The sequence below is a fragment of the Tasmannia lanceolata genome, unplaced genomic scaffold (genome assembly GCF_043159265.1).
Source record: "Tasmannia lanceolata isolate RefF3 unplaced genomic scaffold, GAP_Taslan_0.1 ptg000004l, whole genome shotgun sequence".
NCBI lineage: Eukaryota > Viridiplantae > Streptophyta > Magnoliopsida > Canellales > Winteraceae > Tasmannia > Tasmannia lanceolata.
The window spans coordinates 3,393,614-3,465,702 of NW_027518681.1; the positions used below are offsets into that span (position 1 = coordinate 3,393,614).

Sequence of the window (72,089 nt, forward strand, 5' to 3'; positions counted from 1 at the left end):
AACAAAGGGAGAGATCTCAAGAGGTTAGTGCCTTATGCCTTGATGTAACACATTTGGAGGAGAGAAACATGCGAATATTTGAATAGAAAAGGAGAAGAACATGTAGAATAATATTGGAGATAAAAATCTACCTAGTATCTTGGGGAAGGGAGACCTCTACTTTATCCTCATATTCTATGGGAGACAATTAAGAGGAATTAGAAGACAGTGATATGGGAAAGTGAGTTTGAGTCTAAGGTGACCCCAAGAAGGCACTCGCCTCCTCTTGGGTAGGAATTTTTTTACTTTGATCAGACCTCAAAAGGGAACCCAGAGAGCAGGAATTAGAGGAATCTCTCGCGATGATAACAGAGATACACTATTCACTTTCTCCGAACCAACAGAGATACGTGATTCGAATAATGGTATGTGAAAGAACAACAACTATCATTAATCAGTGAAGGCATATCGGCTAATGTCTTGGCATTTGCAAGCAACAAGGCGCAATGACATGAGATTTAGCCTGCACAATTTCAGAAAGTAAGGACCTCTGTAAGACATTAAACCCTGAATTCACTCGCACAAGACGATCTGCAAATGAGTCTGCAGATCACTTAGCAAATGATGGAGCGAACAAAAACCCTCCAGAAGCGACCAGTTGATGAATAGTTAGAGGAAGATGGAAGGAGGCGATGCCCCTGGAATTATAATCCGGCGAATGCTAAAAACGGATATTTGATAGAACCCTAGAATTCTCAAGTGCTAGACATATCTAGGACAAGTGAGCCCAGTAATCTGACTCAAGGAGTCGACTGTATTAACTGGAAGGGGACATCTTGTCCCACTACCTGCTGTAATCAATCATTAATATTAATAAAATTTCATTACCTTTCGTTAAAAAACAGCATTGTAGACACAATTTCTAACAAGACACCATTTACATGATGAATATTATCATCAATAAACAGACATCATTATACACTAAGTGGAAAACAATGAAGATGTTGATACTTGCTATTATCATTCAAACCATAACACTAATGACCTCAACCGCCTCCCTTTGAGACGGCCCAACTTATGAACTGGCTGTTAAGCCTATTTCAGTCTCCTAGTTGGTTTTGTACCAAGACTTCACGTGGAAAAGTCGTTTTATTTTGTAGGAACATGGAATACCATGACATGCTTTGACTGATTACAGTGGTTCCTATCTTTGCTTCATCAAACCATAGCAAGGTCAATTCCTGCTCCAAGAAATAAAGTTGGGCCAAAATTCCTCAAAGGGGCAGATTCTCATGAGATGAATATTAATAATTAGTGTAGCTGTTAGGTAGCCACTCTATCCTACTAATTAGGTTTTAATTAGAAATTTCTCAAAAAATTTCAGTCACCTGATTCCCTGTTTACTTAAATGGCAATGATCAGGAAGCACATGCTCGATTGCTTGCCTTGTTGTGACAAAGCTTCTATAATCGTGATTTATGCATAAATAAAGTATTTCCATAAATTACCAAAAACAGTCAGTCATTAGTAATACCAGTTAGGCCATTAAAATATCTGTATTTAGATACTGCCCCAGTGACAAACACATAGCATGAAGATGCAATTACAATTAAAATTGTATCATGCAATTCAAAGGCCAGTTCCACCTGATAGAAAGTGCTCCTCATCAGGCTAATGTCCAGTTTAAAATCAAACAGTATGGATTTCATCTAGATGGAAAAAAAATGAGAATGCCAGCTCAAAATAAGGATTTTCACGAGTAAAAGCAATACAGAATGGAGCACCCAACTCATAATGGATTCTTCAATCTTTATTGGCTGCAATAATTAAGTCTTACAGAAATTATAATGCCTTTCTAAGCTTACAAACAATCGTGTAATAATATAACATACATTTTTTTTTGCTTTTCGGTAAAATTCAAGAACAGTCATTGCATACACTAAGTATCTACAGTTTTTTCTATTCCAACTTCAAGTCGTCTTCTAACGTGGTGTCAAGGGCATGTTCCTTCTCGATGTATGACAAGTCTGACAAAAGGCTCACAGAAACCTCATCAGTAACTTCCCCATGTTGTTCAGACACAATAGGAATAGGTTCTAAAACATTTTCAGAAGGCATGGGTGCAGGATCAAACCTAGCCCATTTCTTATCCTTAACATGTTCTATAGTAGGATAAAGGCAAACCCCAATTATAATAACACTGCCGCTTACGATAAATGTCTTGGCTGAGGCCAGACACATAACAAGAATAAGCAACAATGCAGGAGGGAGACAAAGAACTACCACCCCAAACGTCTGTAAGGGAACCTTATATGGTCTGTGAAGATCTGGCTTCTTAATCCTCAGTCTTATGAAGGCTGCAAACTCGAGAAGCATCCCTATAGAGTACAGAAAATTAAGGAATTCCACAATCTCCTGAAAGCTCATCCATGACAAGAGAACAACCCCAGTTGCCGAGCATAGGATGCTAAGTGTGGGTGTTCCGTATTTTGACCTACAGGGTAAGTGTTTAGAGTTTAGACAAATCCGTCATGTCTTGCTCAGCTTCAAAATCCGTCTTCATTAAAAACAAAATCCATACCCAAAACCAAATAACTTGAGTAGGAAAACTAGCAGCAATCTCACATACTCAGAAAATACAGTCCATGTTTTGTGTGGTGTCATGTCAATGTTGTAAACATCAAGAATGTTGAAGCGTAAATGATTAAATAACACTAAGTCTAACGCCGTAAGCTTTTGGAGTAATAGGTTGTTTCACATGGTATCAGAGATATTGCCTCACGGCACATCCTGGGTTCAAAACCCAACAACGCTTTGATATTAAAAATCCATATGTATGGCCAGCCCAATAAAAAAAAGAGGGCTAAACGTGAGGGGGAGTGTTGAAGTGTAAATGATTAAATAACACCAACTCTAACAGCTTAAGCTTTTGGACTACTTCGTTGTTTCACAGAGAAGATCTAGAGTACTTTTCAATGATGTTAGTGTGTTACCTTGAGGCAAATACAGAGGGGAGCATTCCCATCTCACTCATTCCAAGCAGCTGGAATGCATCACTACTCATTTCAGCCTCAAATAGTCCCATGTTAGACATTGCGGCCGCAGCTTGAATCCACCACTTGAGCCACACCCCTCCAATCAACATTCCCACTTCAGCAAAGTACCCATCACTCCATTCGCTGGCTGCAGAGTCCAAAGCCCCCGTACCCGCAAGCAATGGTATCAAATAAGACGAAACAACCACAATAACAGCCCCTAACAGCGCCTTTGGGAATGTTCCACTTGGGTTCTCTACCTCTCCAGCCAAAGTACTAGCCTTATCCCAGTAATTCAAATTCCAAAACATACTGTTAAAATACCCCCTCCAATCCACCTTCCCAAAATCCACAACCAACCATTGTTTTGGCATTATGCGAGGAATCGAAAGAAGACCCATTACAACAAATGGACTAAGCGAGAAGACCGCGAGGCCAACCGCAGAAAACCCAACAATGTGAAGTCCTCTATAATTCAAATAAGTCAAAGAGAAGGTAATTCCTAACAAAGCTGGAATTCTAGCAATGGCTAAATTGAAAATTGGAAATGAATGCTTCAAATAATCCAAAAACAATACTGGGTAAAGGGCATTGTCCATTACCCCACTGAGCCACTTCCAAAAACCTTCCTGAAATCCCCAAAAAGGGCCGAAAGCCGCGGATATCCAGAGGACATATCCGCCATTTTTGGGAAAGCTAGTGGCAAGTTCGGCAGTGATTAAAGCTTCAGGGAGGCTCCAAATTAGAGGGAAGATGATAAAACCAAGCAAGGAGAGAAGGGGGCCTCCTCCAGCCCTAACAGAATCTTCTACTCCAAAAGGCCCTCCAGAGACTTCATAGAAAATGAGGGCAATTAGGGGTAGAACAGTCAATTTTGGGTTCCCTTTGATGATGTTATTGTTGTCACCATGAACAGCTTGTTCTTCCTCACCCATTCAAATCTCAATTTTGGGGTTTTGATTGTTGTTTGGCTTGGTGTAGAGATTCTGCTGAAGGATTAATTATAGAGTTTGGCAAAGAGAAGGTGGGTTAAGATCTGAACTGGGGTTTCACGAATTTGGTGATAGATCTTTGTTATGGGGTTTTTAGGTTTTTGGATCGATGAGAAATGGGTACGTTGACCGTTACACGATAGATGCTTCGAAATCCCACAGTTGCAACGTGTTTTTTTTTTTTTTTTTTTCATAGGGCACCACACAGCCGTGGATTCTACATGGATTTTATAATCCAGGATTGTAAAATCATGGATTTTATTAATCTAAAACCTGAGGGGATGTTTGGATACACAGATTTTTGAATCCAGGTTTTAGTTTGAAAACAGTGTAAAAGAATGGTTCATGATCAAACTGTTGTATGCTGTCTTGACAGCGTTTCTTAGCTTTTAAGTATTAAATCCAGGTTTTAGAAATCTCTCCCCCATCATGAGATTTCTAAAAACTCTAGAAACATGGGATTTATCTCCGATCTCTTGCTGTCGAAAAGAAGGGCGAGAAATCAGAAAACGACATTTGTTCTCTTTCTTCTCTCGTCTCTCATCTACAAATTTGAGGAAATCCAAGATTCTAAAATCCGTGTATCCAGCCCGTTTGGATACACAGATTTTAGAATTCAGGTTTCTAGAATTTGGTGATAGATCTTTGTTATGGGGTTTTTAGGTTTTGGGTCGATGAGGAATGGGTACGTTGACCGTTACACGATAGATGGTTCGAAGCCTCAGTTGCGATGTTTCATTTTCAGGGTCACACAGCCATGGATTCTACATGAATTTTCTAATCCATGACTGTAAAATCATGGATTTTACGAATCTAAAACCGCCGTTTGGATACGCGGATTTTAGAATCCGGGATTTCTTCAAAATTGTAGCTAAGAGATAAGAGAGGAAGCGGACTAGTCGTTTTTTACTCGTTTTTGACTTATCGCCCTTCTTTCCGTCAGCAAGAGAGTAGTAGATCCTTGCATATTTTCAGGTTTTAGAATCTCATGATGCAGGAGAGATTATTAAAACCTGAATTTCTCACTTAAAATCCAAGGAACGTTGTCAGGACAGCATACAACAGCTTGATCATGAACCCTCTTTTGCAACAGGTTTTCAAACTAAAACCTGGATAAAAATCCGCGTATCCATGTTTTAGAATCCAAGTTTCAAACAAAATCTTGATCTTGAACCCCCTCTTTTGCAATAGTTTGGATACCCAAATTTTAGAATTCAGGTTTTAGTTTGAAAACCTATTGCAAAAGAGGCTTCATCATCAAGCTTGTATGCTGTCCTGACAGCGTTTTTTGGATTTTAAGTAACAAATCTAGGTTTTAGAAATCTCTCCCCCATTCTGACATTTCTAAAATCCCTGGAAACATGGGATGATCTCCTGCTCCCTTAAGGCTGGGAAATCAGAAAATGACATTTGTGCTCTGTTTGGATGCCGGTAGATCTTGGGAGGATTTGGAGAAGAAGAAGTCAAAGGGAGATTAAAAGCAAATCAAAAGGGAATCAGTCAACGGGGAGATTGAGAGCAAATCTCCCAGTTTGGTTGGGTTTGGAGATTTTTTTTAGGAAATGTTATCAGCACTACTGTATTTTGATGAGGGTACTCTCACTTTATTAAAAGTACAGTATGGCCCGCACCATTGGATGATCCAAACCGTCCATTAGATGGGCCACAGCCTAAATAGGTTGTGCCCCAAAAATTATTTCCATAGGTTGATCCTAACCGTCCTATCTATAGAGGGTTAGGATCAACCCTCTAACATTCAGATCGGAGGGTTAGGATCAACTTACAGAAATGATTTATGGGGCACAACCTACATGGGTTGTGGCCCTTCTAATGGACGGTTTTGGATCATCCTATGGTGCAGTCCATACCGTACTTTTAATAAAGTAAGAGTGCCCTCATCAAAATACAGTAGTGCTGATAACAATTCCCTTTTTTCTTTTTACAGGAATTTGCTAGCCACCTTCGCCGAGGCCACTTGCTCGGCTTGTGGCACATGGGTGCAAAGGTGGCTAGCAAAAGCATAAAATGGAAAAAATAGTAATCATTACGATTTATTAGATTTGTGATAGAAGTGCTAAATTTTAAATGAAAAATTACCGAAAAATGAAAACAAAGTAGGAAAATTACAAAAAAAAAATACGAATGTGTGGTACTAACATATGACAATTACCAAAAAAACTACAGTGAAAGTTATAAAATTATGACAATTACGGAAAAATTAAATTTGCCTGAGAATTTCTCCCATTTTTTCTTCGATTATGAGAAATTCATCTAGCGAATTTTGAGGGTTCCACCTCACCGACAAGCGCCCGACATCCCGGCAGTCAAACTCCCCCATTTCTTTAAATTCCCTACCAAACACCCTTCGGCGAATTAGTAGAATTACATTCCCTGCTTTTTCTCAAAAAAAGAGAACCAAAGAGAGCATTGGTGTTTTTCTCAAAAAAAGAGAACCAAAGAGAGCATTGGTGTTTTTCTTCCCTAGTCTCCCATCTACAAATTTGAGGAAATCCAAGATTTCAAAATCCGTGGATCCAAACTGCCCTTATCCTGGATTGTAAAATCCAGGTGTCAGCTTGTAGAATCCAGCTTATAAAAATAAGATTTTACAATCCTGGATTATAAAATCCATATATCCAAAGGGAACTCTTTTTCCCCATTGAAATACGAGCTCACACATTCCTCGGTTTTGATGGTTCTAAGCCCGTAACATGCATTCGTAGTTTAATTTGCACTTCCAACTCTTTCCTTTTTGCAAATCTAAACGGTAACTTTCTAGAGAACACCCATGTCGGAAAACCCATTTCAAATCTTCGTAAGAACCTACACGGGCTTTGCACAATGCATTCAAACTCACCTTTCCCGTTTCATCGCCCCTCAAGAACACCAACCCTCAAAGAAACACCCATCACTCTTCTCTATTCAGTCCAAATCAACTCTATCAAAGGATTCTATACAGCTCAAAGAATCTCCTTCAGACCCCTTTCCACTTGCCGAGGTACTTCTTTTGTCCTTCTCTTTTTTTTACCTCTTGCCTTTTATGTAACTCTTTTCTCATCAATTTTTTCCTGTTTTTCTGTGACAGCATAGTTTCATTTGATTTTGATGTTTGTTTATTAATTGGGGCTTTATGTATTTTGTTGTTCCAATTTGGGCAAGTTACAGTTATTGATTTGTTGCACCCTGTCTTCCCTTTTTTTTTTTTTTCGGTTTTCTGCTTTGTATTTTGCTTTGTTTGATATCTTGTTATGCATTCAAGTGGGTAATGGGCATTTGCAAGATTGAAATGAAGCAAATAATCGGTTATTTCGTGCCTTTTTTCGTTCTTGAACAAATATATTTGAGATTGCTATTCAGTAAATTCTTCAAGGACTCATTGTTTCTTCTATGATCAATATTGGGCAATCTCCATGTCATGTTTGCTAATATTTCATACCGTTCGTGCATACTTTTTGTGCATTCCTATCACATGTTAAACACAGGCACAATTGGGATGCTTTGCCAGGTAGGCTGAGGCTAAACCCAAACTAGTTTTCGAATAAATTTACCAATCTTCCTTTTGCTGCCTCTATTCTAGGAGTCCAACAGACAAGCCAATGCTCATTCTACTTGAAATAACATCCTGTTGATTTAGCATAAATACACATACTAACCTAATAGGTTGAAAAGACAAAATTGCACTTGCCCACCATACACTTAACACATCCCAATCGTCATTTCTTTGAGAGTATGCTTTCGTCTTATTTTAAACTGAGTTGTTAAATCCCCGCGTGTAGTCTGGCCAGGTGAAAAGGAAAATTATTATGTTTTACTGGTTAGACCATTCTCATTAGTTTGGTGCTCTAAAGCTTTGCCCATATGGTAACTCTTAGCCTTCACTATTGCTGAGTAAACTATGGATCTTGATATAACTTATGTGTTCTTTCCTTTGGGAAATAACATTGAATGGAACCTTCATTGGTGAATTTAGTCAAGAATATCTAGCTCAGATTTGTATGAGCTTGTCCTTTTTTTTATCATCTAACTACAACAACAACAAAGAATACTAATATAATTTCCCCTTTTTTGTACTGACCATCTCGGTCTCCAGGGTGCTTTTACCCTTTCTTGCTTGATATAATTTTCATCATTTAAAACAGCAGCAACAAACAATACAAGTATTACTGTTGTTATTTTGGGGTGAATTTTGCCTTTAGATAACTTGGAAGACAATTTTACAATGTGGATGAAGTTGAAGTTTCCAAAAGCTCTAATCGACATTTCGTGGATATGTGTTTCTCTATATGTTGGAGCTGGACTGTATGGATTATAACAGAAACCAATAAACATTTTGAAATCACTATTTACTCAACCATCAAGATGTCATGAAAATAAAATTCAATTTGAAGAGTTTTATTACGATTTGAAATGCAACCAGAAATGATAATCCTGTAAAAACATGGAAATGTATGTTTGAATTTTTAGATGAAACTTCAGGAAATGCTAGAATATGCATAAATATACACTTATAAGCCATCACATAAACAAAACAATTATCCTCTAAACCCATTTCAACGACCATTGTATTTCTAGAACTTCTCATGTAGAGGCAACATTGATTGCCTGATAGCTTTTGAACATCTATGATCATTCGAAACATGTTGGATCACTCTTAATTGATTGAACAGTCCCTCCTAGAATGTTCATTTTGAAAGTGATGGCTATGATTTTCTCTTGGTCCTTCCGTTGGTCATTAGCTTGTTCATCTTTAGAGGGTGCTTTGGATGACATCAATCTTTTAAAAATGGCTTGGATTTCCACATGCATGAGAATGTCTGTTCCAGTGTTTCAAAATGTGGATGTGGGTCAAAACGCAGACAAAGCAAATCCTAGTTGACTAGGTGCGGCGCGGCCGAGTAATCGGTGAAAGCGGCTGAGTATTGGGTTGATGCTGTCGAGTACTTGGGAGAGTCAAAGGAGTTTTGATTGACTTTGTCGGGCAAAATGCGGTCTTGGACAAGAACGCGGCTAAGGTAAAAAGGAGTCGACTCATGCGACTCAACGATTATGCTGGGGAATTTTGAAACATAAGTCTGTTATTTTCCATCTTGCAGCCTCTTGTGCATGAAGCTCTTCCCATTTGGCTTGATGACAAAAGGAAAACTGTAAAATATTTGTTGAATTTGACAAAAAAGCTTATTTGTGAAAATGCTGAGGGAGGTAGAGGCATTATTTTCCTCCTCTCCTTTTCCTTTTTTCACCTTTCCTATTTGTGTTCTTTCTAGTTGCTCAAAATGTTCTCGTCGTCTTCTTCAACGTTACTACGTGCTATAACAGTATCTCGTTAGTCTATTTGGGCTACCTCTCTTGTTTACATTAACTTCTTCTAAGTTGATTCTTTGATCAGCTCAAGAAATGTTTGATTTGGTTGAGACTTATTCCTGAACTGTTTGTTCATGGATTTTTATATTTTATTTCAATTTCTGTTGTATGTTATTTGTCTACTTAATGCTTTCATATCAATTATTAGTTTTTTTTCTGTGTTTTGGTAGTTTAGACTTGCAAGGTCAACATTGAATGAGTGTTTCTAATCTGTTTTTTGTCTTTTAGGGGCAATCTGCAAGACCTTTGTCTAAAGAAGAGTTAGGAAGGGCTACTTGGACTCTCCTTCACACACTCGCAGCTCAAGTATTTGCTTATCACCTGATTTTAAGATTAAATTGTTTTTGTTGTTGATTCCTGATTATTGGAATAATTTTTTTGTTGTTCTAAAAAATTGTCTCTTTTTTTAACAGAATATTCCATGCAAATGAAGTATGAATTACTCGTCTATGTTGATCATCTTATTTCCATCTCCTACTTAATTTAAATATTTGGACAACATTCATTGCCATTTATGTTGAAAATTCAGTTTATTGGGTTGGTTGAACTGTTGAAGCATAGTTTTAAAGCTCCCCCGCGTCATCGTGGACTCAGCCGCATCAACCAAGTACTCGACAGCGTCGTGCCGAGTTGACTAGGGTTTTCTTCGGCTGTGTTCAGTGCTGCATCCGCGTTTTTAAACATTGGGCTGAAGAGTTGTTCAACATGAATTTGAAGATTCTAATTTTCTTTTTACCTCGAGTGAGCCCATTGTAATAAAAAGTGAATGAGTTAAAATATTTGAACTCAATTAAACATAGTAAAAATGATGAATCTCCTTCTCATTAAGCTAAAGTATTTCATAATTGTTATTATTATTGTAGAACCAACATGGGTGAATCGGAGCTTCACTCATCAAACATGTAGATAACTGAGAAATATCTTCTCAAATAACAATGAGCAACGATTTGCAGAAAGCAACAACAAGATGATGCGAGAAACACAAGCACACAAAGCAAGAATATAAAATTTACGTGGTTCGGCAGTGTGCCTACGTCCACAGGAGGAGTTTTACTATTTCAATTTTAGGGTTAGAAAACTCTCCATCTCGGCCAAGAAAAGTCAAAGAAAATCTTGCAAACTGTAACCCTACTATGTGTTATATATCAACGCCACTACATCAGGAAAATTACTGAAATACCTTGTAGCGCGAAATTGAAAATTAAATCAAAGGAAACAAAACATCTGCACATTAGTCCGTTGGGATCCTATATAATGCCAGAATACAAGACATCTGCACAACAATCTCCACACTGACTTGAATTCTGCAAACACCTGAAGATCAACTCTGCCGTGCTTTGGAACATTCCGCACTTCGGGTACATGAGGCGCCCACCCCGCTCCATGGGGGTGTCCTGCCAATCATCAACTGTTGATGTTGGCCAAGTCCAAGCAATGCTTGAACTTGGTTGCTATAACTAACTTTGTCGACATATTCGATGCATTGTCATCCGTATGTATTTTTCGTAAGTTGATACTTCCATCTGCCACCCATTCTCTTATGATGTCTCACATCTTTATGTTTCGTCCTATCCTTCATCAAATGTATGGCACTTTGATTGCCGCAATGTAGCAAGACTTCTCCTTGCTTCAGCCCCATATCATAAACCAATCCAGCTAGCCAGATAGGATCCTTGGCAGCCTCGCCTACTGCCATGTACTTTGGGTCTTTCGTAGACAAGGCGATTGTAGGCTGGAGAGAAGCCTTTTCGGAAATGGTGAAATCACATCTCATCCAATGTGAACATATAGCTTGCAGTGGATTTCATCTCATCCAAGTCTCCTGCATAGTCTGAATTTCTTTTACCTTTTTTAAAAAAAAATTGTTTATGGTGAAATCATGAAATTCAGAAAATCATATATGAAAATATTAGTGAGAAAGAATCCTAGATGGTCTTTGATTAATTTTTTAATTCTCACTAAACAAGACAAATAAAAACAGGATATTAATTTCAATTTCCCTTTTTTTTTGTGAATTCAAATCATTTGGTTGGAGGGCAATAATGTGGTCATCCCTAGCCCTAGAATCTGCTTTGTACAAGAAAACAACAAAAATCTGATGAAAATAGTGTGAAAAGAGCCATTTTCAAGCTCGGGATAAGGTCCACGGAAAGAGAAAAAGCCTTGGATCTGCCCAAAATTTGGATTTTAGTGCATTTTAACCCTCTCATTTGGTTGGAGAGGGTGAAATACCTCCGCTAAGGCATGCAAATTTCCAACATAACTTGACAGAATCTACAAAATCTGGAATCTCATCATGGAGGACAACTGAAACTGTGGTTCAATTAATTCTGCTTAGAAGAGGGTGTTGACTGGATTAGTTCAGAACGAGCAAAGTTGGAGGATTTTTCTGAAATTCTATCTAGACTTTTTTGTTTGAGTTTCTAGTTTTGATTTATTTTCGAAGTGGAATGTTTTGAAAGATCCATCTAGTACGCAATATGATTTGACAACTATGGCCATGGAGGTTTGATCTTTTCATGGTTTGGTGGCTTTCTACCAATGCTTCACAGAAACTTCAGCACTATTATTGTGTTAACCACTGGTTTTATGCAATATGTTAGGTTTACTTGGATCCTTCCAACTGAGAAGAGCTTTATTTTACTTGTGTACAATCTTGACATGGAGAAAGCCTGGGACAGGCTGGAGTGGGATGTTCTGGATTAAATCTTGGGATGTATGAGTTTCGGAGTGAGATGGAGGGCATGGATTAATTGTTGCATATCCTCGCTTTGGATTTCCATGTTGGTAAATGGCTCCCCAAATGGCTTTTTTCAAATCAACCAGAGGATTGAGACAGGGAGATCCTCTATCCCCCTTCTTATTCATCATTGTTGTGGAAACCTTAAGTAGAATGATTAACAAGGCATAAGACATGACCTCATTGAAGCATTTAAAATTGGTCCACAAGAACTAGTTGTCTCTCATCTTCAGTTTGCAGATGACACTAGTGTTTAGTGAGAGTGATGAGCAGAAGATGTTGAGGCTAAAAGCTGTCATTCGGTGCTACGAAGTAATGAAGGGGCAAAGATCAAATTGCAGCAAATCAAAACTTCCAGGCATAGTACAAGAGGAATGCCATCAGATAGCAAACATGCTTAGATGTTCGATAGATCACTTTTCGGAAACTTATCTTGGGCTCCCCCCTGCGTGAAGGCAGCCTCAAAAGCAGGTTTAGGATCCGGTCATTGGAGGAGTAGAGAAAAGATTTGACACCTGGAAGCCGAATCTAATGTCCTTGAGAGGGAGAATAACTCTTAATCAAAGCAGTGCTGTCGAACATCCCAATTTATTATCTTTCCACGTTCAACTATCTCATAAGTGTGATTAGTGTGATCGAAAAATTCCAAAGAAGGTTCCTGTCAGGAAGGTTAGACAAGAAGAAAATGGCTTCATTTGGTGAGTTGGGAGGAAGTTTGCAAACCAATCATGGCAGGGGGGTGGGTCCAGAAATTCGCAGATTGAGAGAGTTTAATAGAACCCTTGTCGGCAAATGGCTATGAAGGTGTGGGGAGGAGAGGAGTTAACTGTGGACCAAGTCATTGACAACAAGTTTGACACACTACTAGGTCATCGGATATCAGATGACAAATACAGGTTTAGTGGGTTAACTCTGTGGAGAGAAATCTTGCGACAAAGATTTAAATTCAACAAGGTATCTGATTCGTCTACAAATGCGATAGAATGGCATTCTGGCATGAGTTGTGGTGTTACACGACACTGCTAGTAGAATTGTTTCCAGAGTTGTACATGATGGCTATGGATAAGGATGCTTTTGTAGCTGATTACTATGATAGGGTTGAGGGGAGGATATCGTGGAGTATCAACTTCAGACGGTTGTTTTAGAGGAGATTTACAAGGTAGCACGAATGATGGAGGTATATAAAGAAGACCGGAAACGACAAAAGGGTTTGGATCTGAAGCGTGTCTGACTTTCAGTGTGAAGTCATTTTTCCATCACATTGTGCCTGTTCCTCGGCCCTCACATATAGCCAAAGTGTGGAGCATGCCGGGCCCTCCTTGGATCTGTGCGTTTAGCTGAACAACTCTTCTCAACAAGATTCTTATGGTAGACCATCTTAGAAATCGTGAGATGACCATTATTGACTATTGCGCGTTATGTGTAGAAGCGGGGGAGCCGGTGGACCACATATTCATATATTACAGGATAGCCAAGGAGATTTGGTGTAGGATTGTAGCAAAATTTGGGATGTCCTAGGTCTTCTCACTTTCCGTTTATTTGATAGAGAAATGAAGGATTTTATGGAGAGTGGTGCTACTACTACGCTGTGTGATATGGAAGGAAAGAAATGCTAGAGTATTCAGGGGATTGACAATGAATTCACTATGCATGTACTCTAATGTGATAGCATTAACCATATCTTAGATAAAGACCCTCTCAAGCTTCAGGTTGATCTCTGCTTAGGATCTTTGGAGTGGGTGGAAAGAGATATGCACTAGTGAGGTGCGGGTGAACATGCCTTCGGCAACCTAGGAACCCTATGCAAATGATAGCTAAAGTTAAACTTTGATGGGTCGAACCTAGGTAATCCAGGGCCAGCTGGGGTGGGTGGTATCCTAAGGGATGAGAGGGTGTAGCCAAGTGGGCTTTCTCTTGCCCAATTGGAATCACAAATTCAAATGAAGCTGAGGTTAGAGCACTACTACAGGGTGTGAGAATTGTGGACACTAGGGATCTAAGTAGATTAATTATAGAAAGAGACTCACTCAATGTTATCAGGTGGATGAGTGAGATTTAACCTTACCCATGGAGGTTGTACACGTGATGGATGAGATGTTTGATCGACTCGAGGGTGCACCAGTGACTTTTCAGCATATACGATGATCAGCCAAATCTGATGCTGATCGGCTAGCCTGAATGGGGTTGAAAAGGACAGCTCACCATCTTTGGTTTCATGCCTTTTTGAGAGGTGCATTTCTCTATGGCTACTGTAGACTTTGTATCATCTGCTATTTGTATTCTCTCTTGGATTTGACCCTCTCGGTTGCCACTCTCTCTTTGATGAAATTATTTGCTATTCAAAACAAAGAAGAAGAATGATGGAAGCCTCAATCCTTCCCCTATCAGACTTTTCTTTTGACTTTGAGGTTGAATGTGATGCTTCTAACGTTGGTGTTGTTTGCTACATGTTGGACTTCCATTCTCCTACTTTAGCAAAAAACTCAACGATGCACGCTAGACATATACTAATGTTCTTACTTAGATTTCTGTGCTGTTATTTAAGATATTCCTCAATGGTGGACTTTAATTGTTTGATGTGTCACTAGGCAAACAATCAATACAAGTAGTTGATGTTTTGAGCTGAATGATTAATTTAGTGGGGACTCTGTCCATTGAGGTTTTTGGCTTTGAAGCGAACCTTCAGCCCTCTCCCTCTCCCTATACCCATCTAATGGCCATCGGCTCTGTTCTCCTCTCCAGGCTCTCGAGATCCAAACTGTGAGATGCTAAAAGAGAATAGAATAGGCAAAACCAAATCAAAAAATTCCCCTGCGTTTTTCCAATCCCATAGACCCCATTTTCATCTATTCCACTCCTATTTCTGTATTTAAACCCACATTCAAACCCTAGCATCCTTCAAAATCAGAACCGAAATAGCGAGTCAGCCAAAAATCTGCTTTTTCGTTTTGCCCTAACCCTAAATCCCCCTTTTTCGTCTCTCATCTTCATGCTTTTGGCAAGAGACGGGCTTCCCATCATATACTCAATGTTCCAATGACTTGGACTTTTGAGCCATTGAGTTGAGGTTGTGCTCCTGGTGCCAATCCCTGATCTACGCTTCTTCATGGAGCTTGCTTTCAGGTCTCTCTCTAATGGAAATGAATTTTGGTCATCCTTAAATCATTTTCCTATGGCGCCTCCACGGGTGGTTACGGGTGCTAATCTGGTTCCGCTTGGTGGTGGTGGGGTCTCGGGTAGAAGAATCTTGGATGAAAACTCAGTTCTTGGTGATGATTTGGGTTTTGCCTCTGGAGCTAATCTGATTCCTTTAGGTGGTTATTGTGGCAAGCATGTTGGGTTCTCTGAAGAAGTTCCTGATGCTAGGAATTTGGAGAATGATTCTAGGCGGCTTATCTCAAGAGGAAAGAGGGCTAGGAGAATTGATAGGGTGAAGCGGAGGCGTATAGAGAGGGGTTTGGGTGACTGGAGATGTTGTCGGTGTGGGTTTAAGAACTTCAAGAAAAGAGTGGTTTGCTGGGGTTGTCACAAACCTTGGTCTAACCTAGACTTCAATTTCCCTTACCAGGCAAGAGATGGTATTGTTGCTCCTAATAGTGTGGTGGAAAATCCGGTGGGTGTGTTATCTGGGAAGATTAACCCAGCTGTCTCTGATGGAGCGGTGTTCAATTTGGAGGTGGTTCCTCTGCAATCTATAAGCAACGCGGATCTTGGTATCTGGGGGAAGATTAAACCGGGTTGGTCTGGTAATCTGAAGGCTCTGGAGAGTTGGCTTTTTCGTAAAAATAGCTATACTTGTGAGGTGGTGGTATATAGAATTGGCGAGCTTGAGGTGCTGATTACGCCTGCACTAGGTTTTGACCGATCACACCTTATGGCTTCATGGAAAGGTGATATGGATTCTCCATTCTTAGAACTTCTTCTGTGGAATAAGAAATTTCCAAAAGAGGGGAATTGTAACTGGTGGAGTGTTGAAGGAGTTCCGCCTGAGGCGTGGAGCGAAGAAAACTTTAGGAGAATTGGGGAAAAATTGGGAGAGTTGTAAAGCTTGATTCATCATGCCTAGCTGGTAGCGGGTACTCCAAAGCTAGGTTTCAGATATCTTCTGAAGGGGTAGTGGGTAAGGAGTTATCCATCCAGGTTTCAATGGATGGGACTGTTAGATGGGTGCATGTTCAAAAGGTTGTGGAAGAAGGAGAACTCAGTTCGGATCGTGACTCTGAAGCATCAAATGAATCTGGTAGCGAGCTTGGATCTAGGAGTCTGCCTCCTGCTGAGGATCTTTTGCAAGAGGAACCTGGTCTTTTAATGGTGGAGGAGCATATGGGTGGCTGTGAGGGAGGATATTTGGAGGAGGCTATTTCTTCCCACGATGTTCATCGGCCTCCTGTACAGGTTTGGCCTGGTAATTTATTCCAAGCAGGGGCGGAGGAGGGAGAGGTTTTTCCTATTCCGGGTATGGTAGAGGCGAGGGAGGTGGCGCATGATAGAGTGCCCTATTTAAGCGAGTTGCATATGGCGCATGATAGCTCTAATCCAGTTGGTGAAATATTTGAATTTCAGAATGAGGTTTCGCCTGTGGAGTACAGGTAGCGCAACTTGTGTGGTGTAAATAATACAGCATCAGAAGTTGTGATCCCCTCTGCATCTATTAATTGCTACAACGATATTTTGGCAGCGCTTTCCCCAAGAACCTATAGTAGCGGGGAAAACAGCTATTCTGGAGCCTTGACTCCCAAGTCTTCTATGACAGGCAATGGATATAGGGCCCTAGCCCACATTGATAGTGTAGCTGGTCTTGGGCCTCGATCCAAATGTGAGGTTTTTGGTGGGTGTTTAAACGTGTGGACCTTAACAAAATCCCCTTCCTTTTCCTCAAATGATAATCTCTTATCTCCAGAATCGGATTATAGTTGTATCCTAAAGGAAGGGGATGGTGGAGATATGGTAAGTCCTTCTTTCTTCTTGATCTCACCTTTGGAGGAGAGCCGATTTGTTGGCTCTCTGTCTAGAGGTTGCAGCACGGAGAATCATCTCTACAGATTGAGGTTGTCGGAAGTGGCTGCCCATTTCGACTTTGATAATGCAGAGGAGTGGAATGATGAAGCCGAAGAAGTGATGATAGATGACGACATTAGGATGGCCCCTAAGGAAGGAGTTGTGGTTATTGGTCCGTGTGGCCGCGGTAGTTTGAATGATAATCAGACGTTCTTTCGCATCCTTTATCGTTCTAATTCGACTGGGATTTCCTATAGAGTGTGTGATTCTTTCTGTTTGGAGGTGGTTGATGGATACCCTAAAGAGGACTACGCTTTTGCTAATTTGGCCAAAATATGCTTGGGAAATTTTGGTTTCTGTATGGATTCAATTGATTCTTTTGGAGGGTTGAATCGATATATGGCTTCTATTTCTGCTCGTTGGGGAGTAATGTCCACGGGGGGTTTGAAACACAATTTATCATCTTTTGCAGTGGGGGAATATCCATTAATGGATTTTCGCCATTTACCGCATCTGGAGTTGGGGGTTGGCAGCCCCTGCGTCCGGCCCATCGAAGGTATGAACTCTTCTAATTATGTTATGGGTAATGATTGTTTTTATTCTGGTGTTGAAATGCAGGATACATCCATGTGCAAGAAAGCTGCTATTAGTTCTCTTGGCTGTAAAAGGACCAATGGTCATGGTACATACTCTTATGTCCATACATCGCCAGTCCATGATGTAGCATATGATATAAGGCGAATGTCTTTGGATGATATTGATTCTGGTTTCTCTGATTCCGTGGATCCTATCTTGGAGCAGGGGACCATGAGTTTGGAGGGGGGGAGTTCTGGGTTGGAAGCTGTAGAGGAGTCGGTGAATCATACGGTTAATGTTAGTCACAAGCTTGGCTTGATTTACCCTGGTCCTATGCCCGAGTTTAGAGACATGATTAGAGCTTCAGAGATGAGGGATACTATGGTGTCTGGTAATTCGGTGAGTTATTCTGATGAATCATCAAAGAGAAAATTCAGGGAGTTGGCTAGATTGAAATCCGAGGTGAATTATGGTGGGATTTCAGTTGAGGAAGAGTCAAGCATTTGTCTTTCTGGAAGGAAAAAGAGTGCGAGGAAGGGGAGGAAATCAGTTAAATTAGTTTCCTTATGAAGATACTATCTTGGAATGTTAATGGATTGGGATCTCTGGCAAAGAGGGCTCAAGTTAAAGGGTTAGTTAAAAAGTCAAAACCGGATCTTATCTGTATACAAGAAACCAAATTGGAGGTTATTGATAGGAGTATGGTAAAAAGTCTTGGTGTTGGTTCACATTGGGGTTTCTCTTTTGTTGAAGCTATTGGTGCTTCGGGGGGCATTTTCATAGCTTGGGACGAATCTAATTGGGTTAGGTCCGAGGAATGGAAGGGTAGGTTTTCAATTTCTATTGTCCTTCGTAGGGTGGAAGATGCGGCTGTGTGCTTGTTTTCTGGGGTGTATGGTCCTTCTCTTTGGGCGGATAAGAGGTTGTTTTGGGAAGAGCTAAACGGAGTTAGGGATAGGTGGTCCTATCCTTGGTGTATAGGGGGTGATTTTAATGAAATTAGGTTTGTTTGTGAAAGGTTAGGATGTCGGAGAGCAAATCAAAACATGGCTGCTTTTGCAACTTTCATTTCAAAGCATAATATTATTGACCTTTCATTATCTGGAGCTAGGTTTACTTGGAGCAGAGGTGAAAGTCTTAGTAGGATTGATCGATTTCTTATTTGTCCTGGTTGGCTGAATTTGGCTCCTGAGGTTCTCCAAAAGACTCTCGTTCACTCGGTATCTGATCATTGTCCTCTTCTCTTGGATCCTAGAATGGAGTCTTGGGGACCTCCTCCTTTTAGGTTTGAGATTTCGTGGCTTCAAATTCCCCTCATGGAGGAAAGATTGGGTGTTTGGTGGGTAGTGCATAAGTGTGAGGGTCCAGCGGATGTGGTTATTGGGCAAAAGCTTAGGTATGTAAAGAAAAAGTTAAAGGAATGGGTAGCTGAAAGAGGTCAAGCTGATTCGAGTAGAAAAGTTTGGCTAGAAAATAGAATTGGTGATTTAAATGTGTTGGAAGAATCTGGATTAGGGTCCGTAATTTCGAGGGAGGAATTGGGTAGGGTTAAAGAAGAGCATAAAGGACTGCTGCTTCATGAGGAGATAACGTGGAGGCAGAAGTCGAGAGTGAGATGGTTAAAGGAGGGGGACAAAAATACGACTTATTTTCATGCTATGGCCAGTGCCAGAAGACGGAGAAATAGGATCTAGTCTTTGGTTGACAATGGAATTAGAGTGTCAGGGAAGGATGAGGTTACTAGAGTGATCTTGGATTTTTATACGTCCCTGTACTCGTCTGAGGGTATCATGAGACCACTTCCAGAAGATCTGGAGTTTAGTGGGCTGAGTATGGCTCAGAGGGTTGCATTAGAGAGACCCTTTGAAGAAGAGGAGGTTGAAAAAGGGGTTTTCTCTATTAGTAAGGATAAGGCCCCTGGTCCTGATGGTTTTTGTTTAGCTTTCTTCCAATCCTGTTGGTCGTATGTAAAAGGGGATATCCTAAAATTTTTTGAGGAGTTCTATCATGGGTTGGCATTGGATAAAGGCACTGGGGCTACTTTCATTGCCCTTATCCCTAAGGATTCTGGTGCCTCTAAAATTTCGGAGTACCGTCCAATAAGCTTAGTGGGATGTTTATACAAAGTTTTGGCAAAGGTTCTAGCAGATCGGTTAAAGATGGTGCTTCCATCCATTATCTCAGATTGCCAAAGTGCTTTTGTGGCTAATAGGCAGATTCTTGACTGCTCATTAGTTGCGAATGAGGCCATTGACTTTTATCTTAGAAATGGCATGGGAGGTTTTATGTGCAAATTGGATATGGAGAAGGCTTATGATAGGGTGGAATGGGATTGCTTAGATTACTTGCTTGGAAGAATGGGGTTTGGAAGTAAATGGAGAGAATGGATGAGGGGTTGTGTCTCTTCGGCTTGGTTTTCCATTCTGATTAATTGGTCCCCTAAAGGATTTTTTAAGTCATCTCGAGGACTTAGGCAGGGTGACCCCTTATCCCCTTTTCTTTTTGTCATCGTGGCGGAGACTCTTAGCAGATTGATGAATAAAGGGAGTGGGTTGGGCTTATTCAATGGTTTTAAGATTGGAAGCCAACAAGTAGAAGTGTCTCATCTTCAATTTGCTGATGATACGCTCCTGTTTTGTGAACCAAACATGATCCAAGCGATGAATTTAAAATCTTCCCTTAGACGTTATGAGTTGATTACGGGGCAGAGATCCAATTTTCATAAATCTAGATTATATACCCTAAACATCCCGCAGGATGAGGCGCTTGAATTGGCTAAGACTCTGGGTTGTCAGCTTGATCAATTGCCTTCCTCATACCTGGGACTCACATTGGGGGTGGGGAGACCAAAAAAATCTTTGTGGGATCCTGTTGTAGAGAGAATTGAAAGGAGGTTGGAATCATGGAAAAGAAATCTTGTTTCTAGAGGGGGAAGGCTTGTGTTGGTTAAGGCGGTGTTGGCCAATATTCCCATATATTTTTTGTCTTTGTTTAAATGCCCGGTCAGTGTTGTATCGCGTATTGAACAAATCCAACGTAGATTTTTATGGGGAGGCAATGAAAGGAAAAAAGGGTATTTCTTTGGTTAGTTGGAAGAGTGTGTGCTTACCTGTTAAGAATGGTGGTTTGGGTATTAGGAGAGTGAAAGAATTTAATCATGCCTTGTTAGGAAAATGGTTATGGAGGTTCGGGGAGGAAAATTCTCGGTTGTGGGTTAGGGTAATTGGGAGTAAATATGGGTGCAAGCCGGGAAAGTGGGAATCTAAAAACCATTTCAAGAAACAAGGTTTGACTATTTGGCGTGACATTTTGAAAATGTCATTTGCTTTTCTTTTGAGGGTTAGATTTAGAGTGTATTCGGGGGATCGAATAAAATTTTGGAGGGATGTGTGGTGTGCTGATGAGCCTCTTATGAGTTTATTCCCAAATTTATATCGTGTAGCCGCTGAGAAAGAGAGTTTTGTTTCTGAATGCTTTGCTCGAGAAGGGGGTAGTTTAGTTTGGTCCCCTAGGTTTAGAAGGAACTTCTTTGATCGGGAGCTAGAGTCGGTTGCCCAATTTCTTAAGCTTTTAGATGGTTGCTATGTTAAGAGAAGCGGTATGGATAAAAGAGTATGGACTGCGGAATCATCTGGTTTTTTCTCTGTCAAATCTTTCTATTTCAGCTTGTTGCCTTGCAGTGTATCCTCCATTTCAGCCGAGGTATGGAAATTTCATTGCCCGCCTAGAGTTGGTTTCTTCGGATGGGCGGTATGTCGTGATCGGATTCAAACGATTAACTTCCTCCGGAAGCGCGATATGATGCTTGTCGACCATTGCCCCCTCTGCTTGAAAGATGGTGAATCTGTGGATCATCTCTTCATGCATTGCTCCTTTACGCGTCAGGTATGGAGTTTGATATTTCTGAGATTTGGCATATGCTGGATTTTTTCATTTTCTATTCCAGAGTTGATTCTTCTTTGGACCTTTGTGCCATGGAAGAAGAAGGGCAAAGTATTGTGGAATTTGTGTCTTCTTGCAACATGGTGGGTGATATGGAAAGAGAGAAACTCCCGTGTCTTTGAAGGGGTTGCAAAATCTCCGTATTGGATATATATGAAAATTATTGCGCTCACTATTTCATGGGCGAGAAGTTTACCGGCTTTCCGTTTTGTATCGGCCTTTGACTTATGGGAGGGTTGGAGGATTGTTTGCTTTAGTAGGAAGATCCGGCATCCGATTGTTCAGAGATGGGAGGCTCCGCCTATTGAAATGTTCAAAATTAACTTTGATGGGTCGAGTATTGGGAACCCGGGCCCGGCCGGTGTTGGTGGGCTGTGTCGGGATGCTTGTGGTGAAGTTATATGGGCTTTTGCCGGCCCTCTTGGAGTTTGTGATGCCTCGGAGGCCGAGGTGAGGGCGGTTTATCATGGCATAAAAAGGCTTGAGAGAGATAGCATGGATATCACTATTGTGGAGGGAGATTCTTTGAATGTGATTAAATGGTTGAGGGGGTTGGTGTCGCCTCGTTGGAGATTTTCTTCTATTTTTGATGAAATAGATGATTTAATTGAGGGCTCATCTATTGTTTTCAATCATGTTCGGCGATCTGCTAATGGGGAGGCGGACTCCTTGGCTAGAAGTGGGGTTAGGAGGTTGGAGTTGGAGTGGTTTGACTTCCTTCCTCCCTGAGATTTGTCTTTCTTGTTATTGTTGTTTTATTTTCTTATAATTTTGGTTGAGGCCCACCTCGGTCCCCTTCCTTTTTAATGAATTCATCTTGCCATTTCAAAAAAAAGAAACCTTACCTTCAGGTGCTTGAATGAGTTAGAGCTGACTATGACCCTCTGAGTATATTCTTCATGATCGTTATGCATTTTAATGGAAAAACTTTTTATGAACTGCACAGTTGGGAATTAGGAGATTTTGGGAGAAAAAATGTTGGAGGAGCTTGAAGCAAGGTAGTCTATGTCACTAAGTAGGAAGAAGATATCCAAAGGAGAGTTGGTTATGGTTTCTTTGTGGTGAGAAAGGTTTCCAGTTGGGACTTACAAGAGTTAGAAGGGAATGTAAATAATGGTTTCGAAGTTTAACTGCCTAAAGGTTTATTTGTTTCTCCTTTTTTTCAATGTTGAGGATTTGTTTAATTATCATGGAGATCTGTCTAATTCGTAATCTGAGATTGTGGCCGTTATGAAAAGAAACTTCCTAAGAAGTAGCAGGATGGCAAGACCTCGAATATGAGATGCTGGCTATGCCACGGTGAAATGGAAGATAGAAGTTCATTGGAGAGACATTGATATCTAGAACCCTACATCATAAGGTATAGCCATGTCGGTTTGAGGTATTTTCTGCATCTATTTATTTGAAAAATCATTCTCTATTGGATTCTGATTGTGGTTTGTAAATTGGGTATGATTTTTCCTAAGAAATCCTCTTCTAGATGAATTTATTTAGGGATTTAGCAGTCTCGCTTGGAAATTCCAGCCCTCTCCTTTGTACCAATGCCTCTCACAATTGGGATTTTAGAATTGATAGAATCATGCACAGGTAATTTATTTCATTTATGTTATCCTATATGAAGACATTCGTAAAAAGGTGGGAGTGGCACCAATTGAGGAGAAGATGGGAGAGCACCGCTTAAGATGGTTTGGACATATCCAACGTAGGCCTTTGGATGCTCCGGTGAGGAGAGGCGACTCGTTCCAAATTGATGGAGTAAAAAGAGGTAGGGGCAGACCGAAAACAACTTGGGTAGAAACAGTGAGGAAAGACTTGATAGCTAGGAACATAACAGAGAACATGACCTTGGATAGGATAGAATGGCAGAAAATGATCCACGTAGAAGAACCCAACTAGAACCAGGATTAGAGCCGGGTAGATTCCTTTTACTTTCTTCATGAATTTTTTCTATAGGATTCATTTTAGCCGACCCCAACTAGTTTGGGACAAAGGCTTTGTTGAGTTGAGTTGAGTTGTGTATGTTATCCTATATGTATGCCTTTTGGCCATTTTGTATAAGATAGTTCCTTTTTTTGGATTAAATTTAATTAATAAATAATTCGTAAGTTAATTGAATGTATGTATTCTTGTTTGAAATTGTATCTACATGGTAGAAATTTCTTAAATATGTATGCATCAATAGAATTTCCCACCAGTTCTTGGATTTGAATTATGAAAAGGAATTAATTTCTTCGATTTAACTTGCTTTAGTCGTTTCCAGTGTAGTGATTCTTCAATACATACATTTAATATTTGATTTCTCAGTTTCCAGATCACCCAACCAGGCAACAAAAACGAGATGCAAAAGAATTGGTATGTGATATCATCTCTCTCACACAGGCATGGAGAAATGCATGCTGTAACTGTCACGTATAGCAGTAGTTTTAAAGATTTATTACATGAATGATCAAAATTTGGCTTCGTTCCATATCAATCACTAATTGGCCCATTTATTTCAAATGCATTTTATTTCTAATTACTATTACTCTAATTGTTTAGAAAGTTTATCTTGAGATAACTAATGCAATAATGTTTCATATTATGCTTAATTATTTATAACTGCCTAAGGTATATAGTAGCTTTTGTACAATATTTTTTTTCTTTATTTGGATCAGTAGTTAAGCAAAAGATGTTTGAATAAAACAGCTGTATATTCTTAATCACACTCCGATCTCCATTAGAGCTATGTTGTCTGCGCATCATTTAAAGGTTGGCCTTTGTATCGACTTGAGAAGAGAAATGCCTTTCCATAGGTAACTTGATGAATGCGTTTCAATTTGTTTATCTCATTTCTGTTTTAGATTATATTTGATTAATCTTAAGATTTATTAGTTTGTAAAATGAATACCGTATTTATTAGTTCCGTAAAGGACATTTGGTGATCAAATCAATCTCTAAAAGAGTTGTTCCCAGATTTGTTTCTCATGGCATCTTTTAAGTATAGCTTCGTAAAGGACAATATGGAGGGAAGAAATGGAAGCATTATATGAAGACGCAGTTTAGAAGAAATTTCTTTGACAGAGAACTTGCATCCATTACAAGCCTCGTGGAAATGCTTGAAGGGGCTACATCAAACAGGATGGGAAAGACAAAAGGGTTTGGATCTGGAACTCGTTCGGAGATTTCTCAGTTAAGCCATTCTATCATCACCTGGTGAATAGCCCATTGTCATCCAAGGTAGTTAGAGTATGGTCAATCCAAGCTCCTCATAGAGTTTTCACTTTTGGCTGGGTGGGGGTGAGGGATAGGATCCAAATGGTGGACTTTCTTCAGAAAAGAAATATCCTTATCATAGACCATTGCTCCATGTGTCTATAGGCGAGCGAATCTGTAGACCATTTATTCATTGATTACAAATTTTCTAGGGAGATTTGGGATAAAATTCTTGGTAGATTCGGTGTGTGTTTGGTTTTTCCTAAAATCTCGTTGATGCCCTTCATGGATGGTCAATGGCTTCGTGGAGAGAAAAAGGTAAGATCCTTTGGAATGTATCATTCCTGGCGGTAATATGGGTATTATGGAAGGAAAGAAATGCTAGAATCTTCAAAGGAACCTTTAGAAACGCCACTTTCATCTTCGTCAAAGTGTTAGCCTTAACAGTTTCATGGGTGAAAGCTCTCCCTCGTTTTAAATTTGTATCCGCATACGATATTTGGGAAAGATGGAGTCAGGCGTGCAGTAGTGTGGAGATAAAGCAAAAGATAATTCAGGAATGGAACCTTTTGCTCCCAGTTTCGTGAAGCTCAACTTTGATGGCTCTAGCTTGGGGAACCCGGGCCTGGCCGGAATTGGGGGTGTTCTAAGGGATGAGTTAGGGGAGGTTATTTGGGCATTTGCGGGCCCTTTAGGGTTGGCGGATGCTACGGAAGCAGAGGTGAGAGCTGCCCACCAAGGAATTAAATTGGTGGCTAGAGATCATATAAGTAATATGATAGTAGAAGTGGACTCATGGAATGTCATTCGATGGCTTAATGGACCCCAAAAGCCCCCTTGGAGGTTCGACATGATGTTTGATGAGTTGTTCGATTGGATGAGATCGTCCTCATTTGTGTTCAATCATGTAGGGTGTTCCGCAAACTCGGTGGCGGATAGTCTAGCTAGAGATGGTGTCTTCAAGGAAGATTTGGCGCTTTTCGACTCTCTTCCTCCTTAATCTCTTTGTTATTGTAGTGCTTCTTTTTTTGTGCTATGCTGTCTACTTCGTATCTTGACCATCTTGGTCTTTTCTATCAATAAAATGGCTACCATTTTCCAAAAAAAAAGAAAGAATACAATATTTATATTATTGCAAATTACGATAGTAAACAGTAAATTTATATGTATGTACATTACACCATTTTTAGATCTTTAGGGGTTGCCATGTCAAATACCTCGTATCCATGTCGAAACTAGACACATGAATCCGTGTCTACAAATCATAATTATATATACTTTCTGTGTTAGCCGCATCCCCATTTCTAAACTTTGGGGGTTTGCCCTGTCCAACACTCCGTGTTCGTGTCAACACGCAACACTTAGGAGTGATTGGCTACCTTGCCTCTCCTGCCGCTGCTCGGGTTCCCTCCGTCACTGATCTTACTGCACCTTGCGTTCTTATTTTTTCCTCCCACTTCTGACTACCGGACTACTACTGATCCTTGTCTTACGGCTGCTACTGGAACCTCTTACTTCTGTTCATTTCCTCACCGTTTCGGAATGGCATATACATCACACATACTTGATCGAGTAAAGACTATGGGTTTCCAGCAAGCCACTGCTACCTCCATTTCATTAGGAATTGATGATCTTTTAACAATACCCTCTAAGGGATGGCTAGTCCAAGATGCTGAACAACAAAGTTTGATTTTGGAAAAGCGCGTCCGTGTCCACAAATCATAGTTTTTTGTATTCTTTATTACTTTTACAAGTTAACCTACTTTTTTGCTTGATATTTTAGAAAATTTGACCTAGACCTACACCTGTAGGCTTATTGTTCTTGTTTATTTTACTTTTTAGTTTCTTTTTTAATCATGGGATATATTACTACTTATGCAGTTATGTTCGTATTTTTATTGTTTACTTGATCATTTCTTTTGTTAAAATGATTGTTTGACAGACAAGCAGAGAGACACATGGCTGATAAGTTCTCCAACAGAGTACAATTCTAATAGGTCACATTAATATGATTAAATCATAATTTCTAGATGAATTAGATATCCCATAAAATATTAAAAAAATAAATGTGTAACACAACAAAGTGGTCAAAGCATTGCTTATGTGGCTTGTGTGCACGCACTTTGTTAACAGGGTTTAACTATGCTGGATCCTTGTCAATTTAATAGGCCATACAAGGTAAGTAGACATTGAGGGAGTTGGCGACGAAGAGAATTATAGAGTTCCTGTGTAGCCTTCTCGGCATGTCCATTTTTAGTGTGGCTTGGATTGGTAAAAAGGTCTCTTCATTTTCCTTATCACATGCCGGCTTAACCTTTATGATTGGCAAAAACGTTGCATTCTTTGACTTGGTGTTGAAGATACATGGTGATTTTGGTGAGTTATGCCTTTGAAATGCATCTTTTATCTTGGTCAAGTTTAAAAGAAACTGCCATTAATCTCATAGAGATGCAATTCAGATCTTATAATTTGTCTTTTTAGTGAAATATAGTGACATACCGACATGCCTTTCATGATATCATAAGAGGTTTTCTGATTTTGTTTTATTAAGGCATAATATTTTTTGGTTCAATTGCATAAAACTAATGCCTGTCTCGTTCGAATTGAAGAACTTTTTGGTGCTTTGATAGTAAAAATAACAACATGAACTGGTTTATATGCGCAGATGGCCATAATGTCTCGACTTTACCCTTGCAAAGAATGTGCAGATCATTTTAAGGAAGTCCTGAAGTACGGTACCTTCTCATTTTCATCCACTCTTTTTCGAGGACACAATCATAAACATTTTTTTCAGAAATGGAAATGACACCCAAGATTTTTCCATAATTGGTCCAATTTATCTGATTCTATCGAATGACCAACATAACCTTGTTTCAAGTATGAATTTTTTGCCTCAATGTATTGGAAAGCCGTGACTTTTCCAGGGCCTTACATGAAATCACTCGAACCTTTGCACGGAAGTACCTAAATCTCCGACTCTTGTATAATGAAAAATGAACCGTGGATGTTCAGTGGTGTAGCACACCGTAGAGTAAAAGATTGCCATTTTATGTGGAATGACTGGTTTCTGATAAATAAAATAAAATGCCTAGATTTTGTGAGATTTGATGTGAAAAAGCTTTGACAAGTTGTGGACAATCATAGGCTTACTTGTATTCATTTGTTTTTTTTGTTTCTGAAATGGTTCCTTGTATTAATTTCTTGACTAACCAAAAGCCTTTTCTTCTGCAATCCACTCATTATTTAGAGGCAATGCCACTGAGAGGATGCATTACAGTTTTAGGTCCCAGTCACTCAACTGGCTAGATGGTTTCACTGTCTTAGACTGTAGCTTGCGCCCCCACCCCCCCCAATCCTCCCAAAAAAAAAAAAAGATTTTAATTTCTACTCCTTCGTTGTGTGCTGAAATAAGGGGAAAGAGAATCTTCCATACCTGATCCCATAGTCCACTCATAACTTGTATATTGCAAGATGTCAAATTGTTCATTACTATTTTCCATAATTAATGCAAATATGTTTTCTTTGAATGCTTAACAGAGCAAGTCCTGTACAGGCAGGATCACAAGCTGAATTCTCCCAGTGGCTATGTCATGTGCACAATGTCGTTAATAGAAGGTGTGGGCACCAGTTTATCTAACATGCATACTGTTGCAGAGCATTTTTTTTATGGAATTATTGAAGTACTGCAGTTTCTACATTGAGCCTAATGTATAAAGGATGACCAAACTAACCCATTGAATCTCACAAAGAACCAGCCCTAATGACAAAGCTAGCCAATTTTATGCTAGTAACATGTGTTTTAAGAGTTGAGTTTAATTTTAAAACCTACCTAAAAGTTCAATTTGAGCAAACCCTAAAAACCATACATTAGAGAAATTACCCACTTAAGATTTCAATTTGGAAGTTAAAGAATCCAATCTGACTAGCAAATTAAAAAACCATTCACAAGAAAACCACTAATTAGCTTTTAGTCACACTGAAGGAAAAAAAGGTAGAAATGAAAATGAAATATAAAATCTAAAAGATCTACTCAAGAGAGCCTCCCTAATTATGGAGCTCATTTATGATAATTTCACGATGAGCTGAGGGTGCATTGTTCATCACTGCAGTACACATGATTGTGGGCCCGTCCATGGATGGACTACGGTACAAAAATCTCATCATTGGATGATCCTAACCATATGATACATGGATCTTTTACTGATGGCTATGTATGTATTGCTTATCTTTTTGCTTTGAGTCTCTATTTGAAGTCCATCCGTCAGACAATTAGAATCGCCCCAATGGGTGTGATTTCTGTAATTTGGTCTATTCGCTATAGGACCCACGATAATGGATGGTTCGGATGAGCCATCCAGCCATACATCTACATGTATTGTGATTGCGTGACAAATCCATCTTCGTTCCTCACAATGTCTCCATGATCGGGGTCTTTATTAAATGCAAGCTTTCTCTATTTGAGAAAACGAAACAAGAAAAAAGAGGAACTTTTGGATTTCTTATTCTTGTGTGTGGTTTGTTTTTGACAGCCTTGGAAAAGTGATGTTCCCCTGCCAAAGAGTGGATGCAAGATGGGGTAAATTGGAGTGTAAAGACCGTGCATGTGATCTACAAGGTATCACTACAAACTTCAGTAAATGATTGAGGAAGCACATTATTATCATCTTATATTTGCGATGTTCTTAAAATTAAAATAGAAATAAATAGTGAAATATATGGCAGTATCTGTATCATTGATGGACATCTCAAATGAGTAATGAAGTGGGGGTTTTTTGGCCAAATTTAATGGGTCAATATTGAGACAGGCCATTTTTGGCAGCCATGGATTCTTTTTCCATGGAATGTTAGTTTATCATGTGTTGAGACAGGGGTAGGGAGAGTGTGAGGGAGAGAATTGAGAGAGCATGAGTGAGGAGACTGCACGATGACTGAATAGGGAAAACAAAAAACTCTGTTTTCAGTGAGAGTTTTTCTTTTCCCTGTTTTTTCAGCCACTCCTCACCATCTGCTCACTCATGCTCTTTCAATTCTCTCCCTCTCCCACCCTCTTTGCCCATCCCCCACTTGATAGACTAATATTCCATGAAGATAACTTTCATGGCTTTAAACAAAAGAATCCAAGAATTAACATAAACCAATTTGGATGTATGATTTCTTTTTTTCTTTGTTTTTCTGAGGAAATCTCTATTTATATGGCATTCAAAATGAGAGAGCAGTCATCATACTGTGGGATTTGGCCAATAATGAGGATGTTGTCAATCTCCTCAAGAAACCTCTGACTAAATCCTTGATGTTATCAAGAAATGATCCCTGATAAGGTTCTCGGGTCAGACAGATTTCATGTAATCTTTGTTTCAAAAAATGTTGGCCAATGTTGTATAAGCTGGACTGGTGTTTGTGAGGAAGAGGTCCTGGTTCGGTTCAAACTGTTACAACTGTTCTAACTTGGTTGAACTATAATGTCTTTAACAGATTAATTCAATAAACTGAGAATTTAAAATAAAAAGTGGATGATAGATGAAATAAAGTAAAGAAAAATGAAGAATTTATATGATGGGTGGCCGTGAAAACACGTGAAGTCTAAAAAAGTAGGTACGGCCCGCTTTTTTTGATGATCCAAACAGTTCATATGTTTGGGCACAACGTAAATAGGTTGTGCCCCAAAAATCATTTCAACAGGATAATCCTAACCCTCCGATCTGAACTGATCTGAATATGGAGATTTTCAAAAATCATTTATGGTATCTTCTACAGATCAGAGGGTTAGGATAATCCTATGGAAATGATTTTTGGGGCACAACCTATTTACATTGTGCCCAAACATATGAACGGTTTGGATCATCAAACATAGTGGGCCATACCTGCTTTTTTAGACTTCATGTGTTTTCACGGCCACCCATCATGTAAATTCTCAGAAAAATGAAGCAACCTAGTGATGATCATATGGCAAATCTTTAATTTCTGATTGAACATCAACAGCTTTCAATTAGATTTTCTATATACTAGTAAGAAATGCACGTGCGACTAAGGTATTTTACATGGTTTAATATACCTAGGAAAAGACACTTTTTTTTCGTGAAAATCATCATTTTATTAACCAACTAAAAGGACAACTACTATATAAACTAATGTAACAGATAGTAGTTATAATCCAAACACTACCAAAAAAACAGTGGGCCCACATTGTTTGGATGATCCAAAGCATTCATTTGATGGGCCCTGACATAGATAGGGTGTGCCCAAAAAATCAGCTCCATAGGATCATCCTAACCCTTCAATATGTGGACGAACCGTCAACTGAGGGGGTCTACCTTACAGAAATTGAAACCACAAGGGGTCTACTTATAACTTTTTAAACATTAGGGGTTAAGTTGAATGTGTCAGAAACCACAGTGGGTCCCTAAACTAATTCATGTGACTTCAATATCTATATTTACGTTGAAGGTATAGGAGGAATTATATGTATTCACTCTTGAAATGGAATCAGCTGAGAAGGAAAAGAAAAAAAGAGGGCATAAGGAGAATTTCAAAGCAGAAAAAGTGTTGACGGTATATGAGGAATTATATGTATTCACTCTTGAAATGGAATCAACTGAGAAGGAAGCAAAAAAAAAGAGGGCATAAGGAGAATTTCAAAGCAGAGAAGTGCAAATTCAATTAGAGTTATGATGACGAAAGAAACCTATTGATTGATAAAAAGGTGAAGACCCGGATCAAATTTCGGCCGTTTCCGCCACAAGAAAAGGTGGGGAGAACTCAGTTATTAGATGAAAAGAAGCTTTGTAAAATCACACAAAACCAGTCTGAATTAGGGATTGGGTCTGTAGTTCAATGGTTGAAGCTCACTATCTCAACTTTGAGTTCGCAGGTTCGATCCCAGCTTAACTACCAATAATTCAATAAAAAAACCACTTTGAATTGGTTAGTCTTGGTTTTTGCGCAAACCACCAATCTCACCATAAATTTATTGTTGATCGAAAAATTAAATTAGGTTTTAGGGGGAAAGAAAAGAAATCCCAATGCCCAACAACCAATAATAATAGAATTTAATTATGGCAAACAAAACCTGTAGAAGGAGAAAGAAAGATCCCAATACTCAATCATGAGAATGCCCAACATCAAATAACAATAGAACTGAATTACAACAAACAAAAGCTGTAGAACTAATCTTTAATTAAAGCGCCATCATAGAGAAAGATCGCACAAAGAAGCTTCATTTCAATGAAATGAGAAAGTTGTGCATAGAAATAATAATGGAAGAAGTCAGCAATTATATCCTACTATTATATCCGACTGTTGGTTATTTTTCCATAAAGCAAAGAGAGGGGTTTTCAATGCCCCGGCGGAACCAACCCTCGGACGAAGCTAGTTTACATCGTCTTTGTGAAGGAGCTAGGGTCCTCCTTATATTGTTGTTGAGCTCCCTAATCAGCTCTACATTTCCGCATAGATTGTTTAGGATATTTGACATTTGACTTGTGGTTCTGGTTAATCTCATTGATCATCTAAGATGTTTTGGACTTTGAACAAAGCTCTTTTGAAAGGTCTGTAAAACCTTGTAATCCATTTGGGTTCCATTGCTAAGGCCGAAAAATGTATCCCTGTCTATTTTTCCAAGTGGAAATCAATCCAATCAAAACCAATCCTGCATAAATAAAAAACAAAAGAGTGGAAAAAAGGTTAGAAATAAGGAAAAATGGAAGTTGCTCTGTCAGCTTTGTAGTGGGTACCCATCATTTTATCAGCAGAAATTGAACAAAACAATTAAACTATATAAGTTACAGAAACTCTCTTTATCCTTGTAAAACAACAACAACTAAATAACAACAAGAACGGGAACAAAAAAATAGAATAACAACAACAGTCCCCACATAAAAAAACCAAAGAAAATTGCTTATAAAGGGGCTTTACCAAAACAAAGCCATGGTTTTTTTTTACTCATTTGAGGTTTTTTCTTTTCTCCTCAGGTATACAATTTTTGTTCACAGTTGTCCTCCGTTTTACTAAATTGAAGCCATGATTTTTTTAATGAATTTGAGATGCTTTTGCTTCTCTTCTCAGGTAGACAATTTTTGTTTGCATTTATTCGTTTCTCAGCCAGACAATTTCTGTTCACAGTTTTTCAACCATCTTCCATTGTCTTTTTCCTCGTTCAATTTCTTTTTAAGAAGAGAAGAACGTGAAGAAGTGAATGAAATAAAAAAAGCCCAAAAGAAGGTGGGAAGAAATCCTAAGTAGCAACTTTCATGAAAGAGTAGGACAATAGAGCGATGTGCAAGGAGGAGGAGAGCCGGAGCATAAGAAAGGATATTAATGTTTTTATCACTTTTTACATTATCCTAAGAACTTTCCAAGCTAATCAGATGATCAAGAATGTGATATGGTTATCACATCAAGTCCAGTATTTTATAAAAAATAGTGGAGCTCACTTCATAGGATGATATATACTGTTCATTTGTTGGGCCACAAAGATAGGCAGCACCAGAAGATAATTTCGATAAGATGATCCTAACACGCCGATCTATAGGCTTCAGTCCCTCTACATACCGGAGGATTAGGATCATCCTATCGAAATTATCTGGGGATGCAGCCTATTTACATTGTGGCCCAACAAACGAACGGCTTGGATCATCCTATGAAATGTGCCCCCACTGCACGTTTTTGAAAAATACTAATCTTCATGCGCAAACAACATTTAAAAATTCTACTTATCAATACTAATTGGTGATAAAAATAAAATAATAATATTTCTAACCAATATTTTGCAGTTTAAATATGTACTTAGGTGGGGCACTTAGCTAGATTTGTTCATAGATAAAAATTTAAAAATTTCTATTTAACTCATGATATACGGATTTAGATTGCAATAATGGATTTGTTGGATTATTAGGACAAAAATCCAGTAAATTTGATTTATCCATATTAATTGGGCCCCACTTTTGCATTATTTACACAATCAGATCCGTCGATCGAAAGGGAATCATAAGTCCAACCAAATGCGGTTTAGGCCATTCAATAATTTTTTTTTTTTTCACCAAGGGCATAAAAATAACAAATAAAAATTAGCCCCTAATTTTATGATAAAACACAATCATTCATGTTGAGGTAGAAGAACCAAGATTTTTTCGTCTTATATTCTGTGAGCCTCTAAGTCCATTAATTTTAAAAAAAAAGTTCAGTAGGGCCCACTTCATAGGATGATTTCCAAGCTGTTCATTTGTCGGGGCCACGGTGTAAATAAGCTGTAACATGTAACCCAAAAATCATGTCCGCAGGATGATCTTAGTCCTCCGATCTATAGTGAGACCGCACATTATAGAAACATCTATAGATCGGAAGGTTAAGATCCTCCTATGGATATGATCACGGGCTGCGTTCTATTTACGCCGTGGCTTAACAAATGAACGGTTTGGATCATCCTATGAAGTTGGCTCCACTGTACTTTTTTGAAAAATACTGGATCCCAAGAAAAATACTTCAAATTAGAATACTTAAATCTGTCACCAAGAAATTCACCCCTTTGAAAGAAGAATACACCCTCCCCCCCGGAAAGAAGAACACGGGGGCTGTATTCTTCTTTCAAGGGGCGAATTTATCACCGCGTATATTATTGAAAGAACGTTGAAGAAAGACAGAAAGAAGAACGGTTCCTTGACTTATTGAGCTGTGCACAGTTTGTACTATTATCTTTTCTGACGCAATTTTGGCTCTCTCTTTTCCCTTTCGGTAATAAAAATGGCCTGGCATAGGGAGGATGGCTAATATGCCCTTGAGAAATTGGACATTGTGGGAAGACATAAGAAGCAAGGGTAAGGAATTTAGACGGAAGGCGCAGACGAACTTTCGATGGTTTTCCCTTTTAATAGTAAAGGATTAACAAGGGAACTATGTAAAGGGTGGTGTTTTTTTGTTGGCTATGCGAAGGATACTTGTTAAGTTCTTACTTGTATATATTTAAAAATAATGCTATATTAAGGGCCTGTTTGTTTTAGATTGTGACAACCGATTGTGGAGTCCCCGAGCGATCATTGGACTCAATTTTAGTACAATTTTAGGTCCAATAATTGGTCGGGTACTTCACAATAGGTTGTGATAATCTAAAACAAACGGGGCCTAAGTCGCTAAGGAGCTAATTTTAGTATGTAAATGAATCTCTCAGTTGCACCAAACTGACCGGTGCACAGGGTCTAATTTAAAAACCGGACAGCTCAATTTTTTTTAAACTATGCTAACTTGGTCAAACCAGACCCAAAAAATGACCAGGTAGGATTGATTGTTTGAGAAAATTAGTGAGTTATGTCTAGAGGAGAAATTATATAATAGGTGGCTGTATAAGCTCGCATTTTTCAAAAGGTCAAAGGTGTAGTACCTTGTCGTAGCGGTCCTTATATACTAGTAAGCAACCTGTGCGGTGCACGGGTGCCGAAGAGAAAAAAGGAATGCCATGCATGGGTAGAGGCACGGGTTATCCGTGCTATGGAGGGGTTTAAAGTAGTGAGACCCAAACTAATAAAAATGATGTGCAAAAGGTGGGCCCATCCAATGGAGAAGCCCATGTAAAATGGCAGGCCCATGCCATGCATCGGTGGGCCCGGAGGTGACCCGTGCTATGCATGAGTCTAAAGTGGTGAGACCCAAACTTTAAAAATGATGTGCAAGAGGTGGGCCCCATCCAACCAATATGCCCATGTCAAATGGTAGGCGGGTCCACCCGTGCTATGCATAGGCTTAAAGTGGCGAGGCCCATTAGGATGACATGCACATCCCACATGTTAGAAAAAGTACCATGTTTTCGTCAATTGTTTGCAAGGTGCCCCAATCCGTAATTAAAATAACTGGATATAGTCAATATTTTGCAAAGCGCCCCAATCGGTAGTATAATTTCGCATTAAAAAAGCAGCCGCAAATGTTGACTTTGGGTGATCCAAACAATTCATTTGAATGGTCCTCACATAGATAGGGTGTCCACAAAAAATCAGATCCATAGGATCATCCCAACCCTACGATTTGTGGAGGTAAAATGGACGTGTATAAACCTTCACAAATTAGTCCATTTTTTGCCTCCATAGTTTGAATGGTTAGGATGATCCTATGGATCTGATTTTTTGTGGACACCCTATCTATGTGAGGATCATTCAAATGAATGGTTTGGATCACCCAAACAATGTGAGGATCATTCAAATATATATATATATATATATATATATATATATATATATATATATATATATATATATATATATATATAGAGAGAGAGAGAGAGAGAGAGAGAGAGAGAGAGAGAGAGAGAGAGAGAGAGAGGAAACGGTTGGTGAGCTAGCTTGCCCAATCACATGGGGGCCCACTTTGTTAGGATGATCCAAACCATTCATTTGAAAGTCCCTTACATAGATGGGGGGTGTACTAAAAATCAGCTCCATAGGATCATCCTAACCCCTCCATTTGTGGAGGACAAAAATGGGGCAGATTTGTGTCTGTCCATTTTTGTCCTCCACAAATGGAGGGGTTAGGATGATCCTATGGAGCTGATTTTTAGTACACCCCCCATCTATGTAAGGGACTTTCAAATGAATGGTTTGGATCATCCTAACAAAGTGGGCCCCCATGTGATTGGGCAAGCTAGCTCACCATAAGTTTGGTGAGCTTAAGCTCACAAACAGTTTCCTCATATATATATATATATATATATATATATATATATATATATGAGGAATAAGATTGTACGCTCGACCGTACCTAAAGTTAGGTACGGTAGAGTGCCAAATCACATGGGTCCCACATTTTTGGTGAGCATCTAAACCATTTATTTGCAAGGCCCCATCATAGATAGAATGCATACCAAAAATCAGCTCCATAAGATCATCCTAACCCATCCATTTGTGGAGGCCAAAATGGACAGACAGTGTTTGTCCACAAATCTGCCCATTTTGGCCTCCAGTTTTGGAGGGGTTAGGATGATTCAATGGTGCTGATTTTTGGTATGCACCCTATCTATGATGAGGCTTTGCAAATGAATGGTTTAGATGCCCACCAAAAATGGAGGACCCATGTGATTTGGCACTCTACCGTACCTAACTTTAGGTACGGTCGAGCGTACAATCCTTTTCCTCTATATATATATATATATATATATATATATATATATATATATATATATATTGTATTAACAATCGAAATATGATCGAAAGAAAAAAAAAATCTCTATTCGATGGGGCTTCTTTTTTGAATGATATTCAAGAAAATAACATTCTAGAAAGATTCATAGCTATAATTGTAAACCATGATCGAATCCATGGAAGCATTGCTTTATACATTCCTGTTGGTCCCGACTCTAGGGATAATTTTTTTCACTATCTTTTTTCGAGAACCACTTAAGGTTCCTACAAAAAAGATGAAATGATTTTTTATTATCTCAATTGAAGTAATGAGGCTCGTCCTCGTGTACGACCCACTCCATAGGATGATCCGAGCCGTCCATTTGTTTCGGCCACAATGTTAATAGGTTGTGCCCCAAAAATCATAACCATAGGAAGATCCTAACCCTCCGATTTATAGAATGATTGGAGCCGTGTTGTCCCTCTAGATCTTTTTATGCTCCCCTCACCCCCACCATCTCAAGTCTCTCCCTCTTCTGCATATCTCTTACAACTAGACTCCTCAAGGCCTCAAATGCCTTGTGGAATATATTTTCCTGTTTGCAAACACGCACTAAATAACACCTAATCAACGAGATAAGTCATTAATAAGTCACTAAAAACACTACGATTCCAGATTTATTGCTAAGATGATTAATTAGGGTGCATTTGGATTGGGGGAATCAGGAATTGCTCTCTCTTCGGTCCCTCTGTCTATTAATCGCAGCCCAATCTTTCCAAAAGGCTGTAAATATTTATAAAAACAAGAGAAATGTTGATAGGGCAAGGATTGCCTTTATCAATAAAGGTGGTGCTGATATCTATTACTATCATAAAAAACCAAAGCATTTAGTGCCGTTATCACAACAAGGTAGTGCCTGAGAGCATACGTTGTGCAGATGGGTGGTAGATATACATTAGTAAATTGAACAACGTCCCCTCAAAGATCTGTTATGTAACGAAATAAAACTATGGGGCATATATAGCATCATAAAATATGAAAGTTGGGCCATATGCATATAAGCAGCAACACATGAAACCAAATCTATCATCTGACCCATAAAAAAAGAAACAGCCCGTCACTCTCCTATTAAAAATCACAACACTTTGCCCGGGCACGTCGCAAGTCCTTCTCTCCACTATGGTAACAATAAAGTATTAGATAGAAATGAATCTCTCTATCTATATAAACTCAAATAACCTTAACCCAATTCCATAATCACATTACCATCTCATCTCTAGTCTCAGTACTCTCCTCCATGGCTTCAACATATCAATGCTTCTTGGCGGCCTTCTTTATTGTAGGAGTTTGGGCTTCTCAAGCTACGTCCAGAACGCTCCTCGAGCCATCCATCTCCGAAAGGCACGAGCAGTGGATGGCACGATATGGGCGTGTGTACAAGGACGTAGCAGAGGAGGAGCAACGTTTCAAGATATTCAAAGATAATGTCGAACTCATAGAATCTTTCAACAAGGACGCAGGCAAGCCCTACAAGCTAAGTGTAAACGAATTTGCAGACCAAACTAATGAGGAGTTCAGGGAATCTCGTAATGGGTATATACCCTCCCTAACAAGGGGATCGTCCACCTTCATGTATGAGAACGTCAGTGCAGTGCCATCTACCATGGACTGGAGAAAGAAAGGAGCTGTTACACCCGTCAAGGACCAAGGCCAATGTGGTTAGTAACCTATTGCCCACATGTGTAGGATTATCTCCTTTCTCTAAATTTATCTAGCGACGATACACCTTTATTTAGTTTGATTGATTACTGTGAAACAACCAATTACTCCAAAAGCTTAAGAGCGTGTTCGTTTAAGATTGTTACAACCGATTGCGAGCCTAAAACCTATTATTGGGCTCAATTTTACATTTAAATTTGAGCCCTTTAGCACATCTGGGGCTAACAATCGGTTGTCACAATCTCAAACGACCAGGGCCTAAGCTGTTAGAGTTGGTGTTATTTAATCATTTATACTTCAACACTGCCCCTCACTTGTGGGCTGTGGCCCCTCTTTTGTGTGTGTGTGTGTTTGTTGGATGTACACTTGGCACATGTGGCCCCTCTTTTGGATAGGCCGTACACATGGTATGAAAGATTTTTTGTGTTTAGAACTCAAGACCTTCCATTAGGCAATAGCTCTTATACAATGCGAAACAACAATTACTCCAAAAGCTTAAGCTGTTAGAGTTGGTGTTATTTAATCATTTATACTTCAACAATTACCACAGAATATTTGAACATGACATGCTACTTTCAAATTTTGCAAATAGGATGTTGTTGGGCATTCTCTGCAGTAGCAGCCATGGAAGGAATAACCAAACTCAAGACGGGTAAGTTGGTCTCTCTTTCTGAACAGGAGCTAGTCGACTGTGACACTAGTGGTCAGGATCAAGGTTGTGAGGGTGGTCTCATGGATGACGCGTTCCAATTCATTCAACAAAACCAAGGACTTACAACTGAAGCTAACTATCCTTACAAGGGAGTTGATGGCACTTGCAACACTAAGAAGGCACCTGCAGCCAAGATCAATGGCTACGAAGATGTGCCCGCCAACAGAGAGAAAGCACTATTGAAGGCTGTTGCGAGTCAACCCATTTCGGTTGCCATTGATGCCAGTGGAAATGCCTTTCAATTCTACTCTAGTGGTGTTTTCACTGGTGATTGTGGCACGAATCTCGACCATGGGGTTACTGCTGTGGGTTATGGAACAGCTAATGATGGGACCAAGTACTGGCTAGTGAAGAATTCATGGGGCAGTGGATGGGGTGAAAATGGATATATAAGGATGCAAAGGGATGTTGATGCTAAGGAGGGCTTGTGTGGCATTGCTATGGAGCCCTCTTACCCTACTGCATAATCTATTATAGTTCCTACTCTCATGTTTATCGTATTATGTTCTATGTGAAATTTCCAGAAAGAAGTGTGAAGTATCATGTAATTCAAATGTATGGTCGATCCTTGTTCCAATACCTGTTTTGGGAGTAAATGTTCAATATTGGTGGTAATGTTTAATGAGCTCAATAGATGAATGCCTTTACCATTTGATCCTTAGTTATCGATTATGTTTTGTTCGCCATTTCATTTTGGTCCGTGGAGCGGAACGTTTCGGTGTTTCGACCATTTTAGAAAAGATGCTACGAACGAAGAAATTTTTTTAAAAATAAAAAAATAAAAAAATGCTTAAAAATGGAAAAACATGGACATTGATCTTATGAAACTCAATCCATCATAACATCAAGATTGTAAAGATGAAACATTTACTTAAAGGAAAATCAACATCAACTAAAATGTCTGTGTTGACCAGTGCCTGATTAGATGAAAAAAAATTTAGAGACTAAATCATGATATTCTTTTCTCGAAATTTTGGTATTTAATAATGTTTGGACATTATAGAATTTTCGAATTTTTATATTTGAAAAAATTCTTCATTTGGAAGTATTTTTTTTTCTAAAAATGTCTAATTGTACTAGAACCGAAAAGTTAACCTTTTATCCTTTTAGAATTCGGTCTTGAAACTATTTTTAATAAATCTAAATGGCGGTTATTATTCTATTTACAAGTGAAATTTAAGTACTTAAATGACTTTGCTTATAAATATCCAATTTCTATGGAGCAAGGAAAAGAGAAGAGAAATACCCAATTCTAAGAAGGGGCAAGAAGAAGAGAGGAGAACTAAGAAGAGGGAAAAGATCAAAAGAAGAGAAGAAAATATAAAAAAATAAGTGTTTCGGTTGAAACACCCCATTTTGGATGAAACAAGGTAAATCGGGACGAAATTTGGGACAAAACAGAATGTATGGAGATTCCGTTATGGAATACAGAACGGATAAATCGGCTGAAACGAAATGAAATTCATAACTAAGGTGATCTAGTGGGGGTAAATAGAGGGTAAAGCATTTGTTTACCCCTTACCTAAAAACAGTGCTTGTTCTAGTGAGCGTAAACTCACATACTAACCTCCTTTTACCTTGTAAGTGGGTTGCCCTTCCTTCCTTCGTTTACCTCCAAACGTCAGAAATGACTTAACACGAGAACCACAGTAAGTACTATGAAATAACTAATCGTGTAAGTTTGTAAATTCAAACTAAAAAAATAAAAAATGCAAGCATTTTAAAACTCCTAAAAAAAATTAAATAACCTTTCCTCATAGGAATGGACAAAAGTGATCAAAATATCCTTATTTCCTAGATAATGACCAAAGTAACTCTATCTCATAGAAAATGACCAAAAGACCCTTATCTAATAGAAAATGACTAGAACACCTTCATCTCCCATGTTTACCGTGTTATGTTTCATATAAAAATTTCCAAAAAGAAAGGGAAATGTTATCAGCACTACTGTATTCTGATGAGGGCACTCCTCACTTTATTAAAAGTACGGCATGGCCCGCACCATAGGATGATCCAAACCGGCCATTAGATGGGCCGCAGCCTAAATAGGTTGTGCCTCGAAAATAATTTCCATAGGTTGATCCTAATTCTCCGATCTGAATGTTAGAGGGTTGATCCTAACCCTCGATAGATCTGAGTGTTAGGATCAACCTATGGAAATAATTTTTTGGGCACAACCTATTTAGGCTGTGGCCCATCTACTAGACGGTTTGGATCATCATATGGTACGGGCCATACGGTACTTTTAATAAAGTGAGGAGTGCCCTCATCAAAATACAGTAGTGCTGATAACATTTCCCAAAAGAAATTGTTAAGTAGTTTTCTCATGTAAGATCAATCGCCTTATCAAACAACCTGTTTTTGGAAGTAGATGCTCAATAGTGTTTAATGAGCTCGGTGAATGAATTTTGTTCTAGTAACACTTCTCCATTGTATCAAATTATCCAACAATGATAGAAATGGTAGTACAATCATCCAGAAGAGATCATGCACAATCATATACTGAAACTGAAACTGAATCACTTCAACCTCATAGGCTTAGTCCAAAACATATCATAATATACTACTGTCATGCCCCAAATCGGGGTCCCTGTTACACAAAGAACATGCGATGTATCATGGTATAAACTTGAGAGCAACACAAAATACAATTTTCATGATACAAAACATGTAACGATTCTCATTCTACTAGATATAGCTATGTACCATGGGAACTCTCCAATAAGCACGCGTTCCCACTCGGAAGGCAAAATAATACCATGGATATTATGAGAGCTCTCTCATAAACACACTTCCACTCGGAAGGCAAACAAATACCATAGATATTATGAGAACTCTCACATAAACGCAATTCCACTCGGAAGGCAAAACAATACCATGGTTATCATGGGAACTCTCCCATAAACGCACTTCCACTTCGGAGGAAAAACTATACCTCTACCTAGCCATACTATACTCACCGTGCAAATAGCACCAACGATTCAGTCGGAATAACCATCATATCAAAACGATAATCAACTAAGATTTATAAGCAACAAAAGTCCAACAGATCATAAGACATATTTTAATTTGTAGATTTCCATGCAACAAAGCATACGCGACAAAACCGAGTACTTGATCCAAGTATTCATGCATTTTATCAAACTAAACATGTTTTTCGAATATCATAGATATATCGGCTCCAAAACATAAATTTCATATTGCTAACACGGTTTGTAAATCAAAATTTTTATGCAGTAAAACATCCTACATAGAAGCACAAGTTACGTACCATTAATTTGAGAATCAATTCCTTCACAAATCCTTCAAGCTTGATCCCCCAAATTACCTAATATTCATGTTGTAACTATTTTAGAATGTTGGTAACACTTTTAAAACAATTTATAGGTCTTTACAACATTCAAAAACTACACAAAAGGGCCGAAACCCAACTCTGTAACTCAAATAGTAGTACCCGAGGGGTGTCTGCTTGGCCGACCAACCTCTGCTTGGCTGGCTATCAGAAAGTTCAAAACAAGGCTCGGCCGGCTGACTATCGAGAACCCTCCCTGGTTCTGTTTTGCGCGCGAGTCTCCCTTTTTTCCTCATACAAAACTATCCGAAAACCCTTGTTTCTTCTCCTAGAACATAACTAAAACACTTGATTTACCCCTTAAATTCAAAACATAATTTGGATTCTTAAATCTCATAAAGATTATGTAAACCTTGGGTAAAAACGAATTTCAGCCCTAGTCTTCTTACCAAATCAATCCCTACAATTTATCTTCTTTTAAAACTGATTTCTCCTTTGACAATCAACATAAAAGCATCAACATTGATCTCAGATTTGTAAATCCGATTACTTTAAACTTCTACCCGGCCCAAGAATTCAAGAAGATCAATTTGTGTATTGGGTTTAACAATCAACAATTGATTCACGCATCCAAGATCGAATCTTGTTTCTCCAGTCACAACATTAATTACTGATTTGGGAAGGATTTACAGATCAAAAGAAATTAATAAAACCCTTCACATAAGTACTCTTTGTAGAAAATGTCTCCATCCTCCTAAGAACTCCACACGTTTTTCTCTAAAGGAATACCACATGGGATTTTGGTGTCAAAATACTAAAGCAACAATATTACTTACCTCGGATGAAGACCCAACTCTATTTCGGACTCCAAACTTCAATCACATATTACCCAATTCCTAATCATTAGAAATGTTTCTTAGTAACCATAAACATTACAAAGGTGTCACATAAGATGCCCGAAGTGGGCTAAAATTAACTCTGAGGCGGACATAGGTTCGGTTGACTGACCCTTGTCTCGTCAACCGGACCTAAAAATAAAATTTCCCTTGTTTTGCCAGCAGAACCTAAGTTTTTAAAAATCTACTACTAAAGCTTCGGTTGACCAAAGACCTATTTGGTCGACCGAACACAGACTTGGTTGTCCAACTAGGTGTTCGGTCGACCATTTCTAAAGAACATGAGATTTCTCTCGACGGGGGATTTTATTCCCATATTCTCAAACTTTAATAGCTTCTAAATTCTTCGTTTCTCACTGGAATCGAGTAATGAGGTTGGTCTCATTGGAAACCTCGGGACGAGAGATTTCTAAAGACATCAAATAACTCGTCTAAATTCCACCGGACGACAAAAAAAATGAAGAAAAGTCCCTTCTTAAACCCTAATCTTCATGAAATCAGAATAACGGATGTCAAAATCGAACTCTAACAAAAGTTCTCTGGTGTCCACAATGATCTCCAGCGATCAAATCTCCCTCGCCCCCACTCTATTCTTCTCCTTTTCCGTCTTTCTCTTTTCTCTTCCTCTCTAGAGGTAAGATAGAATCTCTCTTTCTCTTCTTTCTGAGAAAGAGACATATGGCAAAACACAGATTTCTCAGTGGACAAAAATATGCAGAGATTAAATCTTTCTCCTTAAAAATAGAAAACACAACCAACTCTTAGAAAAGTAAGCGTCCCACACTCCCTAGAATCCTCTCCATAAGACTACACTTCCCTCTTTAAACGTCCAACTACAACCCAATTAGAGACTACTTCAATTGGGATTAAAAATTCTCTAAAACTAATTGAAGTTAAAGGTATCCGAATACGCTTCTTGTGTGTGTGGGGCCTCACAGATTATGTTGAGCTAATTTTAACTCTAACTTTTGGAAAAAATACCCCTTCTTAGAGACGAATTTACATACGTGATTGTGTGGGGTATTACAGAATCCATGCCTTTAAACCACTGGCATGGAGAAATTAAATTATAAACACCTTGTTGGGCTTAACTACCTTGTCAAAGAGGTTAACAAGAATAATGCAGAAGGTAAATGTAAGGCAATCATGAGAACCATTGCCATGTTACACAACCCAAGTTAATCCATCACCTACATTGGAGAAAACCAAGTTCTTAGAACACTATTGGGTTGCTGTTTTAGCTTAACATGCATGAGCTGGTGCAACATAAGCGAGATTATTGAAACTGAATGTCTTGTTTGCATGGCTCGACATTCGAAAAAGTTGTCTTTATCCCTTTGGATTCAGTATGTTTTTGGAAAGTCGAAGCATATATTAGTAGTCTAAGTTTGTGTGCTATGCAATAAAAGAATTCAATTTTGAAAGGTATCTTCACGCACATGGTAACATTCCTTACTTTCATGGTTAGACCTTTGTTTGTTTTGGCGTCTTGATCGAGGGAAACAAATGGCCATGGGTGCAACAGTCTCCCCTCAAGAAATTCCCATCCATGCTTCAAGTGTTTGTACCACACCTTCTGTCCTCTAGTCCTTGTTTCTCAAAGCTTAGGAATCGTCCTCAAAATTCTCATGGCGTATTATTAAAATCCTTGATTTAACTTACTTGATTCTCCTTATATGCTTCCCATAGATTCTTCTTATACTCTTCTTGAGTTCCATACTTTTCAACACCCAAGAAAATCCCCATACTCTACAGTTTTTTATATTAAGAAACCAAGTCTTACCCTTCATGCCTTTTGAGAGTTGTTTTAAGATTACATGTGGGACGTTTTTTAACTCCCCCATAAAAACCCAAGTAGTAAAGAACATGCACGTACTTTTTCTTCTATTTGACTTGGGTTCTTTTGAACGATCTTGTCACAAGAGGTTTTTCACGTAACCACAGTATTGTAGCAGGATCCTTTAAAATAGCCATGACTTTTCAGTCTTTTCAGCGGCTTTTCTGTTCTACATGCAAGTGTACAAGAAAAAAAAACTAGTGGGACCCGCATTAAGGGATGTGATATATTCGCCCACTTTTTTTTTACTTGGGACAGCCCCCTCTAGGGTAATTACCACTCCACTTTTACACCAGAGGAGGCTGTCCCATGTAACGGGGTAAATATATCATTTCCCGTGGTCTAAAGATAGGTCATGTCCCAAAAGAACATTTTCATAGGATGATACTAATCCTATGATCTATGGAAGTTTAAAATGAAGTTTAGACTATCCAACTTGGGCTGTCTTGGATCGAGTTGAGACCAACCCTAACCGAACCCAAGGTAGCATTACCTAAACCCTAACCCTACATTCAGGAGCAGGGTTGACCCAACCCGCCTCTAAATCTCTCAACCCTAACCGGTCGGAGGGGTTCAGGTTTGCACAGGACAAAAACAAAATATGCGAAAATGGACATAAGTTTCGAGATCGAGTTGGCTTGGATGGGGACGCAATAAAATCATGATAAAATTTGGGACACCGGGTCGAGACTGTTGGGTCGGTTTGCCCAAGGCCTCAACCCTAAACCAACCTGAAATTAAATCAGGTTGGCTTTTTTCAACCCTAATATATATTCTGTTGAACAGATAGAAGGATGATAGCAACATGAAAGGAGCGAAAGAGAGCAAGGTCAGATAAGTGGACATGGAGGACAGACAAGAACATAGAGCATGGTTTTCCAGGATGGACGATAGCAACAATAAGATGTAGGTGGGACCCTTTAAAATTTTGGGGATTGATGGGGTTGATGATGATGTGAAAAATGAGGTGCAACACAAAAGCCAGCAAAGGCTTTTTAGGTGGGGGCAGTGCGAGGATCGAGTAGTCTATTTTGAGTCGGGCAAAGGGAATTGAGAGCCAGTCCTTCATCTTAGGGTACAGAAGAAGAGTGTGTGTCACGTGTGGGCATGCTTTGCTGTTACTCACATGATATATACAGATATAATACAATCTGTCTGCCTTTGGAGATCCACATTCCTAGTGGATATCTAAACACGGGGAGTGGATAGGATATGTGAGAGAGAGAGAGAGAGAGAGAGAGAGAGAGAGAGAGAGAGAGAGAGAGAGACTTTGTTTCCCACAAGGTCACAAGGCAATGGTCCCGGGTTCAATACATACATGCTTATCTAGCAAGAGACCCACCAATGAAAATGACATAGATACATGGATATGCACACAAAAATACATACATCTATCTGAAATATATACTATGTCTGTATCTTTCAAAGAATTTTTTTTATTGGAAAACCTTTTCTTAATACCTCATGTTTTGTTTCAATAAGGTGGGACCAAACGCTTTAGACCCAAGTATAGCATGGGTGGGGGTCACCGTATTATACTTGCTCTGATGGCCCACTATCTTACACCTCATGCTATGAGGGGTTGGGGCCCACCATTTTATAACAATGCCTAGAATGGGTGGGGCCCACCATTCTACACCTCATGTTTTGATGTGGTGGGCACACCATTTCCACACAAATCCATGCATAGGGTGGGGCCTACCATTTTACATCTCATGTTATTGATGGGATGGGGCCAGCGTTTTACACTCATGTTTTATGAGATGGGACCTGCCATTTTACACCTCAAGTTTTGGTGGGTGCATGGGGCCCCCATCTCTATTCTCTACACAAACCTATTCATAAGGTGGAGCCTACCATTTTACCCCAAATGTTAATGATGATGCGGGGTTCACCATCTCTATCCAAACATAGCATGGGACCATAATACTAGTACACACATATACATGTGAAAATATACACAATTTTTGCATGGAACCATAATACTGGTACACATATACATGTGCATATATACACAAGTATTGTATGTATATATGTATACAGCATGCATGGATACTAGAAGGGGTTTGTATTAGACGCAAACAAGGGAGGAGGGTTGAGTTCCCCCTAAAACAAGTCTCATCCAAAACTAAAACCCTAAGTTGAATTCCAGGACACGCTTGAACCGAAACTGTTCCAAATGATTTCCTCATGATATAGCCGTGAGCCCCACATCTCTCTCTCAATTCTCCCCTCATTACATGACAAAACCCAACTCCCACGTCCAGACAACCCCATGGCCGGCCATTTCACATGCCCCCAAATAAGAACACAAAGCCAACCCCTCTATAACCTCCAAAACCCCACAACACTCTCTCTCTCTCTCTCCCCACCCTGACAAGAGATACCCTTTTCCGGCTACCAAAACCCTAATACTTCTATCCCCTCATTGCACTCTGATTCCAACTGGAAAAGCTGATATGCTTATCTGCTTCTTTGTGGAATTTGACCTCAATCTTGTTTTTGGGATGTGGGTTTCTTTTGGTTGAGTCCTTTTTTTCATCGGAAGAACTAAAAATCCCAAAAGCTGAACTGTCTATTTTCTGAATTCAGTTGCAGAATTTTCCCTAAATATACTGAATACACACAAAAGGGTCGTTTCCCAAGGCCACCTCTATTTGACTCGTCTCTTTCCCCTCTTGCTCACCTATCTTCAATTCTCTCTCCACTGATCCTTCAAAACTTTTCTAAAATTCTCAAATTTTCTCTCCACTACTCTCTCATTCCAACTGTAAGGTATTTCAGACGTCATCACGTACCAGTGTCCAACCTCAAATTCTCTCTCCAAACACATCTCCATGATGCAATTCACAGAAAACCCACCACCATCTTTGCACCAGAGTGGAGTTGGGCCAACATCAAATCTTGCCATGAACAAGAACTCATTTTACCAGACCCCTCCATGGCCTGATTTTCCTACATCAAAGACAATAGGAAATTTCGGCGACACGAATTGCATGGAGCAACTGCTCGTCCACTGCGCAAATGCGATCGAGAGTAACGATGCAACTTTAGCCCAACAAATTTTGTGGGTCTTAAATAATATCGCCACCCCCGATGGCGATTCCAACCAGCGCCTTACTTGTGCCTTCCTCCGAGCTCTCATAGCCCGTGCAGCGAAAACTGGTAGCTGCAAGATACTCTCCGCAATGGATTATTCTAATTCCATCCTCTCAATCCAAACCCATAAATTTTCTTTAATTGAGCTTGCAAGCTTCATTGATCTTACTCCGTTTCACCGTTTCGGATTCTCCGCCGCGAATGCAGCCATTATCGAAGCCGTCGAAGGATTTTCGGTTGTTCATATAGTCGATTTTAGTGTAACTCACTGTATGCAAATCCCTACATTGATTGATTCGCTTGCTAACCGCCCCGAAGGCCCTCCCTTTATTAGACTCACCGTTGCCGGCACAGGTGGAAATGTCCCGCCGATGCTCGATCTCTCCTACGAAGAATTGGGTTCAAGACTAGTGAATTTTGCAAGGTCTCGGAATATAGGGATGGAATTTAGAGTGATTCCTTCAAGTTCTTCTAATGGTTATGCCTTCTTAATTGAACAAGTTCAAGCCCAACGGCTAGTTTTTTCGGAGGAAGAAGCTCTAGTGATAAACTGCCAGATGAAAATGCATTATGTTCCAGAAGAAACCCTAACCCTAGGTGCAATTTCCAGAACACATATATATATAGATGATACGCTCGAGTGTACCAAGCTTATGGTACACTCGAGTGCCCAATCACATGTGGGCCCACTTTGTTAGGATGATCCAAAGCATTCATTTGAAAGGCCCTTACATAGATGGGGTGTGTACCAAAAATCAACTCCATAGGATCATCCTAACCCATCCATTTGTGGAGGTCAAAATGGACAGACACTGTTTGTCCACAAATCTGCCCATTTTTGCCCTCCACTTTAGGAAGGGTTAGGATGATTCAATGGAGCTGATTTTTGGTACACACCCTATCTATGATAGGGCCTTGCAAATGAATGCTTTGGATCACCACAAAAAATGTGGGATCCATGTGATTGGGCACTCGAGCGTACCATAAGCTTGGTGCGCTCGAGCGTACAATCCTTTTCCTCATATATATATATATATATATATATATATATATATATATATATATATATATATATATATATATATAGAAAACGGTTCCTACACACGTGTAGATAAGTTATCTACACACTAGCTTAAGATACAGTGGGGGCCACATTATTTGGGTGATCCAAACCATTCATTTTTAAGGCCCTCACATAGATAGGGTGTCCACAAAAAATCAGATCCGTGGGATCATCCTAACCATTCGAACTGTGGAGCCAAAAATGAACTGATTTGTGAAGGTTTAAAGACATCCATTTTACCTCCACAAATCGTAGGGTTGGGATGATCTTATGGATCTGATTTTTTGTAGACACCCTATCTATGTGAGGGCCTTTAAAATGGATGGCTTGGATCACCCAAACAATGTGGGCCCCCACTGTATTTTAAGCTAGTGTGTAGAGAACTCTCTACACATATGTGTAGGAACCGTTTTCTCGGTTAGGATGATCCTACGGATCTGATTTTTTGTGGACACCCTATCTATGTGAGGGCCTTAAAAATGAATGGTTTGGATCACCTAAATAATGTGGCTCCTACTGTATTTTAAGCTAGTGTGTAGATAACTTATCTACACATGTGTGTAGGAACTATTTTCTCTCTCTCTCTCTCTCTCTTTATATATATATATATATGAGAAAAGGGTTGCTGCGCTCGAGGACAGCTAGGCTTAGCTGCGCTCGAGCACAGAAATAGGGGGTGGGGGTGATCCTAAGCATTCATTTGGAAGGTCCCATCATAGATGGAGGGCCTACAAAAAATCAGCTCCATTGGATCACTAATGGGTGTCCATTTGTGGGGGAAAAAAATGGACAGATACTGTTTGTCCACAAATCTATCCATTTTTAGCACCACAAATGGACACCCTAAGGTGATCCAATGGAGCTGATTTTTGGTGGACACCCTACCCATGAAAGGGCCCATCAAATGAATGCTTTGGATCCCACCCAAAATGTGGCCCCACCCTGTTTCTGTGCTCGAGTGCAGCAAATGCATGCTCTATCTCTCTCTCTCTCTATCTATATATATATATATATATATATATATATATATATATATATATATATATATACATATGAGGAAACTGTTGGTGAGCTTAAGCTCACCAAACTTATGGTAAGCTAGCTTTCTCAATCACATTGGGGCCCACTTTGTTAGGATGATCCAAAGCATTCATTTGAAAGTCCCTTACATAGATGGGGGGTGTACTAAAAATCAGCTCCATAGGATCATCCTAACCCCTCCATTTGTGGAGGACAAAAATGGACAGACACAAATCTGCCCCATTTTTGTCCTCCACAAATGGAGGGGTTAGGATGATCCTATGGAGCTGATTTTTGGTACACCCCCTATCTATGATAAGGCCTTGCAAATGAATGGTTTGGATCACTCCCCAAAATGTGGGACCCATTGGATTGGGAAAGCTAGCTCACTATAAGTTTGGTGAGCTTAACAGTTTCCTCTATATATATATATATATATATATATATATATATATATATATATATATATATATATATATATATATATATATATATATATATATATATATATCTTCCCTCTTTAGAGTTAAAATGGTTTTTTCCCGTAGTAATTTTTCGAGGAGTTGTGACGAATTCCAAATAAATATTGAAATTTCTATGTACTGAACATGAACGTGAGCAGTTGGATTAGAACGATAGTCCTATTGCAAATTTTGATATACCATAAGTGAACGTGAGCCGTTGGATTAGAACAATTGTTGAGATTATGGATAAGGGCATGATATAAAAGCCTTCTCATTAGTGAGTGAACGGTCAATCCAACACGTTCAAGAGCAAAAACCCCTTGGGAGGAGTAGTCCCTCTGCCACTGTAGCCCAGAAGATAGATTATTGGAATCTCTCTAAGCTCTCTCCTCTCATTCATCCCATTAGCATTCACTGAGCATCTCTATTCATCCCTGCATTCATCTTTCATTCTCATCTGCTCTGCTAGCGTTGGTTTTCAAATTTCATATCTCATATCACATGAAATTGTACCCGTTGCATATCGTAACTACATAAAATCAAGAGGTCAGGTGAAGTTGATTAAGCCTAAGAAGAATGAGTTCAAATTGAACGCGGATTGTGCTTCCAAAGGCAATCCTGGTTTATCATGTGGAGGAGGAATTATAAGAAACCATAAAGGTGAGATTTTATTTGCTTTTTCTCACTTTTATGAGAATGGCACTAACTTACAAGTAGAGATTAGAAGTATGTTAGACGGGCTGAGGTACTGTAAAGTATTTGGCCTATCTATCATTTGGCTTGAAGCAGACAATAAAACCTTGATTGACATGGTCGTTGACAAGAAGGATCCCCCATGGTCCATTAAATATTATTGGGAAGAACTTCAATCTTTGGTTTTAGAGTTGAGGGCAAAAGTGTCGCATCAATTTAGAGAAGCTAATTAACCTGGTTGCTGACTCTTTAACTATTTTTTCCTACAAAAGAAAAGAGAACCACACATACCGGCAATGGAAGGCCCTTCCTAGGGCTAGGGGCACATTAAGATGTGACTCTTTGGGCATTTCAGGTATCCGTTGTAAGTAATTTCCCTTTCATTTTGGTTTTGAGGTAAGGTGGTATGTTCCCTCTTTTACTTTTTATTCTATCAATAAAATTTTGCGGTGCGCTTGGGTTCCTTGATAAATTCCGGAAAAAAAAAAACTATATATAACCAAGAGAGAGAATGCAATTGATGTTGGGGTAAAATTCTGACCTACAGTAAGGCAGCAAAATGTGGCACAAATGGCGCATGAGTCCCAGTCAGTTCATTTCAGGGATCTCAGACTACTCATCCAGCTGGTTCAGAGTCAGCCCTCGCAGACATCTTCAGCAAGACAGCAGTGGGCCGGGTGGGCCGGGTCTATACGCTAACTCAGCAAGACACACTCCTGGTGTTAAATTGTTAAATTTTGAGGATGAAATTTCTTTAAGGGGGAGGATGAAATAGCCCAAATACCCCCTGCATGTAAGTAGACAAGAGGGGCCTTTTTTTGTCTTCTGGCTTAAGTTAGGTTATAAAAACCTCATTTGAGTCTTTTCATTTTTAGAAGAAACTTTAGAAAGGGAGAGAAGCTGTTGGAGAGCATTTTGATGCCGGGGAATTCGATCAAAGGTAAGAGTGTGGTTTGGGTATAGTTTTATTGCAAAGTTTTCTTTGATTAGCATACAAGAGAATTATTTTAGAAAAAATGAGATTTCCTCTTGTTTCTGACATATGGCGAGTTTCTGACGACATGGTTGAACCCGTTCGAATCCTTTCATCACAAGCTTTCCAACGAGTCCGACCTTTGTTGATTTTGTTGGATGGATAGTGAATTATGAAGGAAGGAAGTTGGTGAGAATAAGAAAAATCATATGGTTGTAGCAAAATTCTGTAACCGACCTAAATGGACAACTGTGGACTAAGACGGTCGATCGTCCAAATGTTCGATACCTTGGCGCAGTCGACCATGACCCTCTGTATGGTCAATGGTCCAAGTTCTTTGATCGATCGAGTGTTGGTCTGTCAACCATCTGGGAGTTTGGTTCCCTGGCAAGATTTCCTATGATATTAATTCTAAAGCTTATTTTTCGTTAAGCTATGTTTCTTCTTTCTAGATGATTTTGATCATTTTGTGATTGGATTTCGAACCCGAGAGACTTGTGATTAGCTTTTGAGGCAAGTAGAATGACACATCTTTAGTAAAATTGTGTTATTTGTTTTTGAGAAAAGCACTTGAGTACTCATGAAATCTTGAAAACTATGTTAGCATGTTTTAGTGAAGGATATTCTTCTGCTCTTCAAAAATCCGGTCTAACATGCCTTGTTGGAGATTTCAATTGTTTCGTAAGCATGTTTTAGTAAAGGATATCGAACTATTTCATTATTGGGATTTCCATTATTTTGAAGCAATGTCTTTGAAATATTGGTGTAATATTTATAAGAAATTTCAAAAGTATTTCAAATGCTTGAATTGACTTGTATGTGAACTTGATGGGATATTTATGCTATGATTCCAGACATATTGTGGCATCTGTTATTATGCTATGCTAGGCATATATTCTGTGATAATAATTAGGAAGCCATAGTGTTTTATGTGGTATCTCATGATGATTGTGATCCCCCTCCTACCAATAAGAAGTGGTACGTTGGCACCCCATGATGCCAAGGAGGTATAAATACTTGGCCCTATCAATTTGTATTATGAGAAACTAGTTCTGATCCGAGCTAATAGAGGTTGATTATGATATGATCAATCATTCTATACACATGAGGTTCTAAGTTTTCTTGATATGTTCCACATATTTCATTTTGGTTTCATCGGTTTTGATGCAATGGGAATTCTTGATAATCTGCTTTGTACTTAGACGTTTCTGCTCATGTTTTATACGGATTAATTCTTGGTATTTCTTTGAGAAATCAACAAGGAGCTTGCTTTCTGACATTTTGGAGTGAAATCAACAAGGAGAATATCTGAATATATGTTTTGTGCCGAGTTATGGATATTAATTAGTTTTCATATGCTTTATGCCATCCAATTCCTGACCATACATTGTTTAGTCGTATTCTTTAGCTTCTGTTCTTGGAGTGCTCAGATACAACTAAAGATTTGCTATACTGCTTCCTAGCTTTTGAGCTCGCTCATGTTGTTTTCCATTTTTTAGATCTTGATAGTTGATGTTTCGTGGGATCAGAGGGAGTGTCTGATTAACCTAGTATTGAGAAGCTTTTAGAAAATTTTGGAACTTGTGTATAAGAAGTGAGTAACTACTTATTTTAGATAATGTGGATGAATGATAGTGAATTGGACTTAATGTTGGGATTGTAAGTAAGGACTTTGATTGTTGTGTTTCTAGTTAGTTATGGAGATTTTAGTTGCTCTGATTTGTTCTCTCCAATGTATGGTAGATGTAATCTTGCCATTGTATGAATATTTAGTAAGAAAGCCTTGCGTGCTTACGAGGTTATGCCTTGCGGGTACTTGGTGCCTGTCGCGTCTTCGGGTCGAATAGTGAGATGTGTATAGACAATATAGTTCTAGCTGGATAACAGATGAAGGGAAAGATAGGTGCCAGAAATAATATTTTCCCAGCATGGTCTAGCCATTTCTAATTTTAAGCCCTTGCGGGCGTGGAAATTATGATAATTGGAAATAGCATTTCTCATATCTATACAGGGGAAATAAGGTTCTAAGCAAGTATGGAACTAACAAGTTGCATAGCTTTCAAAAGTACTAACGAACCCACCAATTCTCTTATAAAAGACTAGTATTCTGGGCCCATGCTATGCATGGATGTTAAATGGTGGGCCCCACCCATCAAAATATGAGCTGTAAATTGGTAGGCCCCACCCTAATGCATGGGTTTTCGCCTAGAGATGGTGGACCTCACCAATCAGTAACATCATGGATGAAATTGTGGCTCGTACCCTATGCATGGGTTTGGTTGAGATGGTGGGCCCTACTCTGGTATAAAGCTGTGGCCCCATCCCATAATAACATGAGGAGGTGTAAAATGGCAGGCCCCACTCTATGCATGGGTTTGGGTGGAGATGGTGGGACCACCCCATCAAAAGATGTGGTGTCAGAGCTGACCAATGCAAGCCATGGTTATAAATCGTTGGGCCTCGCCCGGCATGTGTTAAACAGTGGGCCCAGCCATATAGTGAAATGCAGAAATAAGTGGCAAAACATTATTCCATAATAGTTGCAGTAAAATTAAAAGTTGAAGGCAAAATGTAGCGGAAAATAGATTTAAGTGGCGAAACCAATTAAGTGGTAAAATTAGAAGTTTGCAGTAAAATATGGGAGATGATTTTTTCTCCCCTGCAATACATGCACGCTTCCCTTATGACGTGAAAAGTGGGCAACTTTATGTTAAATCACGTTATAAGGGGGAGCGTGCAAGTAATGCGCAGAGGGTCAAGGTGGCAAACGGGCCGTGCAGGCACGAAATTTCTCGGCCCGATGTGGCCCGCGGGCCAGGCACGGCATGTTTCGTCCAATGGCCGTGCCAGCACGGTACAGAAAAGTTGAAGGTTAGGCATGGCACGGCCCATATCGTGCCGGCCCGGGAAAATAGCCCTAAATACTCACTTTTACACTAATTTTACCGGGCCGTGCCGTGCCGCGGGCCTAAACCCCACAGCCCGGCACGGCCCGCGTCACTGTAGCTAGCCGTTGCTTGCCGACATGGCCCGTGGTGTGCCGTGCCTTGCCGGGCCGTGCCTTCCCCATTCCTGGTCATTCTCCTTGCGCTCACTCTGGATCGCTCTCTCGTTGCCCACTCCCTCCTGGAGCAAGTTCGTTATCCATGCGCTCGCTCTCACTCGTTCTAGGATAGTCTAGAAAGAAAGAAAGAAGAAAAAAAAGGAGAGAAAAAGAAGACAAGAAATTGAGGAAAAAAGGAAAAGGGGAGAAATTCACATAAAAAATCTAAAGCAGGGGAAGAAGAAGAAAAAGAAACCCGCGGAAATGGGAAAAAAATAAAAAAAGACTCCCAAAATAAGGGAAGAGGAATGAAGATGAAAAAAATAAACAGAAGTCAAGGAAGAGAGTAAAAAAAACATGTAAAAACTCCCAAATTGGGAAATTATGAAGAAGAAAGAAGAAAAGCAGGAGATTTGGAAAAAAAAACAACATAGTAAAAAAAAAGTGCTAAAATAGGGGAAGAAGAAAGAGAATGGGAAGAACAAGAAAGAAAGCAGAATGAAAGAAGATGAAGAAAGACAAAGGAAAAGTAGAAAAAATAGAAGACAAAATTGGCAAAAAACTCTTACAAATAGGAGAAGAAGAAGAAGCAGCAATTTTTTTTTAAAAATGACCCTAAATTTGGGCAAGAATAACAGAAGAAGAAAATGAGGATGAAAAGAAGAAGAAAATGAGGATGAAAAGAAGAAGAAAAACATAAATTTAATATCAATTTGAGGCTTCTCGAGATGAGGCATTCGTCCAAGAAATTTTCTTCCATAATCCAATAATTAGATTAAAGTTATGATAATTGGATAGAGATACAATGTAATTCTTAAAATTATAATTGGATAGTTATTTTATGTCACATTATAAGGTATTATCTATGAACTTGTAAGATGATTTTTACCACTTGATATTGAATGATAAAACATCATACGAAATTAAGAAGATCGCACTAACCTTGGAAATTTGAAACACTAGTACCCATAACTTATTTTTACCATTACAATCTTGGATTAGAAGTTATGATGATTGGATGGAAATGCTGCATAGTAAAAAAAAAAAAAACAAACATCAGACTTGGCATTCTGCTAGATAGAAGTTTTACATTGTAGGGTATTTTAATTACACCATAATACCATATTCTGGTAATCGACCAGAGGTAGATGCATACATGGTAGGGTATTTGATGCCATTATACAATGTGTTTTCTATGTACTTGTAGAGTACTTTCTAACACTGATGATGTATGAATGGTAAAATATCATACAAAACTTTGAAGGGTCATTGGAAACTTTGAAGAACCCTAAAAACTGACAAACAATATCTTAGAAAGTTGAAGTTCTAGTACTCTTCGCGTGATCATCATAAAATTTTAATCTGGGCATAAAGCTAAGATAAATTTTGTAACAATTTAGGACTACTTGAGATGAGGCATCCATCTATAAAAAATTTCCCCAATATTATAAGTTATGGGGATTTGCTAGGGTCCATTGCAAAAGGCATTTCACAGCTGGTTTGTCGTATGTCAAACCAGCCACCTCATGAACGGAGACAACAGCTCCCAATTCCCTGTACAAGGGTTTGCTAGGGACCATCGCATATGCCATTTTTGCAGACCCGCTGTTGCATGAGAGAGCAGCCATCTCAGATGAATAAAAGAATAAGACAAAATCTGAGCCTATGTGGCTGCTCTCTAATGCAACAGCCGGTCCACAAAATGCCTTCTGAAATGGCCCTAAGCAAATCCCATGTGTATGAACATCAAAATCTCTGATACAGAGAAGAAAAACATTGCAAGAAAAATATAGGGGAGTGATAAATCGACCCCAGTATATCTTAAATCGAACCCCAAGTAGGGCAGTGCAGAGAGAGAGAGAGAGGTATGGGGGTCGATTTAAGATAGTAGGGGGAATATATCGATGCTAATTAAGGCCTTTGTGGCTCACAATCGTTTGTCATAATCTGTTTGTGTATAGACTTCAACTCCTAGGTGTTCAAATCAAGTATCTCAGGACCCGATTCTGACCCTTGGAATTTTTATTTTTTTTGTTTTGATCCGATGTCCATAACAAAGAAGTAATCAAATTTCTCAAACACCAACATTATTTTTTTGAAGCAAATTTCCGAACACTTGTAAGAAACCACTGTCTATGAATATGCCTAGCACTGGCCTCTTGGTTATATTACACCACTTATTTCCCAGAACTACATGTGAATTTCAAGGGGGGAAATTACTACAATATGCATCTTGAGTATAATATTGTGATTTGACCCTCTTAAATGACATCGACAAGATCGATATTTTTCACCCAATGGATCCCTCCAGGTAAATGACATATGCTAAAAAAAACTCTGATGATCCGACACGTCCAATCAATAGCTGGAAAATAAACAGTTAAGAAAGTTGAGCAGTGATCTACATTCAAACCCTGTAATTAAATAGCTAAGATCCGCCATTATGTGAAAGTGTTTAGGCTGTTTCATCTGGAAGGGAAATATCAGAGAGTTTCTCATATGGGTGAATCTCTTATCATTACCCCCTACATTTAAGTATCAAGTTGTATATAATACAAACATTCCAAGCTTAAAAATAACCATCGAATTAAAGAAACACCACTTATTAAGAGTTTCACATGGGAGAGTCAGCAACCAATGACTAGGAGCTTCCTAGCTAAAGAGCTCAAGAAAAAAGCAACCCATATGAGTTATGTGGAGTAAGCTAAATTAAACTCAGCTCAAGTTGCTTTTACAAGAACAAAAAGAGGTGCTTCCCCTAATCGGTCACGGCCCTGCAGCAGTGAAATGCACATTAGTCTTCATGAGTAGAACAGATTAAAAGTGAAGGGCGAAAAAATGGAACGAAATAACCCCAGTACACAGTGAGGAACTCGTGCTCAAATACTATGTTAACAAACATTAGTGCATAAACAACTGGCAGAACTCGAGATTTTGGGGTGATTGCTCGGGAATTGAGACAGTTGAATTTCACTAAAATAGTATGGGAAGGAGCTGCTTGCTGCTAGTGGGGGTACTGCTAGTGCAAGATCGACTTCTTGATCTATTTGACGGCAGACTTGAAAATCCACCTACAGACGCTTTACACCCAATCATTCCGGATAACGCTTGCTGATCTCCTACTTGAGCTGCACGAATGTTTGTGGAGCGCTAGTTCAGTCGTGTTGCATCACAAGTTTAACCACCACCGGTAGCCCTCCGGTTCCTTAGACATATAAAGATGGGGTTTCCTTAGCTTTAAAGGGAACCCAAAGTCCATTCCTGAAGGAAGGGATGAATGAAAGAAGGAAAGACAGAGAGGGAAGAGATATATCATAGTCGACTACGTTATCTTAAGGTCGATCAAACTTTCAATTGTTCCTTGTTAGAGACTCGGAGATTGCCCATGGAAGTTGTACGATCCAGCAATATCGTGTGAGTGGAGAAGGGCAATGCCCGCTTGTAAAGCTCTTTCGTCGAGTGCGCGATCATGACAGGACTTCAGGAAGAAGCCCCAGCTCCTCATAGTTGTCCCTTTAACACCAATGGTAGATAGGAACTGAACTGTCTTACGACATTCTAAACCCATAAATAGAACTGATATGCCCAGATATATAGAACTTCTATGCCCTATTATGTAAGGAGGGAATTGATAGCAGAAGATATAGGGAAATCTTAATTCATTGGGCCTTTCGATACAATCAAATAGATTGCCACAAGGGCGCCATATTCTAGGAGCCCAAACTATGTGATTGAATAAATCCTCCACATCTTAATATATAATGTCGATTTCCAGCTGTTACTGAGTCTTCTTGGTTGGAAGGAAGGTCTGTCTCCGACGATTGACACTTTTCATTACCTCCGCTCTCGTTCACTTGGTAGTCTTTCTTATAGCCTATCATCATTTACAGCAGCAAGGAGAAGTGAGCAATCAGACAAAGCCTTCCTATTTTTTTTATTCAGTTTAGTTTTCCTAACTCTTCATCTTTTAACGTATGCCTAAACGCTCTGGCAACGTATGCCTATGTTTTTAGTTATTGTTGATTTTTTTTTTAAATGGGAGGTATATCTCTGAAGTTATGCATCTATTTGCTTATGTTTCTTCTTATATTTACATTTTTATTGTGGATTGGAACAAGAATTCTATGTCTTAAAATTGAAATGAACTTTAGGTTTTAATTTAGAGCAAGTTGTGGGAATGCATGTTAGGCAGAAAGAGTTCGAAATGATCCTACCCGAGTTTTAAATAGCTAAAGATGCACAGATTTTATTCAAGAATTGAGAGAAAAGTCAAAACTTAAAATACCCAAGCCTACTTTCTTAATTATTCTTCAACCTAATCTTTAAGATATTTATTATATAAACTTCACAAGGAGACTTTAGAATACCAGATGTAAGATGATCATACAAAATAAATTTTGAAACTACTCTCCAAGCTTGCCCTTCGTATTTTTAAAAAAATGATGACTTAATTTTTGGTTATTTTCCATCTATATTCTATAAAAAGCTAGCGATAGCACCAAATACTCCCTCCCCACTAACCACCCCCCCCCCCCCTCTCTCTCTCTCTCTCTCTCTCTCTCTCTCTCTCTCTGAGGATGCCAATCCTCCTACTCATGAATGCTTGCAGACCCTCATATTGGTCCAGTAACTCTAGCCACACACACACACACACACACACACACATATATATATAGATGATACGCTCGAGTGTACCAAGCTTATGGTACACTCGAGTGCCCAATCACATGTGGGCCCACTTTGTTAGGATGATCCAAAGCATTCATTTGAAAGGCCCTTACATAGATGGGGTGTGTACCAAAAATCAACTCCATAGGATCATCCTAACCCATCCATTTGTGGAGGTCAAAATGGACAGACACTGTTTGTCCACAAATCTGCCCATTTTTGCCCTCCACTTTAGGAAGGGTTAGGATGATTCAATGGAGCTGATTTTTGGTACACACCCTATCTATGATAGGGCCTTGCAAATGAATGCTTTGGATCACCACAAAAAATGTGGGATCCATGTGATTGGGCACTCGAGCGTACCATAAGCTTGGTGCGCTCGAGCGTACAATCCTTTTCCTCATATATATATATATATATATATATATATATATATATATATATATATATATATATATATAGAAAACGGTTCCTACACACGTGTAGATAAGTTATCTACACACTAGCTTAAGATACAGTGGGGGCCACATTATTTGGGTGATCCAAACCATTCATTTTTAAGGCCCTCACATAGATAGGGTGTCCACAAAAAATCAGATCCGTGGGATCATCCTAACCATTCGAACTGTGGAGCCAAAAATGAACTGATTTGTGAAGGTTTAAAGACATCCATTTTACCTCCACAAATCGTAGGGTTGGGATGATCTTATGGATCTGATTTTTTGTAGACACCCTATCTATGTGAGGGCCTTTAAAATGGATGGCTTGGATCACCCAAACAATGTGGGCCCCCACTGTATTTTAAGCTAGTGTGTAGAGAACTCTCTACACATATGTGTAGGAACCGTTTTCTCGGTTAGGATGATCCTACGGATCTGATTTTTTGTGGACACCCTATCTATGTGAGGGCCTTAAAAATGAATGGTTTGGATCACCTAAATAATGTGGCTCCTACTGTATTTTAAGCTAGTGTGTAGATAACTTATCTACACATGTGTGTAGGAACTATTTTCTCTCTCTCTCTCTCTCTCTTTATATATATATATATATGAGAAAAGGGTTGCTGCGCTCGAGGACAGCTAGGCTTAGCTGCGCTCGAGCACAGAAATAGGGGGTGGGGGTGATCCTAAGCATTCATTTGGAAGGTCCCATCATAGATGGAGGGCCTACAAAAAATCAGCTCCATTGGATCACTAATGGGTGTCCATTTGTGGGGGGAAAAAATGGACAGATACTGTTTGTCCACAAATCTATCCATTTTTAGCACCACAAATGGACACCCTAAGGTGATCCAATGGAGCTGATTTTTGGTGGACACCCTACCCATGAAAGGGCCCATCAAATGAATGCTTTGGATCCCACCCAAAATGTGGCCCCACCCTGTTTCTGTGCTCGAGTGCAGCAAATGCATGCTCTATCTCTCTCTCTCTCTATCTATATATATATATATATATATATATATATATATATATATATATATATATATATATATATATATATATATATATATATATATATACATATGAGGAAACTGTTGGTGAGCTTAAGCTCACCAAACTTATGGTAAGCTAGCTTTCTCAATCACATTGGGGCCCACTTTGTTAGGATGATCCAAAGCATTCATTTGAAAGTCCCTTACATAGATGGGGGGTGTACTAAAAATCAGCTCCATAGGATCATCCTAACCCCTCCATTTGTGGAGGACAAAAATGGACAGACACAAATCTGCCCCATTTTTGTCCTCCACAAATGGAGGGGTTAGGATGATCCTATGGAGCTGATTTTTGGTACACCCCCTATCTATGATAAGGCCTTGCAAATGAATGGTTTGGATCACTCCCCAAAATGTGGGACCCATTGGATTGGGAAAGCTAGCTCACTATAAGTTTGGTGAGCTTAACAGTTTCCTCTATATATATATATATATATATATATATATATATATATATATATATATATATATATATATATATATATATATATATATCTTCCCTCTTTAGAGTTAAAATGGTTTTTTCCCGTAGTAATTTTTCGAGGAGTTGTGACGAATTCCAAATAAATATTGAAATTTCTATGTACTGAACATGAACGTGAGCAGTTGGATTAGAACGATAGTCCTATTGCAAATTTTGATATACCATAAGTGAACGTGAGCCGTTGGATTAGAACAATTGTTGAGATTATGGATAAGGGCATGATATAAAAGCCTTCTCATTAGTGAGTGAACGGTCAATCCAACACGTTCAAGAGCAAAAACCCCTTGGGAGGAGTAGTCCCTCTGCCACTGTAGCCCAGAAGATAGATTATTGGAATCTCTCTAAGCTCTCTCCTCTCATTCATCCCATTAGCATTCACTGAGCATCTCTATTCATCCCTGCATTCATCTTTCATTCTCATCTGCTCTGCTAGCGTTGGTTTTCAAATTTCATATCTCATATCACATGAAATTGTACCCGTTGCATATCGTAACTACATAAAATCAAGAGGTCAGGTGAAGTTGATTAAGCCTAAGAAGAATGAGTTCAAATTGAACGCGGATTGTGCTTCCAAAGGCAATCCTGGTTTATCATGTGGAGGAGGAATTATAAGAAACCATAAAGGTGAGATTTTATTTGCTTTTTCTCACTTTTATGAGAATGGCACTAACTTACAAGTAGAGATTAGAAGTATGTTAGACGGGCTGAGGTACTGTAAAGTATTTGGCCTATCTATCATTTGGCTTGAAGCAGACAATAAAACCTTGATTGACATGGTCGTTGACAAGAAGGATCCCCCATGGTCCATTAAATATTATTGGGAAGAACTTCAATCTTTGGTTTTAGAGTTGAGGGCAAAAGTGTCGCATCAATTTAGAGAAGCTAATTAACCTGGTTGCTGACTCTTTAACTATTTTTTCCTACAAAAGAAAAGAGAACCACACATACCGGCAATGGAAGGCCCTTCCTAGGGCTAGGGGCACATTAAGATGTGACTCTTTGGGCATTTCAGGTATCCGTTGTAAGTAATTTCCCTTTCATTTTGGTTTTGAGGTAAGGTGGTATGTTCCCTCTTTTACTTTTTATTCTATCAATAAAATTTTGCGGTGCGCTTGGGTTCCTTGATAAATTCCGGAAAAAAAAAAACTATATATAACCAAGAGAGAGAATGCAATTGATGTTGGGGTAAAATTCTGACCTACAGTAAGGCAGCAAAATGTGGCACAAATGGCGCATGAGTCCCAGTCAGTTCATTTCAGGGATCTCAGACTACTCATCCAGCTGGTTCAGAGTCAGCCCTCGCAGACATCTTCAGCAAGACAGCAGTGGGCCGGGTGGGCCGGGTCTATACGCTAACTCAGCAAGACACACTCCTGGTGTTAAATTGTTAAATTTTGAGGATGAAATTTCTTTAAGGGGGAGGATGAAATAGCCCAAATACCCCCTGCATGTAAGTAGACAAGAGGGGCCTTTTTTTGTCTTCTGGCTTAAGTTAGGTTATAAAAACCTCATTTGAGTCTTTTCATTTTTAGAAGAAACTTTAGAAAGGGAGAGAAGCTGTTGGAGAGCATTTTGATGCCGGGGAATTCGATCAAAGGTAAGAGTGTGGTTTGGGTATAGTTTTATTGCAAAGTTTTCTTTGATTAGCATACAAGAGAATTATTTTAGAAAAAATGAGATTTCCTCTTGTTTCTGACATATGGCGAGTTTCTGACGACATGGTTGAACCCGTTCGAATCCTTTCATCACAAGCTTTCCAACGAGTCCGACCTTTGTTGATTTTGTTGGATGGATAGTGAATTATGAAGGAAGGAAGTTGGTGAGAATAAGAAAAATCATATGGTTGTAGCAAAATTCTGTAACCGACCTAAATGGACAACTGTGGACTAAGACGGTCGATCGTCCAAATGTTCGATACCTTGGCGCAGTCGACCATGACCCTCTGTATGGTCAATGGTCCAAGTTCTTTGATCGATCGAGTGTTGGTCTGTCAACCATCTGGGAGTTTGGTTCCCTGGCAAGATTTCCTATGATATTAATTCTAAAGCTTATTTTTCGTTAAGCTATGTTTCTTCTTTCTAGATGATTTTGATCATTTTGTGATTGGATTTCGAACCCGAGAGACTTGTGATTAGCTTTTGAGGCAAGTAGAATGACACATCTTTAGTAAAATTGTGTTATTTGTTTTTGAGAAAAGCACTTGAGTACTCATGAAATCTTGAAAACTATGTTAGCATGTTTTAGTGAAGGATATTCTTCTGCTCTTCAAAAATCCGGTCTAACATGCCTTGTTGGAGATTTCAATTGTTTCGTAAGCATGTTTTAGTAAAGGATATCGAACTATTTCATTATTGGGATTTCCATTATTTTGAAGCAATGTCTTTGAAATATTGGTGTAATATTTATAAGAAATTTCAAAAGTATTTCAAATGCTTGAATTGACTTGTATGTGAACTTGATGGGATATTTATGCTATGATTCCAGACATATTGTGGCATCTGTTATTATGCTATGCTAGGCATATATTCTGTGATAATAATTAGGAAGCCATAGTGTTTTATGTGGTATCTCATGATGATTGTGATCCCCCTCCTACCAATAAGAAGTGGTACGTTGGCACCCCATGATGCCAAGGAGGTATAAATACTTGGCCCTATCAATTTGTATTATGAGAAACTAGTTCTGATCCGAGCTAATAGAGGTTGATTATGATATGATCAATCATTCTATACACATGAGGTTCTAAGTTTTCTTGATATGTTCCACATATTTCATTTTGGTTTCATCGGTTTTGATGCAATGGGAATTCTTGATAATCTGCTTTGTACTTAGACGTTTCTGCTCATGTTTTATACGGATTAATTCTTGGTATTTCTTTGAGAAATCAACAAGGAGCTTGCTTTCTGACATTTTGGAGTGAAATCAACAAGGAGAATATCTGAATATATGTTTTGTGCCGAGTTATGGATATTAATTAGTTTTCATATGCTTTATGCCATCCAATTCCTGACCATACATTGTTTAGTCGTATTCTTTAGCTTCTGTTCTTGGAGTGCTCAGATACAACTAAAGATTTGCTATACTGCTTCCTAGCTTTTGAGCTCGCTCATGTTGTTTTCCATTTTTTAGATCTTGATAGTTGATGTTTCGTGGGATCAGAGGGAGTGTCTGATTAACCTAGTATTGAGAAGCTTTTAGAAAATTTTGGAACTTGTGTATAAGAAGTGAGTAACTACTTATTTTAGATAATGTGGATGAATGATAGTGAATTGGACTTAATGTTGGGATTGTAAGTAAGGACTTTGATTGTTGTGTTTCTAGTTAGTTATGGAGATTTTAGTTGCTCTGATTTGTTCTCTCCAATGTATGGTAGATGTAATCTTGCCATTGTATGAATATTTAGTAAGAAAGCCTTGCGTGCTTACGAGGTTATGCCTTGCGGGTACTTGGTGCCTGTCGCGTCTTCGGGTCGAATAGTGAGATGTGTATAGACAATATAGTTCTAGCTGGATAACAGATGAAGGGAAAGATAGGTGCCAGAAATAATATTTTCCCAGCATGGTCTAGCCATTTCTAATTTTAAGCCCTTGCGGGCGTGGAAATTATGATAATTGGAAATAGCATTTCTCATATCTATACAGGGGAAATAAGGTTCTAAGCAAGTATGGAACTAACAAGTTGCATAGCTTTCAAAAGTACTAACGAACCCACCAATTCTCTTATAAAAGACTAGTATTCTGGGCCCATGCTATGCATGGATGTTAAATGGTGGGCCCCACCCATCAAAATATGAGCTGTAAATTGGTAGGCCCCACCCTAATGCATGGGTTTTCGCCTAGAGATGGTGGACCTCACCAATCAGTAACATCATGGATGAAATTGTGGCTCGTACCCTATGCATGGGTTTGGTTGAGATGGTGGGCCCTACTCTGGTATAAAGCTGTGGCCCCATCCCATAATAACATGAGGAGGTGTAAAATGGCAGGCCCCACTCTATGCATGGGTTTGGGTGGAGATGGTGGGACCACCCCATCAAAAGATGTGGTGTCAGAGCTGACCAATGCAAGCCATGGTTATAAATCGTTGGGCCTCGCCCGGCATGTGTTAAACAGTGGGCCCAGCCATATAGTGAAATGCAGAAATAAGTGGCAAAACATTATTCCATAATAGTTGCAGTAAAATTAAAAGTTGAAGGCAAAATGTAGCGGAAAATAGATTTAAGTGGCGAAACCAATTAAGTGGTAAAATTAGAAGTTTGCAGTAAAATATGGGAGATGATTTTTTCTCCCCTGCAATACATGCACGCTTCCCTTATGACGTGAAAAGTGGGCAACTTTATGTTAAATCACGTTATAAGGGGGAGCGTGCAAGTAATGCGCAGAGGGTCAAGGTGGCAAACGGGCCGTGCAGGCACGAAATTTCTCGGCCCGATGTGGCCCGCGGGCCAGGCACGGCATGTTTCGTCCAATGGCCGTGCCAGCACGGTACAGAAAAGTTGAAGGTTAGGCATGGCACGGCCCATATCGTGCCGGCCCGGGAAAATAGCCCTAAATACTCACTTTTACACTAATTTTACCGGGCCGTGCCGTGCCGCGGGCCTAAACCCCACAGCCCGGCACGGCCCGCGTCACTGTAGCTAGCCGTTGCTTGCCGACATGGCCCGTGGTGTGCCGTGCCTTGCCGGGCCGTGCCTTCCCCATTCCTGGTCATTCTCCTTGCGCTCACTCTGGATCGCTCTCTCGTTGCCCACTCCCTCCTGGAGCAAGTTCGTTATCCATGCGCTCGCTCTCACTCGTTCTAGGATAGTCTAGAAAGAAAGAAAGAAGAAAAAAAAGGAGAGAAAAAGAAGACAAGAAATTGAGGAAAAAAGGAAAAGGGGAGAAATTCACATAAAAAATCTAAAGCAGGGGAAGAAGAAGAAAAAGAAACCCGCGGAAATGGGAAAAAAATAAAAAAAGACTCCCAAAATAAGGGAAGAGGAATGAAGATGAAAAAAATAAACAGAAGTCAAGGAAGAGAGTAAAAAAAACATGTAAAAACTCCCAAATTGGGAAATTATGAAGAAGAAAGAAGAAAAGCAGGAGATTTGGAAAAAAAAACAACATAGTAAAAAAAAAGTGCTAAAATAGGGGAAGAAGAAAGAGAATGGGAAGAACAAGAAAGAAAGCAGAATGAAAGAAGATGAAGAAAGACAAAGGAAAAGTAGAAAAAATAGAAGACAAAATTGGCAAAAAACTCTTACAAATAGGAGAAGAAGAAGAAGCAGCAAATTTTTTTAAAAAATGACCCTAAATTTGGGCAAGAATAACAGAAGAAGAAAATGAGGATGAAAAGAAGAAGAAAATGAGGATGAAAAGAAGAAGAAAAACATAAATTTAATATCAATTTGAGGCTTCTCGAGATGAGGCATTCGTCCAAGAAATTTTCTTCCATAATCCAATAATTAGATTAAAGTTATGATAATTGGATAGAGATACAATGTAATTCTTAAAATTATAATTGGATAGTTATTTTATGTCACATTATAAGGTATTATCTATGAACTTGTAAGATGATTTTTACCACTTGATATTGAATGATAAAACATCATACGAAATTAAGAAGATCGCACTAACCTTGGAAATTTGAAACACTAGTACCCATAACTTATTTTTACCATTACAATCTTGGATTAGAAGTTATGATGATTGGATGGAAATGCTGCATAGTAAAAAAAAAAAAAACAAACATCAGACTTGGCATTCTGCTAGATAGAAGTTTTACATTGTAGGGTATTTTAATTACACCATAATACCATATTCTGGTAATCGACCAGAGGTAGATGCATACATGGTAGGGTATTTGATGCCATTATACAATGTGTTTTCTATGTACTTGTAGAGTACTTTCTAACACTGATGATGTATGAATGGTAAAATATCATACAAAACTTTGAAGGGTCATTGGAAACTTTGAAGAACCCTAAAAACTGACAAACAATATCTTAGAAAGTTGAAGTTCTAGTACTCTTCGCGTGATCATCATAAAATTTTAATCTGGGCATAAAGCTAAGATAAATTTTGTAACAATTTAGGACTACTTGAGATGAGGCATCCATCTATAAAAAATTTCCCCAATATTATAAGTTATGGGGATTTGCTAGGGTCCATTGCAAAAGGCATTTCACAGCTGGTTTGTCGTATGTCAAACCAGCCACCTCATGAACGGAGACAACAGCTCCCAATTCCCTGTACAAGGGTTTGCTAGGGACCATCGCATATGCCATTTTTGCAGACCCGCTGTTGCATGAGAGAGCAGCCATCTCAGATGAATAAAAGAATAAGACAAAATCTGAGCCTATGTGGCTGCTCTCTAATGCAACAGCCGGTCCACAAAATGCCTTCTGAAATGGCCCTAAGCAAATCCCATGTGTATGAACATCAAAATCTCTGATACAGAGAAGAAAAACATTGCAAGAAAAATATAGGGGAGTGATAAATCGACCCCAGTATATCTTAAATCGAACCCCAAGTAGGGCAGTGCAGAGAGAGAGAGAGAGGTATGGGGGTCGATTTAAGATAGTAGGGGGAATATATCGATGCTAATTAAGGCCTTTGTGGCTCACAATCGTTTGTCATAATCTGTTTGTGTATAGACTTCAACTCCTAGGTGTTCAAATCAAGTATCTCAGGACCCGATTCTGACCCTTGGAATTTTTATTTTTTTTGTTTTGATCCGATGTCCATAACAAAGAAGTAATCAAATTTCTCAAACACCAACATTATTTTTTTGAAGCAAATTTCCGAACACTTGTAAGAAACCACTGTCTATGAATATGCCTAGCACTGGCCTCTTGGTTATATTACACCACTTATTTCCCAGAACTACATGTGAATTTCAAGGGGGGAAATTACTACAATATGCATCTTGAGTATAATATTGTGATTTGACCCTCTTAAATGACATCGACAAGATCGATATTTTTCACCCAATGGATCCCTCCAGGTAAATGACATATGCTAAAAAAAACTCTGATGATCCGACACGTCCAATCAATAGCTGGAAAATAAACAGTTAAGAAAGTTGAGCAGTGATCTACATTCAAACCCTGTAATTAAATAGCTAAGATCCGCCATTATGTGAAAGTGTTTAGGCTGTTTCATCTGGAAGGGAAATATCAGAGAGTTTCTCATATGGGTGAATCTCTTATCATTACCCCCTACATTTAAGTATCAAGTTGTATATAATACAAACATTCCAAGCTTAAAAATAACCATCGAATTAAAGAAACACCACTTATTAAGAGTTTCACATGGGAGAGTCAGCAACCAATGACTAGGAGCTTCCTAGCTAAAGAGCTCAAGAAAAAAGCAACCCATATGAGTTATGTGGAGTAAGCTAAATTAAACTCAGCTCAAGTTGCTTTTACAAGAACAAAAAGAGGTGCTTCCCCTAATCGGTCACGGCCCTGCAGCAGTGAAATGCACATTAGTCTTCATGAGTAGAACAGATTAAAAGTGAAGGGCGAAAAAATGGAACGAAATAACCCCAGTACACAGTGAGGAACTCGTGCTCAAATACTATGTTAACAAACATTAGTGCATAAACAACTGGCAGAACTCGAGATTTTGGGGTGATTGCTCGGGAATTGAGACAGTTGAATTTCACTAAAATAGTATGGGAAGGAGCTGCTTGCTGCTAGTGGGGGTACTGCTAGTGCAAGATCGACTTCTTGATCTATTTGACGGCAGACTTGAAAATCCACCTACAGACGCTTTACACCCAATCATTCCGGATAACGCTTGCTGATCTCCTACTTGAGCTGCACGAATGTTTGTGGAGCGCTAGTTCAGTCGTGTTGCATCACAAGTTTAACCACCACCGGTAGCCCTCCGGTTCCTTAGACATATAAAGATGGGGTTTCCTTAGCTTTAAAGGGAACCCAAAGTCCATTCCTGAAGGAAGGGATGAATGAAAGAAGGAAAGACAGAGAGGGAAGAGATATATCATAGTCGACTACGTTATCTTAAGGTCGATCAAACTTTCAATTGTTCCTTGTTAGAGACTCGGAGATTGCCCATGGAAGTTGTACGATCCAGCAATATCGTGTGAGTGGAGAAGGGCAATGCCCGCTTGTAAAGCTCTTTCGTCGAGTGCGCGATCATGACAGGACTTCAGGAAGAAGCCCCAGCTCCTCATAGTTGTCCCTTTAACACCAATGGTAGATAGGAACTGAACTGTCTTACGACATTCTAAACCCATAAATAGAACTGATATGCCCAGATATATAGAACTTCTATGCCCTATTATGTAAGGAGGGAATTGATAGCAGAAGATATAGGGAAATCTTAATTCATTGGGCCTTTCGATACAATCAAATAGATTGCCACAAGGGCGCCATATTCTAGGAGCCCAAACTATGTGATTGAATAAATCCTCCACATCTTAATATATAATGTCGATTTCCAGCTGTTACTGAGTCTTCTTGGTTGGAAGGAAGGTCTGTCTCCGACGATTGACACTTTTCATTACCTCCGCTCTCGTTCACTTGGTAGTCTTTCTTATAGCCTATCATCATTTACAGCAGCAAGGAGAAGTGAGCAATCAGACAAAGCCTTCCTATTTTTTTTATTCAGTTTAGTTTTCCTAACTCTTCATCTTTTAACGTATGCCTAAACGCTCTGGCAACGTATGCCTATGTTTTTAGTTATTGTTGATTTTTTTTTTAAATGGGAGGTATATCTCTGAAGTTATGCATCTATTTGCTTATGTTTCTTCTTATATTTACATTTTTATTGTGGATTGGAACAAGAATTCTATGTCTTAAAATTGAAATGAACTTTAGGTTTTAATTTAGAGCAAGTTGTGGGAATGCATGTTAGGCAGAAAGAGTTCGAAATGATCCTACCCGAGTTTTAAATAGCTAAAGATGCACAGATTTTATTCAAGAATTGAGAGAAAAGTCAAAACTTAAAATACCCAAGCCTACTTTCTTAATTATTCTTCAACCTAATCTTTAAGATATTTATTATATAAACTTCACAAGGAGACTTTAGAATACCAGATGTAAGATGATCATACAAAATAAATTTTGAAACTACTCTCCAAGCTTGCCCTTCGTATTTTTAAAAAAATGATGACTTAATTTTTGGTTATTTTCCATCTATATTCTATAAAAAGCTAGCGATAGCACCAAATACTCCCTCCCCACTAACCACCCCCCCCCCCCCCCCCTCTCTCTCTCTCTCTCTCTCTCTCTCTCTCTCTGAGGATGCCAATCCTCCTACTCATGAATGCTTGCAGACCCTCATATTGGTCCAGTAACTCTAGCCTCTCCAATCCCTCCAACCATGCCCCTCCTTCCATTTCCACTAAATGAACCAATTACCTATCACCGTGATGGCCCCATTCTAGGCATAGAAAATGTTGTTCTCATTTCTGTAATGTTATCCTAGGCTTTCTCCCCTGACTTACATGTACTCATGATCGAGGTCTTCATTAGACATTGTCTTCCTCTTCCTCAGCACTCCTGTGTCTCAAGAATTCTCTAGTACTTTTCACTCTTTCATATGTATTTTTCCATTGTGATTTATTCTTCCGAGTGTGTCTTTTTCACTTCCGAGAGCACAGACTCATAACCCATAAATTTGGCTTTTTGATATGTCGAACGTTGTTTCAATCAGTTAATGCCACCACTACAATGATATGGCATGAGTTACACATCAGTCACAACATATTCTCATC

General features: G+C 39.1%; 4 protein-coding genes and 1 pseudogene across 7 annotated transcripts in view; 3 read left to right on the forward strand and 2 right to left on the reverse strand.

Annotated features, from left to right (window-relative positions):
- Positions 1–1,748: 1,748 nt before the first annotated feature.
- On the reverse strand, positions 1,749–4,213 carry PUT5 (Amino acid permease family protein). The gene is made up of 2 exons (XM_077377665.1): positions 2,973–4,213; positions 1,749–2,473 (listed from the first exon to the last, which is right to left on the reverse strand). Exons 1-2 carry the CDS (start codon positions 3,947–3,949, stop codon positions 1,939–1,941), a joined length of 1,512 nt encoding a protein of 503 aa, XP_077233780.1. The 5' UTR covers positions 3,950–4,213; the 3' UTR covers positions 1,749–1,938.
- Positions 4,214–6,483: 2,270 nt separating this feature from the next.
- ERV1 (Erv1/Alr family protein) lies at positions 6,484–30,243 on the forward strand. 4 transcript variants are annotated; one of them, XM_077377324.1, is made up of 6 exons: positions 6,485–7,004; positions 9,596–9,673; positions 23,928–23,975; positions 27,481–27,550; positions 28,353–28,430; positions 29,345–30,243. In XM_077377324.1, exons 1-6 carry the CDS (start codon positions 6,795–6,797, stop codon positions 29,356–29,358), a joined length of 498 nt encoding a protein of 165 aa, XP_077233439.1. In that variant the 5' UTR covers positions 6,485–6,794; the 3' UTR covers positions 29,359–30,243. The 4 variants fall into 4 exon arrangements, with proteins under 4 accessions (XP_077233438.1, XP_077233439.1, XP_077233440.1 ...); XM_077377325.1 differs by having other exon boundaries at positions 27,481–27,545; positions 28,369–28,430; XM_077377322.1 differs by having other exon boundaries at positions 6,506–7,004; positions 27,481–27,545.
- A 7,923-nt stretch (positions 30,244–38,166) lies between these two features.
- LOC143875723 (senescence-specific cysteine protease SAG39-like) lies at positions 38,167–39,947 on the forward strand. The gene is made up of 2 exons (XM_077377326.1): positions 38,167–38,629; positions 39,223–39,947. Exons 1-2 carry the CDS (start codon positions 38,209–38,211, stop codon positions 39,807–39,809), a joined length of 1,008 nt encoding a protein of 335 aa, XP_077233441.1. The 5' UTR covers positions 38,167–38,208; the 3' UTR covers positions 39,810–39,947.
- A 7,801-nt stretch (positions 39,948–47,748) lies between these two features.
- LOC143875933 (scarecrow-like protein 32 pseudogene) lies at positions 47,749–51,180 on the forward strand (annotated as a pseudogene).
- An 18,261-nt stretch (positions 51,181–69,441) lies between these two features.
- The window catches only part of LOC143876057 (adenine phosphoribosyltransferase 1-like), a 14,048-nt gene continuing 11,400 nt past the window's right edge, over positions 69,442–72,089 (reverse strand). Inside the window, exon 6 of the mRNA XM_077377666.1 lies at positions 69,442–69,813. Within this exon, the coding sequence (XP_077233781.1) occupies positions 69,760–69,813 (54 nt within the window). The 3' untranslated portion in view covers positions 69,442–69,759. The remainder of the gene's footprint in view (positions 69,814–72,089) is intronic.

Bases quoted from the DNA above. Each gene is read 5' to 3' on its own strand.
- ERV1 (XM_077377322.1), top strand. From the start codon at position 6,795: ATGTCGGAAAACCCATTTCAAATCTTCGTAAGAACCTACACGGGCTTT. The intron at 23,976-27,480 runs GTATGTGATATC...TTATATGCGCAG, and splicing joins AACGAGATGCAAAAGAATTG to ATGGCCATAATGTCTCGACT. The intron at 27,546-28,352 runs GTACGGTACCTT...AATGCTTAACAG, and splicing joins CATTTTAAGGAAGTCCTGAA to AGCAAGTCCTGTACAGGCAG.
- PUT5 (XM_077377665.1), bottom strand. From the start codon at position 3,949: ATGGGTGAGGAAGAACAAGCTGTTCATGGTGACAACAATAACATCATC. The intron at 2,474-2,972 runs GTAACACACTAA...CTTACCCTGTAG, and splicing joins CCCTCTGTATTTGCCTCAAG to GTCAAAATACGGAACACCCA.
- LOC143875723 (XM_077377326.1), top strand. From the start codon at position 38,209: ATGGCTTCAACATATCAATGCTTCTTGGCGGCCTTCTTTATTGTAGGA. The intron at 38,630-39,222 runs GTTAGTAACCTA...TTTTGCAAATAG, and splicing joins CAAGGACCAAGGCCAATGTG to GATGTTGTTGGGCATTCTCT.